The 60,948-nt window shown below is 33.0% G+C and overlaps 2 protein-coding genes, 1 long non-coding RNA gene and 1 other non-coding gene across 14 annotated transcripts; 1 reads left to right on the top strand and 3 right to left on the bottom strand.

Annotated features, from left to right (window-relative positions):
• Positions 1-7,957: 7,957 nt before the first annotated feature.
• Positions 7,958-8,064, bottom strand: LOC121203844 (small nucleolar RNA R71). The gene has a single exon (XR_005898779.1). It is a non-coding gene; the product is annotated as a small nucleolar RNA R71 (small nucleolar RNA).
• Positions 8,065-18,231: 10,167 nt separating this feature from the next.
• LOC107952922 (uncharacterized) lies at positions 18,232-22,959 on the bottom strand. 3 transcript variants are annotated; one of them, XM_041118011.1, is made up of 15 exons: positions 22,941-22,959; positions 22,257-22,335; positions 22,121-22,174; positions 21,834-22,035; positions 21,673-21,747; positions 21,438-21,539; positions 21,195-21,235; positions 20,902-21,015; positions 20,576-20,690; positions 20,279-20,469; positions 20,084-20,200; positions 19,690-19,770; positions 19,294-19,532; positions 19,043-19,082; positions 18,232-18,880 (listed from the first exon to the last, which is right to left on the bottom strand). In XM_041118011.1, the coding sequence occupies exons 3-15, from the start codon at positions 22,166-22,168 to the stop codon at positions 18,314-18,316; spliced, it is 1,932 nt and encodes a 643-aa protein (XP_040973945.1). In that variant the 5' UTR covers positions 22,169-22,174; positions 22,257-22,335; positions 22,941-22,959; the 3' UTR covers positions 18,232-18,313. The 3 variants fall into 3 exon arrangements, with proteins under 3 accessions (XP_040973945.1, XP_016743616.2, XP_016743617.2); XM_016888127.2 differs by lacking the exon at positions 22,941-22,959 and adding an exon at positions 22,423-22,459; XM_016888128.2 differs by lacking the exon at positions 22,941-22,959 and having other exon boundaries at positions 20,315-20,469; positions 22,257-22,415.
• A 24,726-nt stretch (positions 22,960-47,685) lies between these two features.
• Positions 47,686-52,786, bottom strand: LOC121232294 (uncharacterized). Of its 2 annotated transcripts, XR_005930692.1 has the most exons (5): positions 52,666-52,786; positions 51,542-52,535; positions 51,393-51,460; positions 50,903-50,984; positions 47,698-48,447 (listed from the first exon to the last, which is right to left on the bottom strand). It is a non-coding gene; the product is annotated as an uncharacterized lncRNA (long non-coding RNA). The 2 variants fall into 2 exon arrangements; XR_005930691.1 differs by lacking the exon at positions 52,666-52,786 and having other exon boundaries at positions 47,686-48,447; positions 51,542-51,768.
• LOC107955816 (putative nuclease HARBI1) lies at positions 52,552-56,795 on the top strand. 8 transcript variants are annotated; one of them, XM_041118007.1, is made up of 5 exons: positions 52,552-52,746; positions 53,556-53,615; positions 55,258-55,803; positions 55,887-56,118; positions 56,234-56,795. In XM_041118007.1, the coding sequence occupies exons 3-5, from the start codon at positions 55,261-55,263 to the stop codon at positions 56,413-56,415; spliced, it is 957 nt and encodes a 318-aa protein (XP_040973941.1). In that variant the 5' UTR covers positions 52,552-52,746; positions 53,556-53,615; positions 55,258-55,260; the 3' UTR covers positions 56,416-56,795. The 8 variants fall into 8 exon arrangements, 3 of the variants coding, with proteins under 3 accessions (XP_040973941.1, XP_040973944.1, XP_040973942.1); XR_005930689.1 differs by lacking the exons at positions 55,258-55,803; positions 55,887-56,118; positions 56,234-56,795 and adding exons at positions 52,872-52,933; positions 53,893-54,229; positions 54,319-55,096 and having other exon boundaries at positions 52,638-52,746; XR_005930688.1 differs by lacking the exons at positions 55,258-55,803; positions 55,887-56,118; positions 56,234-56,795 and adding exons at positions 54,071-54,229; positions 54,319-55,096.
• The last annotated feature ends 4,153 nt before the right edge of the window (positions 56,796-60,948 follow it).

The raw sequence follows: 60,948 nt of genomic DNA, 5'->3' as shown, positions 1-60,948 counted from the left end.
CACTAAATGTAACACCCCTTACCCGTATCCAAGGCCGGAACAGAGTACGAGGCATTACCAAACTTAACAATACACATAGACGAAAACTGGGCCATAAAATTTCATTTAATACAAAACTTTTCGAACACATGCATAACAAACAAAGCTAACTATATCATCACATAAAAACATAGGACATGGCACGATTAATTAAACTTATAAACCATAATGGATAAGGACCACATCTCATGATTTTATACGATAACTCAATGCAGACTGATACGTATGGTCAAAATCATAATAAAAATACATATCACAAACCAACTTCCTATACATGCCACTCACTTGATATTTCTAATACTTGAATTAATTTTCCCAAAAATGATAGTTTGATAGTGTGATTTTGCCTCCGACGATCTCCAACCCCGAGCCGACCTGCCAATACTAAAGAAATGGATAGGATGGGTAAGCTTTACGCTTAGTAAGTTCATATGAAAATAATAAGCAATTACTACCATGCTTTTCAAGATAAAACACTATAATTGTACAATTACACATATTCAGGACAGGCTGTTTTCTGGAGTCCCGGTGTTAAAAAAAATCATATCTCAAGTTACAAAACTTGAAATCCAATTCCCTAAATTTTTTATAAAACTAGACTCATATGTCTACTTACTAAATTTTTTCTAGAATTTTTGGTTGGGCCATTTAGTACAGTTTATTAGTTAAAGTCTCCCCTGTTTCAGGGTATGACTACTCTAACCCCTGTACACTAAAAACCAAATTTCTCCCTGTACAGAATTCCAACGACCATGCCGTTTGTTTCCGTTAAAATTGAATTCAATAAGGAATCCATGCATGTAAGGTATGACTCTCAATAATTTTTGTACAATTTATGGTGAATTTCTAAATTCAGAAAAGGGGATCTCGAATTCATTCAGACCCTATTTCACAAGAATCCAAATATCACACAATATAGAATTGTTTTACTTCCTCTGTTTCTTTCATGTGAAAATAGACTCATTAAGCTTTATTTCAATTTTTTTAAAATTTAATTCAACTTACACAATTTTTGGTGAATTTTCAAAGTCATGCACTGCTGCTGTCTAATACTGTTTTACTACTAAAGTTCACTTTTACACAATTTCACTTAATCCATTCCATTTTACCGAGGTTCGCTCAAATATTGAGCATATTGCTCATAAATTCAAATAAACATATACTTGCACTTGTTCATCACATAATCACTTTCACATGTATTTTCATTTAATCGATTTCCCGTTGAACTCATCGGAATAATAACAGATACACAATTGCCTGCACATTTTCCCATTTCCACACTTGTAGCCGAAGCTATCTGGTACGCATAGTAGCCTGCACTTAGTACTACACATGCGACCAACAGTCTGGTACACGTAGTAGCCTGCACTTAGTACTACACACGTGACCTCACCATCTAATACACGTAGTAGCCTGCACTTAGTACTACACATGCAACCAATTATCCGGTACACGTAGTAGCCTGCACTTAGTACTACACATGTGACCTCACAATAGTTCATTTGTATCATTTCTATTCTGAAGGTTCAATCGGGAAATTCCTCACTTTTCAACATTTTACTAAATTGTCCATAATCAATTTAAATTCATAACTTACATCAAATAACCATTTGATAGGCAGCCACATTTCATATGATATCAAAATATAATAACATAAAAAGAATCGATAGATTATTTATGTACGAATTTACTCGAAGTGTCGATCTCACTATCCATAGTACCAATTGTCCATTCATAGTATAATAAGACATAACTCAAATATTAAATCAGCTTTTAAGAATACATAACATATATCACATATTTCATATATCACTTGTCATGTATCTTCATTTTCTTGCATTTCATGTAACATTCTTTCATGTCATATTTCCACATCATAAACACCATTCCATCAACTTTTCCAATATATTAAATCATAAAATATATAAAATAATAGTAAGAAATATAATTCAAACATAACATTTCATTATTATTATCATACGAACTTACCTCGATCCAGAAACAGCGATTTACCATTTTAGTCCACAACCTTGTATTTTCCCGATTTAAGCCCGAATCTCAATTTCCTTCATCTATAATCTCACATTTAGCCTTATAATTAGTCACACTATTCATACAGGTCCAAAAATCATATTTTTAAAAATTTTCATTTTGACCCCTAAACTTTTGCATATTTGCACTTTTGCCCCAAGGTTCGGAAATTAAACTTCATCCTATTTTATTATGTTTTATGACATGCTGATCATTTTTCCCTTCTATGGCAACATCAAATTCTCACTCTAACATGTACTTATGACTATTAGGTATTTTTACCGATTAAGCCCTTTTGCTCGTTTTCACTTAAAACCGAGTAGCACAAGTTATCTAACATAATTTAAAACCTCATATTCTATCATAAAACACCAAAATACACAAATTTCACCTATGGGTATTTTTCCAAATATGAACCCTAGGTTGAATTATTGCTAGCATAAGCTAAATCAAGTTACTGGGACTCCAAAAACGTAAAAATCATTAAAAACGATACTAGAACGGACTTACAATCGAGCTTGGAAGCTTGGAAACCCTAGCCACGGAGTCTCCCTTGGCATACACGTCCATGGTGAAGAAGATGAGCAAAATTGGCTTTTAATTTTGTATTTTAATTCATTTTACCCCTAAATGACCAAAATGCCCTTACTACTAAACTTTCCAAAAATTCCATTCATGTCCAATATTTGTCCATAAACTTTGAAATTGGTCAAATTTCTATTAAGACCTCCTAATTAATATTTCAAAGCAATTTCATACTAGAAACTTCTAGAATGCAAGTTTTGCAACTTATTCAATTTAGTCCCTAACTTCAAGTTAAGCACTTTATGCATAGAATTTCTTCACGAAATTTTCACACAATCATGCAATCATATTATAGACCTCAAAATAATCATAAAATAATTATTTCTATCTCGGATTTGTGGTCACAAAACCACTATTCCAATTAGGCCCTAATTTGGGATATTACCCTGGTCGTGGGCACGACTATTATAACGATAACAATTCTAGTCACGAGAAAAGGCGAAATTAGACAACCAGTCCTTGTGGATTCGACCCTGCTACTCTATATTTCAATTTACTTTATTTTATTGTAAGAATTTATATTTAGTGGTTTCGACGTCCATCAATCAACATTTTGTATAGTTTTAAAACAAATTAATAATTAAAAAAATTATAACATTTATTTCCATAAATAACAGTTTTCATTTAAGTTATGCCCAAATGAAAACACTATCTACTTGTTATCGTTTTAAATACAGATGATTTTTAATAAATATATATTTTAGTTTTTCTTACCCGTACATCTATTAATTAATATTATATTAAATCATATTTTATTTTATTTTTTATAAATTTTATTGATAAGATGAGAAATAATTTAATAAATTGTATTATTGAACTAAATGTAAAACATATACTTAAATGTGTAATATAAAAGATAATAGCATTTTTTTTATAGATTTATATTTTATTATATAAATCATACATGATTATAACTATTAAGCAATAATTTTTTTATAATAATTTTTCAAGCAATAATGTTTTCTATTTCAACCTATTTTTAATAAAAGCTTTACTAAAATATTGTAAATTTAAAAATGTGTTTCGCAAACTATAATATTGTAAATTTCCTGGTATGATGAGTTTTTAATTTAAACAAAAATACGTTCTATTCAACCACTTTTTAATAATTTTTTTATTAAAATTATTGACCTGAACAATTTTTATGTTTATAAAAAAATATTTTAAATTAATTTTTAACCTAATTGAAGTCAGTTTAAAATTAAAAATATGATTATTTAAAATTTAAACTGCATATTTATTAAATTTCTTTCTAAAACAATGTTTTAAAAATTATAAATTGATTGATTTATTAAAAAATTAAGCAATGTTTAAATCAATTGGATGTTAAATCTAAACAATATTCTAAATAGTGTGTTAATTCTATATTTTTTAAAACATGCATATTAAGAAATTTGAAAAAAATTAAAACAGTTAATAAAACAGTCGATTGAGTCTTAACTCAATTAGTATAGGTATTATTGCCAATGCAATAAAACGTGGGTTCGAGTGCGCTAAAGTGCATAAGTTACAACACCTGTCAATAATTATAATAAAAATGAAATATACAAAAAGAAAAGAATTAAAATGAATATATAATAAAAGTTCATGGAAATTAAACAAAGTATAATATATTCAGGGATTTTAAGTAGTCCAAGTGCAGCAAATGCCTCTTTATTTTCCACTGATGCAAAAACCAATGTAAGAGGTGGTATTGTGAAGCTTTTGGGGAATGTATTTACTCTACTCTTTTAATTATCACAAACTCGAAAAAGAACTTTTTGTATTTCGTTGAAAATGCATATATATATATATATATATTTCTTGTATTGCATGCATGATGTATATTACACAGAAGAATTTAATAATATCATTTGTTTACCACTTTTATTCAGATTTGTTTCAACTTTTATCACGTTAAAAAAGTGTTATAAATAAGATTTTATCACGTAAATAAAATCGAAGTTCTATTTAAAAATTATCCCTTAAAATCTCATAAACTTATTTTATCACCGATTTTTTAAAATTTGATTTGAAAAAACCCAAAATTCATAACGAAAATAGTTAAATTTATCATATATATATATTTATTAAATTTTCTAGTTTATCTGATTTTTGAATTATTTATATATTTTTTAAATTTATGGATCTTAATTTGTTTAAAAATCAAATATTTATAACATAGATTTAAAAATAACATGGTTAACTTCTAAGTTTTTTCTTATGGTGAATTCTTATGATGGTGATGGAGCCGAGCCATGTTCTAATTAAGATCGAGGCACCAAGAAAGTGTGGTTTAAGGATGATATGGTAGTAACGGCCATGGATATAGCTGCCAACGCGTCAACTGAAGCAAGACTATTGTGGAAAGATAAGTTAACTGGGAAAGGCATTGCCGAATCCAAGAAGTCGGTTAACTTGAACAGGCTTGATGATGATGATGATGATTTCAAACTTTTCAAAGGGGATGTCACAAGGTCGGTTGTTAATGGGATGGAGTTCTTCGATAAGGTGTATCAACTCTTGATCAAAAGACATGGATACTACTATGGTTCTAAAATTGTTGAGACTAAATATTGGATACGTTGCCCTTCAAAGTAGAACATATAACCTATGGAGGCCCTATATGCCATTCCAATTGATGGAGATTGAAAATGGCTATTTTTTGACAAAATTTCAGAACAAAGAGGATTATGATAAGGTGTTGTCTCAAGGACCATGGGTCATTTATTGGCAATACTTGATGGTGCAACCTTGGACCATTGATTTCAGGTCATCTCAACCTTATTTGAGTATCGTAATGGCCTGGATTCGTTTGTCAGGTCTTCTAAGATACATGTATAAGAGAAAGAAAGTTGAGGAAATTGATCTGATTTGATTTTTGGGCTTCCTCAAATCAATTTACATTTTTGGGCTTCCTCGAATCAATTGCTCCAATTTGATTTTTATTGGGAAAAAATGGGCAGCTCAAAGTAGAGGAAATGGCTTGAATTGAGCAAGTAAAGAAAGAGGAGGGACAAGCCCAAAAGAGCAGCCCAAACCATCCCACATAGCTAACCCAATTAGCTTATTTTAGCTAATTTTTAAAATTCAAAATAGCCCTTAAACTCCTCCTAAATGCCATTCAAACTCCTCCCCTTTTTATGCCTTCTTTTTTTAGCCACAAGCTAAAAATAACAAGGTTGAGTCAACCATTCCTTCCACCTTGCATGGCCGACCATGGGAAAGGGGAATGGCTGCTATTTTTAGCTAATTTTAGCTGTCATCTCTCACTATAAAAAGCCCCATTCACTTCCTCATTTTGCATCCTTCACTTCACGCATTATTTTCCATTTTCTCTCTTCCATTCCTTTTCTTATTTTCCAATTTTCTTTGTCTTCCTTCCCTTGCCGATTTTCCCTCTTGAAAAAGAGCTAGCACGCCCCTTGGAATAACAGCATTCAAGTGTTCGTGAAGGCCTTGGATCAACAGAATGAGCACAGAAGAGAGAAGCGTACTAGTTTGGCTTCGGAGAAACACTTAGATTTGTTTTCTAATTCCCTTCTCTTTATTTTTTCTTGTTTATGTTGTGATCATGAACATGAATATTTTTGTTGTTGTTCTTCAATTAATTAAAATAACTTAAATTCCTTTAGTGTTAGATTAATTGCATTTTGTCTGCTTAAGTTATTTAAAATGTGTTTGTGTTGTTGTTAGGTTATAGTAAATTGTTCAATTAAATAAAATCATGCTTATGTTATGATTGCATTTAAATTGTTAGATAATAATTGAATTAATTATTAAACGGATTAAAATTGTAATTAATGGACACAATATTTAATTGGTGCATGTTTAATCTTCTAAGGTAATTGAAGGTTAAATTCGCGACAATATTAAAGAATACATTAGTCTTGCATAATTTGCAAGATGATTGTGATTAAATTGTTTCAATATAAAGATATATTATTACATCACTTAGGGTGTGTTCAGTAAGCACTTTTAGGGTAAAAATCACTTTTGAAACAAAAGCATTACTAAACGAGCTACTTTTTTAGAGAAAAAATATTTTTCTCAAGCTAAAAATTGGCCCAAAAGTACTTTTTTGATAAGATGAAAATTTTAGCTTCTCACCAAAGTACTTTTTTGATAAGGCGAAAATTTTAGCTTCTCACCAAAAGTGTTTTTTCTTAAAAGCACTTTTGAGAAGCATTCCTAAACTAAACATTAATCTTATACTTGTTTATAAAAATTTGATTAATTGTTTGAATTGACATAGAGATATGTTCAAGAGATTAATGGGTTTTATTAAGTATGTGCATTAGTTAGCAAATTACTAAGTTGTCGTGGAATTATTCATAACAACACGAACATAGTTTTAATAATCCTAAGTTAAAGAATAAAATTGATCTAACATATTTATGTCATATTGATTAAACTCATTTTTAAAAATCGTGCATGGGAACTTTTAATTTTATTCTCTTAATTAGTCACTTAGTTAAATTAGTTTGATTTTTTTTTCACCTCTTTCAAATCAACATATTTTTCCTCACCAATTTGTTTAATTTTTACATTTCATAAACATTTTCTTGCACAGTCCCTATGAGTACGATAACTCGACATTACTTGTCATTTTATTACTTGTTAACAATTGTGTACACTTGCACATTTTCTACATTCCAAGTTTTTAGCGTCATTGCCAGGGACTGTTTTAAAAGACATTATTTGTGAAATTGTTAATTTTGCATTTTGATTTATTTTCTGTTTAATTTTAATTTAAATATTTTTCTGTAATTGTTTCAGGTGTTTATGAGCATTGATCGAATTATCAACTTATTCCTTAAAGATCTTGAAATTGAACAGACTTTCAAACAAATGAGAAACAAGCAAATCAAAAAATGACCATGAATTTCAAAAACTAGAATCAAGGAAATGGAGTAAATCATGCTCAAAATCCTATCTTTATTGCTGATAATAAGGATAGAGCTCTAAGACAGTATGCTATTTCATTGTTTCATGAGCTTAATCCAGGTATTAGGAGACCTAAAATCGAGGCACAAAAATTTGAGCTGAAGCCAGTCATGATCCAGATGCTTCAAATAGTGAGCCAATTTAGTGGAATGCCTACTGAAGATCCTCACATTCACCTTAGATTATTTATGAGGTGAATGATTCCTTCAAGTTAACTGGAGTACTTGAAGATGCACTAAGATTAAAATTGTTCCCATACTTACTAAGGGATATTGCTCGAGCCTGGTTGAACTCATTGCCACCAGATTCAAGTACCACATAGCAAGAGTTAGCAGAACATTTTCTTATGAAATATTTCCCACCTAGCAAGAATGTTAAATTGTGAAACGAGATCACAACCTTCCAACAGATGGATGACGAGTTATTGTATGAGGTGTGGGAAAGATTTAAAAAATTGTTACGAAAATGTCCTCATCATGGAATCCCGCATTGCATCCAATTAAAGACTTTTTATAACGGTCTTAATGCTCATACGAGGATGGTAGTATATGCTTCTACCAATGGTGCTATCCTTTCTAAGTCTTATAACGAGACTTATGAAATTATTGAGAGAATTGCTAGCAACGATTACCAGTGGCCAACCAATCGAGCAACTTCGAGACGAGTCGTGGGAGTACATGAAGTGGGCGCCCTCACTTTACTTGTAGCTCAGGTATCTTCAATATCCACAATCCTTAATAATTTTACTACTAATAGGTTTAACAATGTTGCAGCTCGATTGGTAGGGGAGATGACCTCTTCATCTTCATCTCCTTCACATTCACCTTTTCCCTCGAAAACAACATTCTCACTTTTATCCACAAGTAGAAGGAGGAAAGAAAACTTTACTTCCCCATTCTTGTACAAAGGACTCCTAACTTATGCTAGAAGGATTCCAGATGTCAGAGCCAACCTACACTTTAGCACAACATCTCATATCCATGTTTGCTAGATTTAAATGTTCATAAGCAACCTAAATAGCAAGGATAGTACTATGGAGGATGAATTCCATACATTGGACACACCAACATGAGCATCAACAATAGTTTTCTTAAATTTCTTCTCATATTCAAGGTAAACAAATGCCAACCAATACTCCTTCTCAGCAGCTTCATTCTCTAAGTGAGTTTTCTCTCTTAATTTAGTCAACTTGATTTCAAAGTCCTCGACCCGCTTTGTGGTCTTCTTTTGCTTCATATCCTTCAGTTTGTGTTTGACCAACTTCTCCTTTAGTTCGTAGATTTTGATGAGCCTTTTTTTCTTTATTGTTTCAACAAACTTTTTAGCAAACTCTGATTACTCCTGCAATTTTTTAAATGGGAACATCATTTTTACACTTGTGATAGGTGGGCATCAATTTCTCTAGATCATATAATGTTTCTATCATAACTCCTATAGACTTATCTAAAAAAAATGCAGTCGGGCATGCTCTTGAATTTAAGCCATCAATGGTCCCAACAACCTTGAAGGAGTACTTATTTTGGCAACTTCAACCAACAGTTTACCAATGGTATTCTAAGTAATTGGGATAACTTTCTTTGCACAAAATAAAAATTCAATCTTGGGGATATAATCATGCCATTTAAATTAAGCATGATCTTTAATCACTAACTTTTCTATGAACCAAGAATGTGTGGTCCTAATTAAGTAGGCTTTCTTGAGGGTGGATGAGGAAACATAATCATGCGTTGGCTTGACAAAGGTGACATAATATAAGAAACTGTAGTAGAAGCAAAAGATAACCGAACAAGAGGTGGCTAAGTACTAGATAAACCTACTGGTATAGTAATACTAGCAACAAATGTAGGAAAAAAACCTGTCGTGCTAGCAGGAATTTTAAAAGGTGTAGTACTGGAGGTTGGTTCATTACTCTTAAAAACAATAACCTCCTTCTTTCCTTTAGTTTTCCTCTCTTTCTCATGTTGTTCTTTCTCTTGAAGAACAATGATTTTCTGTCTCTTACGAGACTACTAGTCCCTTGAAGAAGAAGAAGAACCTCACATTTTATCTATTCCAAACATCCTACTCATAGCAATACCACTGAAATCCATACTTTCTAAAGTACTTGCAAATTTGTAAAGATGAATTAAATTCAATTTTTCATAACGTAAAAAGTTTTGTTAAAAACTACACAAACTAGAACTATTACTAAGGCTTTCGTTAGAGCTACTAGGGATAACCAAAATTTACAATTCATAAATTCTTTCATAGATGGATAGTATATACCAAGTGAGGTAGGAATTTCATCATTTGAAAAGGACACGTTTATTACCAAAGTCCTGGAATTTTCCTTCATGGAGTAAATTTCCTCACCTTAATTGGTAGCAGCAACCTCTCTAACACATGCATGACTAGAGGAAATGTCAATACTATTATCAACTTTATTCGTAACAATAGAGGTTTCTTTTGAGGCCTTACCACAGATAATTCTATATTTTGGCACTTTATATTTCCAAGAAAGTTTTGGGTACTTACAAAAAGCGCTAAAAAATCCCTTCGATTCATCAAATACTCCAAGCAAAAATTTTCCTATATTATCAACTGTGTTATAAGGCCAGGCTTGATTATTTGTAAGCCAAGTTTCTTCTTTTACATCATCCAATTCTACACCATCTATGCTTACATCATTTGGTCTCCAACCCTCCAAACAATACAAGAACCCATCATTTGGTCTCCTACCCTCCAAACAATACAAGAACCCATTTTTCATAGTCATTGTCTCTTTAATAGACAATGAACAACATTGTCGATACTTTTTATATTGAGCCTTTGTAGTATTACTTTCCAAAAGCGAAATCCTCTTGCATTACTTAGCGATGGGCAATACCCATTCCATTGGAAACTCAAAATCTCCACTATTTTGTCTTACAAAAATTAACTTTTTTTATCAAAATAAAGATTACTAGAGGCTATTTTTTTAGAATAGGCTAATGTTGAGCATGTGCTTTAAAATATGTCATATCCTCATTGATGTGACTATACACTGAATGAGAAAAGTATATCATCTTTTAAAAATATGCCCTAGAACAAGGTGATGTCCCATTAACACATTCTTGAAAAACAAGTACAAGGGTTAAGGAACCCCACCTCAAATAAGTGTAATGGCAAAAATATTCCTCTCCTGTGACCAAGCTCTTTAACATCACTTAAACACCTAGGTCACTGAGAATAAAAAATTCAAACTTAGGTTTTTTCAATTCTAACCCTCTTGTAGTTAGAATCAACTTCATTAAATCATACTCAATGTGACATGGAAAAGTATCTACCTCAATGGAGGTATCAATGTCTCTATGTTTAGCCTGTCAGCCCTGCTCAAATCTTTTATTTCTCTTTTAATGTCCCTCCTAAATCTTCCTTTTTACCAACCCTTCTCCTAGTATATTTACTCCCACTCCTATGTCTTCATACATCCTTACCCACAATTTCAAAACTTATAACAAACATTAGATCCTTAGACCAAAAAGATACAAAAAGCACACAAAATATGTACCATTAACTCAAAAATAAAACAAAAATAAAAAAAAATAGCTAGATGCTTATCAAAATAAGCCTACACAATCAGACAAAATCCTTCACCAAATTGAAAGAACTCCATAAAATTTCAAAAATAAAGCACAAGAAAATGTTTCAAAACAAAATAAGTTATTTCACCAAAACCCTCTCCTTATTTATAATTTTTTTTTTTGAAACATTTCCTATAAGTCTATCATCTTATCCACCATTCCATATAACCACTCACATGCATCCAACATAAAAAATTCAAGATTATTGTTAAATCAAAAAAAAATGATGCACCCCACCAGTCTAACAAACATGTGACTTGTAACAGCCCGTTTTCAATGAAATTGGAACAAGTTTTAGGAACACATATTTGAGGTCAGAATAAAATTTATTTTAATATTATTTTATGGTCTACATTATGATATAAATATCGTATAAAAATTTTGTTAAGAAATTTTACCAATTACATGTCTAATTTGATGAAAAGGACCAAATTGCACAAAGTGTAAAAGTTGAATTCTAGTAGCTTAAGGTATCAAATAGCTATGAAATTTAAAATTGGAGGTCCTTATATGGAAAATAGACCATTTTGAGGAGTCAGTAGATAAGGATGATTATTCATCATTGGAAATTAAGAAATTATTAAGGTTAATTTTGGAAAGATGATAAAATAATGATGATAAATGAAATAAATAATTAAAATATAATCATTTTCATCATCTTTCCTAAAAAAAAATACATGGAAACCCTAGCCATGGATGTTGAGTTCAAGTAAGCTATTTTTTTTCTTAATTAGGTATGTATTTTTGTCCCGTTTTTAATGATTTTTATGTTTCTGAGATCGTAATAGCTTAATCTAGCTATCTCGGGGATTAATTTGCAAAACTATTAAAGTGTTAGGGTTTTTCCATGGATGAGTATAGTTAAATTATAAAGTTTTATGGTAGAAAATGAAAGGTTGTTGATAGATAAACAACTTTCGTAAAGAGAATTTTGATGAAATTATGATCTAGGGACTAAATTGAGAAGATGGAAAATTAATGGAAAAATTCTAAATTTTATGAAATACATGAGCTACTATTGTTATATATGAAAATCCGTTAGGCTTGGAATAAGGATTAAATTGTATGAATTTCATTTTCTGAGCTTAGGGACAAAATTGTAATTAATTAAAGTATAGGGGCAAAATAATAATTTTTCCAAAGATGTGTATTGGACTGAATTGAATGAGAATTGTATTAACTTGAGCTAAATTCATTCGTATAGATCTAGATAGACCTAGTACGGAATTGGATCGAGGAAAAGAAAAAGTATCGGATTAGTAGCTTACTGTAATAGTCCATTTTTCAGTAGTGTCGAAAAAAGTGGTTTCGAGGCCACCAAATCCGACGAGTAAGTTCTTAAATATCATATTTAATATTTACAAGTTAATTGTGATTTTAAAAAGGTTTTTGATATTGTGATTTTTGCTTTATAAGCGATTTATTAAGTTCAAGTGGTATGACCCTAAAGTCAAGTGGTTTTAGAAATTGAGGTATCGGGACCTCATTTTTTATAAATTGAGTCATAAATATTTTTATAAATATTTACGGAGTGTAATTAAGGTGTTATTAAAGTTTTGTTGAAAAATTTTATTGTTTTGATAGTTAATTAAGCAAAAAGGACTAAATCGCATAAAGTGCAAAAGTTTTGTTCTATAAGCTAAAAGTATTAAATAGCTATATAACTTTAAATTTGAAGTCCTTATATGGTAAATAAACTATTAAAGGTTATAGTGGATGTGCATGGCTTGGCATTAGTGTAATTTTTAAAGTTAGGTAAGGGTAAAATAGTAATTTGATTATTGAATTAAATAAAATAGAAACCAAAATATCATCATTTTGGTGTCTTCTTCAAGCATGGAACGAAAAAAATGAAGCCATTGATGCTGGAAAATTTCAGCGATGTTTATTCCTTACATATCAAGATCGAGTGGAAAATAAAAGAAAATGAAAAATTACCAAAATGCCCCTAAATTTTGGTATTTTTGCAATTTAGCCAGGTAAGTTCGTATAGTTAAACTTTAATATTTATTTATTAAATTGATGAATGATATTATCTATTTATTCATATCTACTATTGAAAATAAAATTATTGTTGAATTATGAAATTGAATTAAATGTTCAAAATAAGTACAACGCAGGATTGGGTACAATCGTTTTATGGCAAAGGATGAATTGACGGATAAGACCATGGTTGGACCATGGCAATGTTTATATATAAGACCATAGCTGGGCTATGGCATTTTAACGAAAATACCATAACTGAGTTATGGCAATACAAATGTAAGACCATGGCAAGGCCATGGCAATGCATGTGTAAGACCATAGTTGGACTATGGCACAAGGAAAATGATGTACTCATATCCGTAAGCCGTTCTCAGATTTGGAAAAACTTGGTAAGTGACATATGAAATTAATATTGAAAGACTTATGGTTATTATTAGTATTGATCTGAAATAAGTGTATCCATCGATATTTAAATGATTCAAAAAGGCACAGTTCAGTTATGAGGCTATATGAGTTCGATACCAACTGGAACAGGTATTTACGTGAATTACATGGAAATGATTTATATATTGATATATTGAAATGGATGATATATGTATATGATGAAACGGTGAGATAATGATATGTATCATGACATGTACACATATGAATATCTTTGTTGTGTTGATACATGATAATTATGCAAGTTGAGACGAGTAATAAACTCAAGGGTGACGTGTTGAGAAAATAAGGTTATCAAAGTTAAATTTATATAAAATGTGTTCAAATATGCTAACTTATGTTACTGTTTGATGCTTAGCAAGTGCCAAGCTACTGGTTGAATGGTATTATGTTTACTTATAAGTTGCATTGAAATGGTAAGTACTCAAATGAAAATATGCTCGTACTCATGAAAAAGTGGTAAGATTTAAAGTATGCAATTTCTTATGAAATGGCTTATTATGTGATTAATTCAAAAAGGATTATGTTTAACTGCACTAGCTTGTGGCTATGGTTGAATTATATGCTTATGTCTTATGTGTTATGCATATGGAACGGGTGTGGAAAGAAATGAAATGCAAATGAAAATAAAGAAATTTGGAAGAGTTTAAAGTTGTTTAAAATCCTACTATGCTAGAGATAATACGTATAAGTGATACTGTAGATTTACTCATTTTGTGAGTTGTTGAATTTGGTTTCATAAATCGTGTGGTATCAGTATATGATTATTCTTGATATGTATAAATCTCATATTGGAAATGGGTTGATCTGATTAAAGTTTATATGAACTTACTAAGCATTCATTGCTTACATAGTTATTTTTCTTTACTTTTCAGACTATCAGAAGCTCAATCGGGTTGGAAGCTCGTCGGAGATTTATCACACTATCTAGCGATTATATCAGTATATGTTGATGTCTTGGTTAAGGTTATAATGGCATATATAGGTATTCTGATTAATATTGGTCTATGTGTTTGAATGTTGAAATGGCCATTTGACTTGGTTGAGTTTTGGTATATTGATTGTATAGTGGCAAAGTTTGGCATGTATATAAGTAGCCTTGTTATGGTTAATGTTTGGCTTGTCTGTTTGAATGATAAAAGATGAAATGGTAGTTGAATATGCATGTGCTTTATGATATGCGGTATATATGGTGATTTGGTACCTTGTTATGTATAAGTATTTTAGTTAACTAATATTAGTTAAAGAATGACATTTTGGTACCAAATGGGTTGTGTTTTGGTAAGTAATATTTATGGTATGTATGGGTGAAAATCAAATTAGAAGTTAGTTGTTTATTTTGACCAAATGGAGTACTTGGTGGTACATGTTTATAAGTTGTTATTTGAGATGCCTATGTACATATTGGTTGAGTGTGGTTATACTATTTGTATAAAGCTAGATTATGCATGATTTTGGTGCCTTACTATGGTGGTATACATGTGCATTTTTTACTGTAAGTACATGCTTTGTTGGGTGAGAAAAATTATTTGTAAAATAGTCTATTTTCGTCCACATGAGCAGAGACAAGGGCATGTGTTTCAGTCGTGTGTGAAACACGGCTAGGCAGCACGGTCGTAAGTCCTTTGTAGTTTTCAAAGGGTACACAGCCTGGCACATGGGCATGTGGTTTGGTCGTGTGACTCAAGTCAGTGAGTTACACAGGCACGGACACGGGCTGGGACACGGCTGTGTGTCCCTATTTCGAATGCCTATACGACCGAAGACACAGGCATGTCTCTTGACCTTGTGACCCCTGCAGTTCGTAAATTTCATCTTTTCCCTTAAATTTTTATATGTTTCTGATTTAGTCCTGATTTGTTTATAATGTATTTTTAGGGCCTCGAAGGCTCGTATAAGGGACAATATGTATACTATTGATTGGTTTTGCTGTAATTGATGATATGAATTAAATGTTTTAAAATTTTGATAGTTTTGAAATGTAAACTTTGGTAATGCTCCGTAGCCCTATTCCGACGTCGGATACAAGTTAGGGGTGTTATACTTACAAATCTATGTATACTTGTCAAAGTAGTTCATGTAACTAAATTGTATATTTATATGTTTAAATTGAATGATATGCATGTGAAATGTATAATTGCCATGTATAAGTATTGTTCACATATCTGACAAGTACTAAGTCCCATTTGAACTTTGGAAATTTGATGGATGCAAATGGCATGTCATTAAGTGTTCTCAATCTGCATATGTTGTGGACACACCACAGCTCACAAGAGCGTCCCGTTATTTAGCTCTTATAAGCATCCTATTATTTAGCTCTTATAAACATCCCGTTATATGGCTCTCATGAGCTTCCCAATATTTGGCTCTCATAAGCTTCTCGATTAATGGCTCTCTTGAGCTTTACATTTATGGCTCGTATGAGCTTTCTGATAATTAGCTCGCAAGAGCTTCCCGTCATACAGCTCACATGAGCTTCCCATTACATGACTCGGAAGAGCTTTCCGATTACATGCTCTATAGGCATACTTGTATATTAATTGACGGATTACAAATTTGTACACTTCATGTGTACTACCCGTGTATCCAACGATATTTTAAATGGTTCAACGAGCAAAGTTCTGATATGAGACAATATGAATTCAAGATGAATTATTACGGGTATATACTTGAAATACAGGGATATGATTTGTACATTTTATATGGACACATGATGTGGAAAGTATATGTATATGGAAATTTGATTATTGTTGAGCTCATACATGTTTCTTGATATTCATATGAAATACATGACTAACATGGTTGATGAGGATAAGTGTTTAGGCTATTGGACAAATTGCTTTGGATATATCTTGTTTGCTTATCTTAAATGTGAATAAATGGTAAATTAAACTCCATGTTATACGAACTTACTAAGCTTAAATGCTTACTCTGTTTTATTTCCCTATTTTACAGTAACTCGGAAGCTCGTTAAGGTTGGAAGCTAGTCGGAGCTACATCACACTATCCATCAGCCCATTTCGGTATATATAGTAAATTCATTTTGGTTATAATGGCATGTATAGGTTCATTTGGCCAATGATGGCAAACAATTGTTTTGTTGTGATTAGTCATTTGAATGGCTTGAATTTGATGTATATATATGTGGCATTATCATATTTAATGTGTGCTTGGTATGGTTGAATGATGGATAATTCATAAGCATATTGATGGTTGGATTGGATTGGTATATTAGATATAAATATGCTTATATGTGTATTTGGTTAATTTGGTAAGTAGGGATTCTTGGATATATGTGATCATATGTTATGTTTAAGACTTGAGTTTGGCTTGTTTTAAGTAGTTTTATATGGTTTGATGATGTGCAAAAGTGTTTATATAGGTTGAAGACAATTTGGGTGAGAAATGTGGTTAGAAAAATTGTCTATTTCGTCCACACAAGCGTGTGTCTCAGCCATGTGTGACACAGGGCCAGGTAACATGGTCGTGTGTCCCCTGTATCTTTTAATTAGTGTAAAATAGAATGCTCACACGGCCTAGTACATGAGCGTGTGGCTTAGCCTTGTGACCTAAGTCAGAGAGCTCATAAGTTTGGACACGGGCTGGGACACGGCCGTGTATCCCTATTTCCAATGTCTACACGGCCTGAGACACGGGCGTGTCTCTTGACCGTGTGAGACACACGGCCTGGCCACACAGGCGTGTATTCCCTACACCTTTGAAAATTTTTAATGTTTTCCGAAAAATTCCTTGAGTACTTAGTTTAGTTTCGATTTATTTCTAATATGTATTTTGGGCCTCAAGGCCTCACATAAGGGACAATATGATTGATTTTAATTTGTTTCTGATATGAATGCTAGTTGATATGAAATGTCTATTATTTGATCTGTAAATTTCAGTAATGCTCTATAACCCTGTTCTAGCAACAGATATGAATTAGAGGTGTTACATGACTCTGCAAGAATTCTAGCATTCCTTAACCACCCAAACATGAAAGGCGCCTCTTTCAAAACCTTATCATTAACCAAATGCACAATCCAACAAATCCTTCATACTTTACAAAAGAAAACCCTGCTACAATAACCCAAACGCAACTATGTTATAGTAATTACTATATGCCTTCAACTATGTTACAATAAAATTGCACCAAGTGCATATCCCGCCAATAGCCAAGTCTCATCACCTTTGCTAGCAACAAGAACCCAAGGACCTCTTGCCTCCTCTAGAGTGCACCGATTAATTATCATGCAGATCAAGAGAGAAATGTTGATGGAAGGATACTTAAACCAAAATATTATTATTCTGAACCTTGGAAATTTAAAGGAAAAAAAAAATCTTATTCTAAATCCGATTATCTTAAAACATTAAAATTGATACTCTAAAAAAAATTTAAAAAAATTTTGACATTCTAAAATCAACTAAAGTCTTACCGATTAAGTCTTAACTCGATTGATATAAATATTGTTATTAATATAAGAAGATATAAATTTAAATCTGTTAAAGTGCATTATCTTCTAGTGTTTCAACTTTCGTCATTTTTGTTTAAATGCCTATATTCTTACTCTCAAATAAGCTTCATTCGCATATAATATAAGAACGAAATAATACCCAATCCCCAAGCTGACATATCAACATGTAGTGTAATATTATATTAATATCAGACAAATTTTCGATTATTAAGAAATTTTAAAGTTGAATTATAATTAAAACTGAGGTAACACCACATGTTGACACAAGATAAGATCCGAGATGCACTTTCCATGGCGATCGATCCTTCGAGAGCAATTGACACCACCATCGAGAATGTTACGAACCACCACATTTAAAGACTGAATTCCATGGACTTCATAGATTTCCACCTGTACTTTATCTTCCTTCACCAATTGTTTTGTCTTATCAATGGCCTTTGGAGATGCATCCGGAAGGACTGAGATCACACTCTTAACCCACTGGGGTGTTATGATAAGCTTCAGCATCTCAAAGTTCTGCGGACAGTGTGGGATGACGGAGAAGTTCAAGTCGTTTCCTTTATCTCCAGCCCTACTGTGGGCTATACTATAGAGTGGAATCTTTTGACTAGACTGAGCTGCTGAGAGGCTGATTTCCGATGACAAACCATATTCTAGGCAAGAGTTCTGCATATCTTCTAGTTGAAATGGTGGCAATGCCAGTTCAGCTGAAATGCAGGCCTTTGTAACATCTGCAAAGACATGTTCACTGACTTCTGTTTGCTTTGCCCCTATCCGCCAGAAAACATGTTCTCGACTGATCTAAGTAGAAAGGAAACAGATTACTTTGCATAAGCACATTCATAAACATGAATTCAATAGTTCGAACAACAACATGTTGGCCTGATTACAGTTTCAAGTTCAACATTAAGGATTTCAAGGACCAAGAATTTATTTAAAGGAAGAAGAGGGAACGGAGAGTACCAACTGTTTTTCCAGAAAAATTTCCTTCTTGACACCAGTGCTGCATGAGATGATAAACATAAACATCATAGGTTAGGCACAAAGATCATAGAGCCAAAGAAGAAACTCGCCATCCATGCGTACATGAATACAGCATATGAACCATTGGCATTATCCAGAACCAGGGAACTTTACACATTAACTATTGGCATTTAGTTCTTTGTACATGTATATGGTACATATCATAGATATAAAATTAGAAGGAAATATACCTGATACCACCACCGCCGGCCGGTCCATTTGTATATAATGCAGTAAACTCTTTAGCAAGTTGCTGTGTGTGTTTCTTCTCCTGGAACAGTCCATCCATGCGTAGCCGAATGTCTTCACTGGCTCTCCATGATGATAGATGGTTACCAATGCTGGTAGCTTTCAAGCTATCCAGTCCAATTATATAAGAAAGAACACAGGAACTGACACCAGGAAATGCCTCTTCCATCCATGACCTAACCTAATATATGAAGAAACAAAAGGGATACCAAGAGTCCAAAGGAAACAATGAGCAAAGTATTTCAAATGCTTTTAAAGACGATGATCAATATCAAAGAATGTCATTCAGAATCAGAGAGTAATAAACCATCAAACATTCTCTTTTACAGCAGACTTACAAGAAGTTCAGCAGCTTTTGCACGTTTGACACATTCATATCCTCCATATGATATCTCACCCCATCCTTTCCATCCACGGTGCTGGAAACAAGATAAATTAGAAAGCATAGAAACAACCTTAGAAGACATTAGACCCACTGAAGTAATATCTGTGACTAGAAAATAATTGAGATAACTAGAGGGAGGCGAGGGGGGGGACAGGAGCTGCAACGAGGTAACAATGGGGTTCCCTCAATCATAGAGTGAAGAGAGAATACATGCTTTATTCAAATACAGAAATATGGAAATTGACGCTTTGTTGAAATACCTACAAGCCATCTGCTGCAGGACTGAAGCAAATAATAAAAAAAAAAAGTCCTTTAAGCTAAATATTTCCTTCAGGATAGAAGGTTACCTTCGGAATCAACTGCAAAAGTTTATCAGGAACAGGATGAGCAGATGGCTTTGCACCAATACAGAGAACTTTAGATCTAGATAATGGCTGAAATGTAACACCCCGAAAATCAACTACCTGCAGTTACAAGAAGCCCATTTTTGTTTAGTTTTCCCCATCAGTGTAGTTTTAGGTACAAATATAAATTCAACTTACAACATCAGGTGTAATGTAAGCACTTGGATCTCCAACCTCATAAAGTAGTTGTTCAGCACAAGTGCCGAAATTTAAAATCCCGCCACTACCTTCTGCTTTCATGACACATATTTCCCCACTTGATGAAATTTCAGCATATGGCAGTGATAGATCCAGGAGATTTGGGAAAGACAAGTTTCGGTTCTTGTCCGCTAGATTGGAGAAAATGCAGCACAATGAAACCGAGTCAATCAAAATTCTCTATTTTAATCGACCTATTTCCGATGTTATCATAAAGACAGACAAAGCCTAACTAACCTGGATGCATGAAGTATCCCCCTGTGAGTTGACAACCACACTCTAGAAGGTGTCCTGCCAGAGATCCCTGTGCTAATAGCTCCAAGTCATCCCAATTCCAGCCCAGTTCGTAAACCTTATCAAAACCAATTATATAATTTTGATTAAATACATTAATGCTAGCCATAGCATAGCCTAAACATCAGCACACTGTCAAATATAATTATGATAACTAATGAATAGAACCATAATTGCGATAAGTAAAAGTAACCTAGAGAATTATACTAAGACTCAGAAAAGGGAAAACCTAAAGCCAAGTAATGAAAAGAAAGGTTAGATTTTCATACCATTGGTGCTAAGAATAGTGCGGCATCAGCGACCCTTGAAGTAATTAAAACATTTGGTTGGTATCTCTCTAGACATGCGACTATTGGGGCTGCTCCCAGATATGTGCTAACACCCTTCAAAGAATTAAACAAGATAGAGCTCAAGAGTTTGCATTTCTCATGAAATTTCATAACTAAAGATGAAAAAACGTACATGCAGATGAAAACCAGATCATTAATCCTTTTATCTAAAACCAAAAAGAAGATACAAAAGGCCAATGAACGGTACATGCAAAGGAGTACCAGATTCTTACACCTTCCATGTTAACCAGCTTCTCAGGCAAGGATCCTGAACCTGAATATTTAAAAATATTTCTCATTTGGAGTCCAAGAATATTGCTAAACACAATGAATGAAAATTCTGAATTGCACACAACAATATACTGACCATAGTTTCTAAAATGAAGATCATACAATTGTCAGTTATCTGAACTCACCAGCAAAATTCTCATACATGATTAACTTAAATTTAAAAGGGGCTAACTTGATGAGCATACCCGATTCATTAACAAAGACCTCATGAGCCACAGCAACAGACAAACGAATCCCAAGGCTGCTGGCAACTTCTAAAACCTTTTCTCGAGCACTGACCGGATCCACTATCCAGGAAAGAATCAATATGCTCAGTATGAAAAGAAAAGATCAAACACAACTTTGAACATCAGCACAAAGCATTTGGTGAAATTTGGCAGACAACTCAAAATTTGAAACGATGTTTTCAAATTCTCATACTTGCACCCATGTTGGTAATTATACAAGTTCCTCTATCCACAGCCAAAGGTAGTAGCAGAGACATCCATTCTGAAACTGGAAATTAAACATTTTAGAGAAAACCCAAAAATAAAACATAAATAAGCTTGAATTCAAAACAATTGAAAGCAACATAAACATACTATTAGAATCATAGCCATCACCGCCGGACGCCATAGCCTGGTATCGTTCTGCAAGAGTACGTTCTGCTAAACATTCAAGAACAATATAATTCAGCTCTTTGACTCTGTTAAGCAATTTTTTAGCTGCCATTGGCCGGTCACCACCGAACCCAGCTCCACAGCCAATATAAACTTTGTCTTTTCTTCTTTGAGGATTGATTCTCTGCAGTTTAACATACAACAATTCAATTCAGCCTCCGGAAACTACCTTGGATACTTGTTTCTAAAAACTGATAAATTAAGCTAACCGGCTTGATCAGGCAGTCATGAATTTCTTCGTAGGTCTGTTTTTCCATTGATATCTGTTGAAGATTCAGAAAACAAAACGAAGTTCACACCAAAAGCTACGCTATTATTGATTTACTGATGAATTCAGAAATTTACCTTAGATTCAAAGTAAAAGAGTTGAGAAATTGTCTCGCCGCCGAGTTTTCTTCTCCGCAATCTAAATTATAGCTCTCCCCTGTAATTAAACCGATCAGTTGCTTGATTAGAATCTGAAAAACGAAGTCTGGGTTCTTAATAATTATGATGATAACTAAATAAATACAATAAGATCAGGCAGGCAGGCAAGCTGGCAGGGCAGCGTCCTAAAATGGAAAATTTTTAAATTAATAAAAATAAAATTAACATTTAAAAATATTAAAAATTTAATTTAATTTTTAAAATTATAAATATATAAATTATTAAAATTATATTTTTGCTATCATAAAAATTATAATTTAACTTCTTGTTTTGAATTCGTCACTGAGATGAGGGTCGAGAAATTATTTACAACTAGAAGCCAAAATTGACACATTATCGGAGGGTCCCGCTTTGAACTTTGTTTTGGTGGTAGTAGATGGTTACTTATCCTTTGACCCGGATGAAACACGCGCCGCCTGTTTTCTTCTATTTCTCGGCTAGAAAATCCCAGTTAGAGAGTTCAATTAGTAATGTTGCATTGGTTTCATTTAACTTTTCTTTTAGTTGAAAAAGGTTTCTTTTGGACTTTCCGTCACTAATGCCTTGGAGGTAAGTTATGTTAACAAATCTACATGCAGAAAAGAGGGAAAACGACTTGCTTACTGTTATGGATTCAGCTCATTTACTGGGTGAGGGAGGAAACAGATATAATAAACGAAGAAGGTAGATTGCTGAGTGCCAAGCGGCTAGCTGGGTTCATCAATATTCTCTCCTACTAAGAAGCTATATATAGAAACCTCACCTCACTTTGCTCGAGTAGAGACTTTGTTAATGGTCCACCTGGTCAAATTCCGTTCCTTTAATAAGAGTCAGTTTAACATTATTTTTAAAAAATATTTTTATCTTGAAAATATTTATTAAGATAAAAGCATTTTTAATTTATTTTTTTAGCTAAATACTTTTTTTAGCTAAAAATAAAAATAAAAAACTTTAGCTTTTATTTAAAAATGCTTTTTGACTCAAAAACATTTTTAATAAGCAATGTTAAAAAGGTCTAAGTGTAAAATTTTCATAAAATCTCCTAGTAAGACTTATTGATTTATCATTATATAAATTTTAAAAATTCAACGATGTAACATATGACTCATGAGATACATACCAGGTACTAAAATTGATATTGCTAAGTGTGTATGATGGATGATAATAAAATAAAAATTCGAATTAGTACAAATATATAAAATTAATCCAAATATTATACAATTTTACAAAAATAGAGTAAACATGGTTCCTTCTTGTGTAACTATTTTCAAGGATTTTTATGATAGCGGATTTGGGCAACCGTGGCTCACTATATGTTGAGTATTGTTGAAGATACTCTCTAAAAGCACCAAAGCCATTCCCTACCACCAGCAACCGTACGGATGAATAGGGTATCTCAATTCTTGACCGGAATTTTTAAGCACAGTGATTTATTTAAATAATTATTTTTAATTAGAATATAAACTCTATTTTAAAGTGACCAAAAGTATAATTTAAGGAAAAAAAACATAAAAATGCAGCTATCCAGATTAAACAATTAACTCAAAATAAAATTAAAATTAAGTTAAAAAGTCTTAAGTGAAAATAAATTTAAGGCTTTTTTTCGCGAGCAAGTCATGCCTTTTGTGCATGTTTGGGATTGCTTTGTTAATTTTTTCTAATTGATTTTCTTCTTTTCGGGAGCATGCCTTTGTGCATGCTTAGTACTGCTTTGTCAATTTATCCTCATTGTTTGCTTTTATCTTATTATGTTGTTTTATTGTTTTGTTTGTTATGGAGTCAGACTTTCAGATCCTTCCCTTGAAGGAAAAAGAAGAAGCCAAACTGGTGATTAACGTGGAAAATGTGTTGGAGGATGACATCAACTATGATCTTTCTTTCTTTTTTTTTGGCAAAGTTTTGGGGAATAGTTCACTAATTTTGCTGCGATAGGCATACTCTATTATTTAACCTATTGGTTTGGGGACCTTTATCTTATTAAGTTCTATCATTTTGTAGATCTTAAAAAGATGATTTCAAGAGGTCCATGATTGTTTAGTAATTGTTTATTACTTATCTATCAGTTAGCTAAGGGTGAGAACCCTGAAAATATTGAGTTTTCATTTGTCAATTTTTGGGTCCAAGTTCATAACTTGCCCCCAAGGTTAGCATCTATTAATCTTGCTAAAAGCCTAAGAGGTCTTATAGGAACTTCTCTAAACTATGACGCAAGTAACAAAGGGAATGTGTTTAATAGTTTTATGCACATTCACGTCCTGCTTGACATAAGAGAATCATTGATGAGAAAGAAAAAGATTCAAAGACAAATGGACAATGTTTTGATGATTTCTTTCAGCTATGAATTGGTTTGCTATCTGTGTTGTCGAATGGGCCATGGTGAAACAAGTTGTTGTAAATTTTTGGATATGTGGGATGGAGTGGTTGTTAGGGAATGGCCCGAAGAAATTACAACTGAGTTTTGTCGGTAAATGAGGGGATCGTTGGTGCAATAGAGACTCACTCTAGAGTTTAAGTCAACTAGTCTTATTTTCCTCAATCACAAGTTATTATAGCAAGGTGGGCGGGTTTGGAGAAACTGCCTATCTATCTCCCTCTTCTATCTCTGGTCATTCGTTATAAGCCGATCTCTTAAAAGGGACCTACCAGGAGCCATGAATTGTTTATCTTGGAACTGTCGAGGTTTGGGCAACCGGCGTACGGTTTTATCTCTGAAGGAGGTGATAAATTCTAATAAGCTCAAGTTTGTTTTTCTTATAGAAACTTTAGTTCATTACAAAAAAAAGAACAAAAATACGTATTGCTCTTCAGTCTGATAATTGCTTTTATGTAGATAAAATTGGTAGTAATGGGAGCTTGGCTTTTTTATGGAATTCCAATGTCAACACTACTATCACAGTCTACTCTAGCAACTATACTAATGTAATTATTGAGTCCTTCGAGTAAGTCCGACGACAGTTAACTAGTTGTTATAGGTTTCAAGAAGTTAGTAGAAATGATTAGTTGTGTCCGGTTAATTTGTGATGTTTAAGAACTTGTGTTCTGTCACCTAGCTTGGCATCTCTGCACTAACACAAGTTAGTTTGTGTTTACATGGCACTAATACCTAATTCGATGGTGACATGTGGCAACCTCTCAATATGCGACGTGACAGACATAAATTTTAAAAATTAAAAAACTTTAAAAATTTTAATTAATTAAAAAATATGTAATTTTTCATATCAAGAATGAACATGGACAAATGGTTATCTAGATATATATACATTTGTACACCTATTTGTCTAAATTCATTTCAAATATATATTTTTGTAAGTTTATATTTTTTAAATTTTTTTATAAAGTACCAGATTATCTATATTATTATTTTGAAATTAAAAAAATATATTTTAAAAAAATAAAATAATTAAATTAATAAAAATATAAAAAATCACATTAAGAATGAACCTAGATAAGTTAATGTCTAAATTAAAATGCATCTAGACAACCATATATCTAAATTCATTGTTGATGTGCTTTTTAGTTCTTTTATATTTTTTATTTATTTTATAATTTTATAAAATTTTATATAGATTATAGATTTTTATATATTTTTCAAAATATTATACGCTTTTTATATTTTTTTAATTGTATATATTTTTCTATTTTTATAAATTAATATTTTATATATATTTATAATAATAATCTAACAACTGATATTTTATATAACAAAATTTAAAATATATAAACTTACTAAAAAATATATAGAATGAATCTAGAAAAATGGGTGTCTAGGTTCATATTAGACGTGAGCATGGGTCGGGCCACTCGGCCCGGCCCGATGGCGCGCCCGAAATGTGACAGGGTTTGGGCAAAAATATAGGTTTGAAAAATGGGTTTGGACAAAAAAATAAGGCCAGTTTAAAAAATGGGCAAGGCCTCGGGTAAGACATTTTTGGCCCGGGCCCAAATTCACTAAAGGACAAAAAAAATTTAATTTTTTTAAATATTATTTTCTTGTTATTTTCTCCCTATTTTGCTACCATTTTGCTATTATGTTGCTTCTATTTTGTTGTTATTGTTTGGATATTGTATAAAACTTATTTTATTGTTAATTTTGTTATTATTTTAAAGACATTTGTTAATTTTGTTATTATTTTAGAGACATTTGCTTATTAAGTTGCATCTATCTTAGTGTTATTTAAGTATACATATTTTTTTAAATTTATTTTCAATTTGTTGGGAAATATTTATTTTGATGTTTTTAGTATTTCTGATATATTATATATATTTTAAAATTACATAAAAATAATATAAAAATTAATATGGGTGGGTCAGGTTGGGCCCGAGTTTTAGCATTTTTATCCGGGTCAAGCTTAGGCAAAATTTTAAGCTCATTTTTTGGGTCGAGCCCAGGCCTAACAAACGGGCCTGAATTTTTAGTCGAGTCCAGCCCGGTCCATGCTCACATCTAATTCATATGTATCTAGACAATTATTTGTCAAAGTTTATTGTTGATGTGATAAAAAAATTTTAAATTGACTTATATATTTTAAATATTTTTTAATTTCTTAGGTATTGCTCGCCAAATGGCATATTGAGAGGTTACTACGTGTTTCCATCAAATTGGCCACTAATGTCACGTCAATACAAATTTATGGTGGTATGGAGGTACCAACCTGAGTAACTGAATGCAAGTTTAAGTACCAACTAGATTAAAAAAAAGTTTAAACACCAACTATGTACTCTTGGATAAATTCAGGAGCAAAATATAGATGAAATAGAACAAAAAAGGGCAAAATGCACTGGTATGATAGGTATAAGATGGGAGTTTCAGCGAAATTGCAAGTATAGATTAAGGTTTTGATTTAGGTTAAAATATATTTAAAGTTGTTATATTCAATGTACATTTAAAATTTAGTCCCTACTTTTATTTTAAGGAATTTAGTCTAAGTTTATAAAATTTAAATGAAAGTCTAATTTAAGTTTGTCATAATGTTATTTAATTATATAGCTTTAAATTGAGTATTTTTTATTTTAAAATATCACACTACTGAATTAAACAATATATTTTAACGTTATTAACAATTAGACCAAAATCTTAAAATTTAAAAAATAAAGAAATTAAATTACAATAATAATAAAACCGAACTAGTTGATTGATACATTCGTCAGAAGCAAAACAAACGATGGATTGACCCCTATACCAAAATAATAATAAAAAGTTTGATTGAACTAAATTTTATAATTTTTTTAATACTTTAAATTTTATAATTATTTAATAATTTATTTAATTGAAATTGATTACACAATCCGACGCTTGCAAGTATATATTAACCTATATTAACCTTTGGATTTATTTTAAGAATGAAATTGACTACTCTATGGTACAATTGTTAGGCTTTCATCCACTTTGGAGTCCTACTGTTTAGGGGTTAACTGAACTAGATTAATATGAATTGAATTAATCAAAAAAAATTATCTTTTAACTGTTAATTGAATTGAATTATTTTTTTTCAAAAAATTAATCGAACCGAAATATTTCAGTTAATTAAGTTGATTAACCAATTTTTTTTTTGTTAAAGCAAATATAATATATATCAAAAATAAATAAATTGATAATATTTATTTGACTGAATTAATCAAATTAAAACTACATATAATTTGTATTATTAATTAACTAATAACTAAACTTTCAAAAAATCATTAACCGAGTTCTGATCGAATTAGATCAATTAATCGAATTAGATTAGTTCAATTAGGCTCCATTTGTTTGTCAGTAAAATATTTTCCGGAAAATGATTTCTGGAAAATGATTTACTTTTCTGGTGTTTGGATGAATCTGTGTAAAATATTTTCTGTTATTTGGCAGATTTCCTGAAAATATTTTTCGGAAAAGCTGTTTTAAGAAATTTATATATTTAAGAATTTATTATCTTTTCATTGTTTGATTGAGTTTATTATATATATATTAATAAATTTATATTTTAAATTGTTTTTACATATATTGCAATGATTTATTTATAAATAAATAAATCATTTTAAATATATAATAATGCTCAATTATTAAACTAGAATATTAACCGTCATAAATTGAAAACAACCAAAGTCAAATAAATCATTTGTAATTGTGTTATAAAAAAATAAAAAACAAGGATTGAATAATTATAAATTAGCTTCCAAACCACAATTAATACTAGAAATTAATAATATTATCCAAATGCATAATTAGTAGTACACCACATGATAACAACATTGTCCAAGTGCATAACTATTATTACACCACATTAAAAGTATCAATATCTTCAACCTTGAGAAAATTTTTGAAGCTAAATTTTTCTATGTTTCTTACTTTTAACTAAAAAAGCTTTTGCCTTATATTCATGACTCACTAGATAATCAAACACAAAACACAGGAAGTCATCATCAAATCCTTCTACCTCCATCGACATCACTTCTTCGTAAAGATGTAGTGTCTTATCCGCAGTAAATTGTTCCAAAGCATTAGCAATTTTGTCAAGTTGTTCACCCACAAATTTAATTTGTTCATCAACGAAACTTTCCCACAAATTTAATTTGTTCATCAACGAAACTTTCTTGAGCATTTTTTATTTTACGTTTGGTTGTGCCAGATGAAGATACATTTGTTCTTACCTCTTCAGTCTCTTCATTGTTGCAGTCTATAGGCACTGAATCTTGGTTATCATCATCCAAATCTATGTCAGCAAATGTTCTGGCAAAACTCCCTGTTGCTATATCTTTGCCAACAACCAAAGTCATTTCATCATAATGATCAATGCTTTTATTCAAAAATGGTTCATACTTCTTGTGTGCCTGTTGGATATTATACACAATTAGAATAATAAGTAAAAAACAATTGAAATATACTTAACATATATATACATATATTACCATTACTGCTGCATCATATGTCGCTCTATCACATGTGATCATTTTCATGTTATCATCTCATCCAAAACCACTTTCATCCCGAATTGTGCATATAATCTGCCACTGTTTTTTTACAGTCCTCAAATGATTTTCCACATGTTTCGCATCGCATTAGACTTGAAATTTTTTAGAAATAGCTTCAACAACTCGATTAATAGAAACTGTTTTGAAAGTATTAGAAGGCTTATTTCCTTTTTGGGCCTCCTCTGCTAGAATTTCAAGAAAAAGATGTTCCATCAGTTTTTTTCACTTGAATTGCTTGGAGGTCCCTTCTTTGTTGCTCTTACCCATTCTACATTAATAATTGTCATTGTCAATCATTTCAATATCCAACAAGCTTAAAACATAATAAATTCAATATCTAACAAGCTTGAAACATAATCAATATCTAACAAATTCAAGACATAATAATTTCAGAATCCAACAAACTAAAATTTCAATATCATTATCCAACCAACATTAACAAAAAAAAACAATTTTAATACTAAAACATATATAACATAAAAACAACAACCCTAAGCCCTAAACCTACCTAATATTTCTAGCCATATAATCAGTCCACATCGTTTGTGTAATTTAATCTCTCTTAGCAGACCATTCTCTTGCTTCTTCTTGCTCCGTAAGAGTTGATATTATCAAATCAGACTTAGGCTCCTCGTATAATCCTTGATTAAGTAAATCACTAGGATCAACTCCCATTATATGATTATGAATGATGCAACAAGCCAAAACTATATCTACTTGAGTTTAAAAATTCCAAAATGGTTTAGCATCTAATACACGAAAACATTTCTCCAAAATTCCAAAAACACGTTCAATAGTGATTCGCAATGATGAATAAAGAAGATTAAAGAGTTCCTTTGCATTTTCAGGCCCCTGAGTACTAAACTCTTTTAAATGATATCGAACACCACGATATTGGGTAATATATCTGTAAGCACTAAATTTTTGTCCGACTAGAGTTTGTTGTTTAATTTTCAAAATTTCAAAAAAAAAAAAATAATAATAAATTTTTTTTGAAAAATAAAAAAATTGCATTTTGACCCTTAAACTTTTCGTAAATTGTATTCTGACACCTAAACCTTTCCTAAATTTCATTTTGACCCCTAAACTTTATTTAAATTTCACTTCAACCTCTAAACTTTCTTTAAATTACAATTTGACCCTAAATTTTTAAAAATTGCACTTTAGCTCCGAAAGTTTTGCTGCATTTGTGATTTGGTCTTTCTGACAGATTACGTGATTTGGGGCACCCACTCCCCGAATTTTCAGGCCACAAGCATGGGTGGCTACTCCTTCTTCACCCACTACCTGCAAATAGCATAGGAAAAGAGCAAAAGGGTAGAAATAAAAAAGAAAAAACCATACCATAAAAGGGGGGTTATTTTTTTTCGAAAAAAAAGAAAAAAAGGAAGAAGAACAGAACACGATTGCAACACTCTCTCCTTCCCCTTTCTTCTCCAACCGTTTGAGCTCCTTCACCGCCGGCCATACCATCCTCGTGTCCAGTAGCTGACAACGCGCAAAGATGGGTGCTTAGCCCCTTTTCTAATGCGTTTGACGACCACATTTTCAAGATCCCAAAAGCATTGAAATATCCGAACCTATAACCGCCCTTTGCCTGATTTCATACGGTGCATACGGTGGCTGCTGGTGACGCGCATGGTCAAAAAAGAGGGAGGATCGGCAGCTTGAATTTTGGATTTTCTTTTTTTGCTGCTGGAACTTGTTTGTTGTGGGTTAATTTGTGTTTGGTGAAATGTTAAGTTAGTGAGATGGGTTAATTTGTGTTGGGTTTGAAATATTAAGTTAGTGGGTTGGTCTATGTTGGGCTTGGATTATTAAGTTAGTGGGTTGGGGTTGGTTTGTGTTGGGTTGAAGTAATTTGGATTTTGTATCTTTTATGTAGATTTTATTTTTAATTAGGCTAAGCAAAAATTGGTCTAAAAAAACAACAATAATAAAAAAATTAAATTTTAAAATGGTCGGGTCAACCCGACTCTATTTGCGGCAATCTGATCCGGTGAAGATCACCAACAAAGGCCCATTTCAACAGCCTGAGGAGAAAAGAGATTAATTTCAGTAACCCATAACATTGGGGCTTCGGTATATTCTTACCCTTTTTATTATTATTTACCTATTCTGAATTTAATATATATATATTTTATAACTATATTATGTGCATATTTCATATATATATCATGTATATATATATTTTTAATATCACATTATTCATACGTTTTTTATATTATCCCGTGTAAATACTTTCAATACTATATTATGCCTATATTTTCGTCTATATTAGATATATACTTTTAATACTCGATACTATTATTAAGAACATATTTTTGGTATATGTATCTATGTCTATATATATTATTCTTTTATTAATATTATTATCATTATTTTTTCCACTTTATATTATGTTATTTTTATTTATGTACATACTTTTGATTTTATTATGTATTTATTTTTAATATATATATGTATATATTTATGTAGTATTATAAATAGTCGTTTTTTATTTCTAATATGTATATACTATGTAAATATTTTAATACTATATTATGTATACATTTTTATATATTACGTATGTATATCTTTTTAATATTGTATTTTTATATATATAATGTATATATTTCTAATACTATATTACATTTTTACATATTATCTTATGTATATATTTTTAATGCTATATTATGTACATATTTTTAATACTATGTATACACCTTTTATTCCTATTATTACGTATATATTTTAATACATATATGTATATATTCAGATATCATTATTATTAATTTTTTATATTATTACTATTTTCAATATATGTTGTATATATTTTTTTAGTCTAGTATTATATGTTTTATACATATATGTTCACTACTATTTCATATTTGCGTTATTACTATTATTATCATGTTTAATACCATATGCACTACTATTGTTTTATGACTATTATTATCACATATACATCGTTAATGTTTTACATATTATTTGCTTCGTATACTCTTGACTTTTTATTATTATTTGCCTGTTCCGAATTTAGCTTATTAGATCACATCTTATTTCAACATCGATATTAGTTGTCTTTTTATTCATTTTTATTTCAATAAATAAAGCAACGCACCGATTTAACATTAAGTCGCCGATTTCATCGCTATGTTGGGTGAATATCAATTGGCTTGTGTAAAAAACAGAACATCCTTCTCAAAAGAAATCGAAATTATAAAAATTCTCGTGTGTTGATTGGATCATGATTAAATGTTACATTGAACTCGTGTTTTTGAAAATTAAGACAACACATGTTTAATGAGATACCAATTTTGGACGTCGCAGGGGTGCTAATACTTTCCCCGCGCGTAACCGACTTCCGAACCCTATTTCTTCTCTGGCTTTTAAACGTAGACCTAAACTCAGTCTTATTTTTGTTTAAAAAATAATTTTTTTTTAAAAAAAAAAGAGGATTTGTTAGGTGTCCAATCACACCTAAGAAAAAGGATCGGTGGCGACTCCCCTTTTTGATAAAATTGCAAGTCGGTTTTCAAATTTTCAAATAATCGCCTCAATTAGCGACCAAAGCAAATTTTTACGTCGCTACAGCTGGCGACTCCACTGGGGACCTCTTTTGAGAGTCTAGTCTGGAATTAAACTCGTGTTGTCAAAATTTTCAAAATTCCTTTTTCAAATTAATATTTATTCGTGATCCTGAAAATTTTGTTTTTGAAAACCATGCATTTGCATCATGTTGTAAATATTCTTCTAACTTGTTTTATCTTGTTGATTTTCAGCTCTAAATTTTTATGGCTTCAGTTTTTTAATCTAGTTTTTAAATAAAACGTAAAGGTTTGTGAGTTTCTCCCCACACACCGCGCACTTGCATTGTTGCATAACATGAGCTCTCTACCCGGACTCCGTCCGTTTAAGTGGAAGTAAACGCTATGCCTTCGTGAGTTAACTCGTCCCTCCGCATAGGCTAGTGAATACTTCTGGGTTACATACGACTTATGCTTTCGTGAGTTAACTTGTCCCTCCTCATAGGCATAAGTAAATGTAATCCCTCGAATTGAACTCGTGAGCCTGTGATAGGCTACGACCGAGGCTTCGTACTAGTCTTAGTAGACGACAGTATTAACAATTCGAGTACCTGTCTAGAACTGAAACCGCATATAGTAAACCATACGAGCCACCTAACTAGAGCCATGTCGAACCTTCGTCCGTTAATAATCACCAAAATAAGTACATGGGAGAAACGTCTCTTACCTTGCTTTTTTTTTACATTTATACTTTGCAAAGGAATCGGGTCTATTGGACCGGGTAACTTAATTTCTTAGAATTTCATAGTGTTCCTTCAGTTCATATTTGTTGTGATTACTAACCAATGTTTTTTGTATTTATTTTTATTTTTCATCATGCATCATAGGCATCTTGATTAGGAAGGTGTTGATTAGAGATTGGTTTCCAAAAACGGGTTTCTGATGGAGGAGTCAATTACGCAAGTAACCGAGAAAAATGTCGTAGTTCGAGACTGGTCTTTGAAGACTCAAAAAGCGAAAGGGGACAGTTTAATGGAAGGATGTATCTCCAATCTTCCCGAACATGTAACTTCAAACGTTCGTCAGAATAACCTCGAAGACTTGACTCAGATTTGGAAACAATGGGACTCAGATACTAGGGGCATCTTCACTGAAAAATAAGGGGATATAGTTCACTTGATCGCCATCAACGTAGACGAACAGTTGATTCAAGCCATGGTTCGATTCTGGGACCCAGCTTACCAGTGCTTTACTTTCAATCAGGAAGATATGACTCCGACCATAGAAGAATATGCTGCTTTGCTTCATGTTGACAATGTACAATTCAACAAGATATATGTGAAAGAGCCTAAGCCAATGACCTTCAAGAAAAAGCTAGTGAGATTGACCGGAATGACCGATATATGGGCTGAAAAACAGATAAAGAAAAAGAATGAAGTCAGTTGTGTTCCGTGGTTTTCTTTGCGAGACTTAGTTCAAAACCATCCAGATATTGCGAAGAGAATGGATCTATTTGCTTTGGCCATTTATGGATTGATCGTCTTCCCAAAGGTCTTGGGGCATATAGAAGTCGCGGTAGTGGATTTATTTGAAAGTTTGGGGTAAGGGATCAACCCCGTCCCAACTATCTTGGCCAAGACTTTTAGATCTCTACGTAGTGCAGGAGAAAAAGGGAATGACGTTATATCGGATGCGCGCAGTTACTTAATGTCTGGATTCTGAGCCATTTCTGGAAAGTAAAGCGCACACCTTTCCACATGTTCTCAAAAACATTCGCCCCATTAAATGCTTACTTTGAGAAAGATTGGCCGAAAGATGTCACCGAGCAGCACTGGGTTTCGATTTTTCAAAACCTTCGCGCCGAAGATATAACCTGGTGAGCACCATGGATCCGTCATTTAGTTCTATTATACAAATGTGGGAGCCAAGATTGGGTGCCTTTACTAGGATTATGGGGAGGAATCAGATATGCTCCGTTAATGGTTCAAAGGCAGTTTTCTTCACGACAGTTCATACCCGCTACCGGAGGGTTGGCACAGTCAGAGTTTGCCTTTACAGGTGAAGGTTACATGAAAAGAGTCCGGGATACTGCAAAGGCTTGGAAAGAAATTCACCTAATGGAGTTAGCTCCCTATGCTGATACTATCACTCAAGACTATGACATATTGAGAAAACGACGAGTGAATAGTCAACAAGTCTCATCGACGAATTACACTTTCCAGAATCCTTTCTCAGAAGAAATGCCATCCGAGCTGGAAGTAACAAGACACAAATTTGAATGTAAAAAGGCTAAGTTGTTATGGGATATCAGTTCTCTTCAAGAGGAAAACTACCAGCTAAAGATCGATGTTCAGATTGAAAGGTCCCAAACCTTGAAAATCCAAAGAGAAGCTGAGATCGTGAGAAATGACTTAAGGGATCTTCATTTGGAAAATAAGAAATTAAGAAGCACTATAAAAAATAGTGGGTTAGGCAAATCGTCAGTAGAATAGAAGGAAGAAATTAGCAACATCAAAGGAGGATGGAATTCTGGAAAGGGAAAGCAAAGAAAGAAGAAGAAAAAGCTGCGCGTGCTATGATAGAATTAAGAAAGAAGAATACTGAGTATGAAACAGTGACTGCAGAATTTGTGACTAGTCAGTTCGAATGTCAAGAGCTAAGAAGGAAAATATGAGATCTAGAAAATATGCTGCAATCTCGTCAGCAATAGTTAGATACTCTTCTAAAAGCTCTAGAAGAAAAGAATGATCAGTACGACAGAGACACTCGCACTTATGAAAGAGCTCTCCAAGAAAAAAAATGCAACTCGGCTTTTTGATCAATAAAATTCGCAAGGCAGCTATGCAAGTTGTGCAATTATCAGATGAAGCCGAAGCTCTCAGTTGCCAATTCCCTTCGAGCCAAAGATCAAGCATGTCAGAGTTCTTAGAGCGAGTGAAGAAACAAGACAATGTGGCTAGGAAATTTGTGTAACTGTTGAATCAAAAAAATGGCGAAACGCTTTGTAATAGACTCTTTTGATAAATGAAATGCCTAAGTATGGGGCTATCTTGAAATCAGCACCAAATTCTTGCATATTTATTCATGACTAACATTCATTCGTCATTTATTCAACATTCATTTGTCATTCATTCATTCATTGCATGTACATATCACCATAATTATTCACTGAGGCTAAAACCATATAATCTGCAGTTGCGACACTACAAGTCTGGAATCACGCCATTCTTATAGGACACGCCAAAAAGCTAGAATTATGGAAGCCAAGTTCAATGAAAGAATTGAAAGGATGGAAGGGGCCCAAAGAGAATTGCAAGAGCAGTTGACCAAGTCACAACAGAAAGCAAGAGATTTGATGTTAAGATCTCGAGAGGAATCTCTCGAGCAAAGAGATCAGATGGCCAAAATGATAGAGATGAAGACAGCTTTGGTCAAAGGAAAAGGACCTATGCAAAGTCCTGACACTATGGAGCCTCAGCCAAGAACTACTCATGATCAGGATCCGCTTTATCCCCCAAGATTCACTCCACCTCATGCACATGTAATACAAAGAAAATGTCCTCGAGGAGAATCTACAAGCTTGGAGCAACGACCCATACCCCCTGCTCATCTAGGGCAAGGTATATTCGTATCGAACCCCGGAGCTAATCCTGCCGATCCCAATTTCCAGATTTGGATAATCCGGTAGAAATAGCCAGTTTGAAAGTGGATGATCATGATGTTCAGGATAAGTATAGGAGTTTGGAAGAAAGACTCAAAGCGATAGAAGGTACTGAAGCCTTCTCTGCATTGAGTGCCAAAGAGCTCAGTTTGGTGCCCGATGTGGTTCTGCCTTCGAAATTCAAAGTACCAGATTTTGAAAAATACGATGGCACGAGATGTCCAAAGGCGCATCTTGTCATGTTTTGTCGGAAGATGACTGGTTGCGTGAATGAAGATAAATTGTTAATACACTGTTTCTAGGACAGCTTAGTCGGATCGACCTTTCGATGGTATAATCAACTTAGTAGAGAAAGAATCCGATCATGAAAAGACTTGGCATCAGCATTTTATGAACAATACAAGTATGTATCCGACATCATGCCTGATCGACTAACTCTGCAGATGATGGAAAAGAAGCCGACGGAGACTTTTAGGCAGTACGCGCAAAGGTGGAGGGATATCTCGACTCAAGTAGAACCTCTATTGATTAAAATTGAAATAACGGTCCTCTTTATCAACACTTTGAAAGCACCGTTTTATGATAAGTTGGTAGGAAGTGCCATGAAAGACTTCGTAGATATTGTAATATCCGGGGAACTTATAGAAAATGCCATTAAAAGTGGAAGGATGGATGGTTCTGAGAGCTCAAAAAAGGCAGCACCTATAAAGAAAAAAGAGGCAGAAGCCTATATGGTGGGAACTGAGAATCGCTACACTTCTAATTTGTATCCAACCCAGCCACGACCTCGATATCGCCCACCTCCAAACTTCTATTATCCTCCCCAAAGCCCTTACCATCAAGCACCACCTCATTACCCTTCTTACCCCGTCTACGCCACAAATAACCAAAGACCAGTCACTACGTTCCCACAGAATACCATGCCAGCTCAAAGCCAACCTAAAGATGAACAAAAACCGACAAGATCCAATCCTGAAAAACCCCAGTTCACCCCAATTCTTGTGTCATACGGAGAGCTGTACCCAAAACAATTGGAAAAATAATTAATATCCCTACATTATATGGAACCCCTGAAGCCTCCATACCCAAAATGGTACGATCCTAATGCCAGTTGCATGTACCACGCCGGAAACCAGGGGCATTCTACAGAAAATTGTCTAGCCTTTAAAAGGAGGGTTCAAGGTCTTATCGATGCAGGCATTTTATGATTTGATGGTGCTAGCAATACGGCTGGAAATTCGCTCCCTAACCACACTGAAGGGAACATGAGCGTGGTGACGAAAGAAGACAGGAGGCATGCCAAAAGTTGTGTTTCGGAAATAAAGACACTGTTGCAAAAGATTAGGGAGGTAATGTTTGAAAATGGGTCGTTCTGTCATCCCAATAGAATTTTCAAAGAAGGAAATACAAAAAGTTAATGTTTTTGTGATTTTCATGGGATCGAGGGGCATGACATCCAGTCTTGTGAAGGATTCAGAAAACTACTTCAAGACATGATGGACAATAAGGAAGTCGAGATCTTTAACAAAATAAAAGAGGCCGATGAAGGAGAAGTATGCACTTCTGATAATCAATCATTAGGTTTCCCTTATAGCACCGATCGACCATTGTTGATTTATTACGATGTAAAAAAGGAACAAGTGAAACCGAAAATGATAATTGAAGTACCATCTCCTTTCCCTTACAAAGGCAACAAGGCGGTACCATAGAAATACGATGTCAACATTATCACACTTGAAGGTGAAAAATCCAAAGCCGTGACTGGAAGTTTTGGTGAAGTAGGACATTTTACTCGCAGCGGGAGATGCTATTCTAAAATGGTTGAACCAATGAAAAAGACGAGTGACTCGAACCAGAAAGGAAAGGCACCGATGCATGAGGCCGAGGTTGAACTTGAGAATCCGTCCGAACAAGAAGTTAAAAGGCCTGTGAATGAAGAGGAAGCACATGAATTTTTGAAGTTTATCAAGCATAGTGAATATAACGTCGTGGAACAGTTAAGCAAACAACAGGCACGAATCTTGATATTATTCTTACTGTTGAATCCAGAACCACATCGAAATGCTTTGCTGAAAGTGTTAAATCAAGCTTACGTGGCAAGTAATATATCTGTCGAAAAACTTGATAGGTGGGTGAATAACCTGAACGCGGATAATTTTATTTCTTTCAGTGATGATGAAATACCGCCAAATGGTAGGGGCTCCATAAAAGCATTGTATATCACAACCCGTTGTAAGGGTTACATAATACCGAATGTGCTTATTGATAATGGGTCTACACTTAATGTCATGCCTTTGGCCACACTTTCTAGAATTCCCATTGATCTGTCTTATCTAAGGCCTTGTCACTCCACAGTAAGGGCATTCGATGGGACAAGACGAGAAGTCATGGGAAAGATTGATATCCCTCTAGAATGGGCCCTTACATATATGATGTCGAGTTCCAAGTCATGGATATTACACCCTCATATAATTGCCTTTTAGGAAGGCCCTAGATCCATTCTGTTGGGGCAGTGCCTTCATCTCTCCATCAAAAAGTAAAGTTTATCATGGATGGCTATTTGGTCACTGTCGTGGGTGAAAAAGACATTGTCCCATCTATCTCTGCTGATGCACCTTACCTCGAAGTAAGTAAAGATGCAGTAGAATGTTCCTTCCGATCCCTCGAATTTATCAATGCTACATTTTTTGTTGAAGGAAATAAAATTCCTGTGCCCAAGTTGTCAAGGAACACCCAGATGGGAATTGAGTTGACTGTGGGAAAGGGAGCCCAAGCAAGGAAAGGTTTGGGAAGATATCAGCAAGGGATAGTTAGAGCTCTAAAACCAGTACTCCATAAGGCTCGATATGGTTTAGGTTTCGAACCGGATATGCGAAAAAGAAGAAAATAGTTGCAGAAAGATCGAGAAAGGGCGGATTGCAAGAGCCTTAGGCCGAGAATAAGAATGGGAGCCCATAATGTACCCTCATTTGTCAAAAACATTTACATCTGCAGGAATGATATACCCCGGGCAAGATAATCCACGAAGCACGCTATTATTAATTGAAAGGGGTCTTCAAAATGTCAGTATAAATGTCATTGACAAAGGAAGTGATGCAATTAAAGATTTTTTAACGATACGCCCTTGTCCTCCTGGATTCGTTTTGAACAATTGGACTGCTGTTGATCTCCTTGTAGTTTCTAAGTCTTCTCTAGAGTAATGCTCAATGTTAACACTATTCTTTTTGTGTGTCCCTAAGTAATAAAGGGATACTTTTGTAAGAGCTTATGATTTGCTCTTTATCATTTAAATGAACATTAATAAAGATGCATTTTGTCATGGTCTTTACATTCTCATTAACTTCATAATTTTTCCCTCTTCTCACAGCCTGTCATTGCATATATTTCACATCATACCAAGCTTGTTAGTCCCAATACTTTGATGCTCTTCTATAGTTTTCTTTTCCATTCAATTTTCAGGTGCTCAGATATCCACGATATGAACAAACCCGTTACAAATCTTGAAATCGATTTCGAAAAGGCTATTTGTTTAGGAGAGTTCGAAGCTGAGGAAAATGTTGAAGACTATGTTTCGCCTCTTGACTTACTAAGAATGGTAGAGCAAGAAGATAAACAGATTCTACCTCATCAAGAATCTGTTGAGACAGTAAACTTGGGAAATGAAGAAAAGAGGCAAGAAGTGAAGATTGGGACCTCCATTTCAAACAACACCAAACATGATTTGATCGCTGTGCTTAATGAGTATAAAGATGTATTTGCATGGTCGTATCAGGACCTGCCAGGATTGAATGAGGATGTAGTGGTCCATAGACTCCCACTGAAACCAGAATGCAAACCCATTCAACAGAAGCTAAGACGAATGAGACCTGAAATATTGTTAAAGATAAAACAAGAAGTCAAGAAACAATTCGATGTTGGCTTCCTACAAGTCTCCAAGTATCCACAATAGGTAGCTAATATAGTCCCAGTACCGAAGAAAGACGGCAAGGTACGAATGTGTGTGATTATCACGATCTGAATCAAGCAAGTCCTAAAGATAATTTTCCTTTGCCACACATCGATACATTGGTGGATAACACAGCCAAACATTCATTATTTTCGTTCATGGATAGATTCTCGGGTTATAATCAGATAAAGATGGCTCCTGAGGATATGGAGAAAACTACTTTCGTAACAATGTGGGGAACATTCTGTTATAAGGTGATGCCGTTCAGATTAAAGAACGCTGGGGCAACATATCAGATGGCCATGGTGATGTTGTTTCATGACATGATTCATAAAGAAATAGAAGTCTACGTCGATGATATGATCGCCAAATCCAAGGGGGAAAGAGAGCATGTTGGGAACCTCAGGAAGTTGTTCGAAAGACTGAGAAAGTTCCAGCTGAAGCTTAATCCAGCTAAGTGTACGTTTGGGGCTACCTCAGGAAAATTGCTAGGCTTCATCGTCAGCAAAAGAGGCATCGAAGTTGATCCAAATAAGATAAAAGCCATACAAGAACTGCCACCTCCGTGCACGTAAAAAGAAGTCAGAGGATTTTTAGGGAGGTTGAATTATATCGCTCGGTTCATCGCTCAACTTACCAATCAGTATGACCCAATTTTTCGACTCATTCGAAAACATAATCCGAGAGAATGGAACGAAGAGTGCCAAGTGGCTTTTGACAAGATAAAACAGTATTTGTCTAGTCCCCCGGTGCTAGTACCACCAACCACAGGAAGATCGCTAATATTGTATCTGACTGTGTTCAAAAAATCAATGGGCTGCGTACTGGGGCAACACGATGAGTCAGGGAAAAGAGAAAAGGCGATTTACTATCTTGGCAAAAAGTTCACAAAATATGAGGCAAAGTACTTATCCATTGAAAAATTCTGTTACGCTTTAGTTTGGGTAGTTCGGAAGCTCAGGCAATATATGTTGTATCATATGACGTGGTTAATTTCAAAGCTGAACCCAATAAAGTACATGATGGAATCACTTGCACTCTCAAGAAGAATGGCACGATGGCAGATCCTACTATCAGAATATGACATCGTCTATGTGAGCCAAAAGTCGATAAAAGGAAGTGCAATAGCTGATTTCTTAGCAACTTGAACAACGGAAGAATACGAGCCATTGAGATTTGATTTCCCAAATGAAGACTTGATGTGCATTACGGGAAAAGAATGTGAGTCATCCAAATTGAAGTCATGGAAGATGAGCTTTGATGGTGCATCGAATACGTTAGGGCATGGGATTGGAGCAGCCTTAGTATCACCAGAAGGAAACCATTATCCGTTCACTGCCAGCTAAATTTCTACTGTACCAACAACATAGCGGAATATGAGGCCTGTATCATGGGACTTCGTGCAGCTATTGAACAAAACATCAAAATCTTAGAGGTATATGGGGACTCAGCGTTGGTAATATACCAAATCCGTGGAGATTGGGAAGTGAGAGATTCAAAATTAGTCAAATACAACGATATAGTGGCAGGGCTGATTAAAGAATTTAAAGAAATAACTTTTAATTACTTCCCATGAGAAGAAAACCAATTGGCTGATGCCCTGGCCACTCTGGCCTCAATGTTCAAAGCGAACAGAGAAACAGAAATAATGCCTCTCCAAATGAGCATATTGAAGTCCTTGCACATTGTTTCAGCATTGAGAAAGAGCCAGATGGACGGTCATGGTTCCATGATATCTTAGAATATGTCAAGAATCAAAAGTATCCCAAACAAGCAAATGAGAATGATAAAAGAACAATCAAAAGAATAGCTGTAGGATTTGTTCTTAATGGGGACATTCTGTACAAAAAAGGAAAAGATAAAGTGCTCTTGAGATGCGTAGATGCTGTTGAAGCCAGAAAAATACTTAAAGATGTCCATGAGGGAATTTGTGGGACACATGCCAATGGTTTAACTATGGCCAGGAAGGTTATGAGACTTAGTTATTACTAGCTGACGATGAAAAGTGACTGCATTAGTTTTGCACGAAAATGCCACAAATGTCAAATTTATGGCAATAAAATTCATGCAGCCCCTTCGCCCCTTCATGTCATGACTTCTCCGTGGCCTTTTTCTATGTAGGGCATGGATGTGATAGGGCCAATTTCCCCAAAAGCTTCTAATGGATACCGATTTATTTTTGTAGTGATAGATTACTTCACGAAATGGATAGAAGCCGCTTTATTTGCTAATGTGACAAAGATTGCAATTTGTAGGTTCTTAAAAAATGAAATCATTTGTCGATATGGTTTGCCTAAAAGAATCATTTCAGATAATGCCTTGAATTTGAATAACAAGATGATGAAGGAGGTGTGTAAACAATTTCAAATAAAGCATCATAACTCCTCACCTTATCGCCCAAAAATGAACGGAGCTGTTGAAGCGGGCAACAAGAATATTAAGAAGATTATTGGGAAAATGACAGAGACATATAAAGACTGGCACGAGAAGCTACCATTTGCTTTGTATACATATCGTACATCTGTGCGGACATCTACGGGAGCAACTCATTTCTCTCTGGACTATGGAATGGAAGCTGTGTTACCCATCGAAGTTGAGATCCCTTCTCTACGAGTCTTAATGGAGTTGAAATTAGAGGAAGCAGAATGGGTTCGAGCTCAATATGACCAGTTAAACCTTATTGAAGAAAAACGTTTAAAGGCAATTTGTCACGGACAGATGTACCAGAAGAGAATGATCGCGGCCCATGATAAAAAAGTACGGCCAAGAGAATTCCACGAAGGAGAACTCGTGCTGAGAAAGATTCTCCCAATACAAAAAGACCTGCGAGGAAAATGGGCACCAAATTGGGAAGGACCATACGTCGTAAAGAATGCATTCTCGAGTGGAGCTTTGATTCTCACTGAGATGGATAGGAAGGAGTTACCTCATCCAGTGAATTCAGATGTTGTGAAGAAATATTATGCCTAAAAAAAAGAAGAAGAAGTTCAAGGTGAAAACCCGAAAAGGGCGTCTTGATTAACACAAAAGATTAGGATGAAAACCCGAAAGGGCATTCTAATGAAGCAAATGCCCAGGCTTAAAGAGCAAGGTGGTTGAACGGTGGGTCAAACAACAAGACTACTGTATTTAAAGCATTTTCAGCAGTTCGAAATCTTCTACGCAAGAAGCCATGCTCGAAAAGATTCTTGATTGAGGAACATGGAATAGTTCACGTGTTGAATATCTAGAGCATTTGTATCCGATGAATACGATTCCCTTTTCTCTTTATGACACTTTTTTTTACTATTCTTGGTTAACTTTCTTTGTTTTTCACCTTTGAAATAAATAAATGGAGATATCCCTTTCGTACCTACCTGACCATTTTCATGCATCTCATTGTGTGGTTTATTTAAATAATAAATAGTAAAATGACATACTCTAGACAAAAGAAATGTTGAGCATTACCCGGATGAGAATTTGATAAGTACAAGAGTCTCAAAGTAAGGACAAAGTTCAACAGGGGGCAAAAGAGTGATATCTGAGAAATACAGATTACTCATAAAGTCGGAGAACAGGTACAAAGCCTGAAAAGAAAGTTAAGAGCCGAAGTAATGAATGCAGATCATCACAAAAATCGTGACGAAAAAGGACATATGACAAACATGCCTAAGGCGCATAGCATAATCATGTAGGCATAAAGGCATTTAAGACAAACATGTGCATATCATGATAACATCATGCATGACATATACAGATACTCCAGCAGAGCAAGAGGACGTGATGATAGCTGTACTGAATTAAAGGAAAAGACACCTGAGTTCCACCACATGACATGTTTAGGTATCCTGATATTTTTATTTCTGTTTTTCAAAAATCAACTCATATTGCGAGAGGTGAGTTGAGCCTCGGGCCACATGCCGAGGTATTTTCAATTTCTGTTTTTTAATTTCCATTTTTCCAAAACAAAAAAATCAACTCATATTGCGAGAGGTGAGTTGAGCCTTGGGTCACACACCGAGGTATTTTTCAATTTCTATTTTTCAAAAAAATCAACTCATATTACGAAAGGTGAGTTAAGGCTAGGGTTACATGCCGAGGTATTTTTCAATTTCTGTCTTTCAAAAACTTAACTCATATTACGAGAGACGAGTTGAGGCTCGGATCACATGCTGAAGTTTTTTTCAATTTTTGCCTTTCAAAAAAATCAACTCATATTGTGAGAGGTGAGTTGAGCCTCGGGTCACATACCGAAGTATTTTTCAATTTTTGTTTTTCAAAAAAAAAACAATCAACTCATATTGCGAGAGGTGAGTTAAGCCTCAGGTCACACGCTGAGGTATTTTCAATTTTTTGCTTTTTCAAAGATCAACTCATAATCCGAGAGGTGAGTTGAACTTCGGGTCGCATCCCGAGCTATTTCCAATTTTTTGTTTTTCAATAAAGAATAAAGATTGGACAATCGAACAAAATTTAGTGCTTTTAAGTCTTTGCACTATCCTTGTTTCACAGCGATGAGCAAAGAGGGGTAGCTGTAAGCACTAAATTTTTGTCCGACTAGAGTTTGTTGTTTAATTTTCAAAATTTCAAAAATAAAAATAAAAAAATAAAAAAAATTTTGAAAAATGAAAAAATTGCATTTGACCCTTAAACTTTTTGTAAATTGCATTTTGACACCTAAAATTTTTCTAAATTTCATTTTGACCCCTAAACTTTATTTAAATTTCACTTCGACCCCTAAACTTTCTTTTAAATTACAATTTGACCCTAAATTTTTAAAAATTACACTTTAGCCCTGGAAGTTTTGCTGTATTTGTGATTTGGTCCTTCTGACAGATTACGTGATTTGGGGCACCCACTCCCCAGACTTTCAGGCCACCAGCATGGGTGGCTACTCCTTCTTCACCCACTACCTGCAAATAGCATGGGAAACAAGCAAAAGGGTAGAAATAAAAAAGAAAAAACCATACCATAAAAGGGGGGTTATTTTTTTCGGGGAAAAAAAGAAAAAAAAAAGAAGAACAGAACATGATTGCAGCACTCTCTCCTTCCCCTTTCTTCTCCAACCGTTTGAGCTCCTTCACCGCTTGCCATACCATCCTCGTGTCCGGTAGCTGACAACGCGCAAAGATGAGTGCTTAGCCCCTTTTCTAATGCGTTTGAAGACCACATTTTCTAGATCCCAAAAGCATTGAAATATCCGAACGTACAACCGCCCTTTGCCTGATTTCATGCAGTGCATACGGTGGCTGCTGGTAACGCGCACGGTGGAAGGAGAGGGAGGATCGATGGCTTGAAGTTTGGATTTTCTTTTTTTGCTGCTGGAACTTGTTTGTTGTGGGTTAATTTGTGTTTAGTGAAATGTTAAGTTAGTGAGATGGGTTAGTTTGTGTTGGTTTTGAAATATTAAGTTAGTAGGTTAGTTTATGTTGGGCTTGGATTATTAAGTTAGTGGGCTGGGGTTGGTTTGTGTTGGGTTGAAGTAATTTGGATTTTGTATCTTTTATGTAGATTTTATTTTTAATTGGGCTAAGCAAAAATTGGTCTAAAAAAAACAACAATAATAAAAAAATATTAAATTTTAAAATGGTCGGGTCAACCCGACTCTATTTGCGGCAATCTGATCCGGTGAAGATCACCAACAAAGGCCCATTTCAACAGCCCGAGGAGAAAAGAGATTAATTTCAGTAACCCATAACATTGGGGCTTCGGTATATTCTTATCCTTTTTATTATTATTTACCCATTCTGAATTTAATATATATATTTTTTATAACTATATTATGTGCATATTTCATATATATATCATGTATATATATTTTTAATATTATATTTTTATGTATATTATGTATATATTTTTAATATCACATTATTCATACGTTTTTTATATTATCCCGTGTAAATACTTTCAATACTATATTATGCCTATATTTTCGTCTATATTAGATATATACTTTTAATACTCAATACTATTATTAAGAATATATTTTTGGTATATGTATCTATGTCTATATATATTATTCTTTTATTAATATTATTATCATTATTTTTTTCCACTTTATATTATGTTATTTTTATTTATGTACATACTTTTGATTTTATTATGTATTTATTTTTAATATATATGTATATATTTATGTAGTATTATAAATAGTCGTTTTTTTATTTCTAATATGTATATACTATGTAAATATTTTAATACTATATTATGTATACATTTTTTATTTATTACGTATGTATATCTTTTTAATATTGTATTTTTTATATATATCATGTATATATTTCTAATACTATATTACATTTTTACATATTATCTTATGTATATATTTTTAATGCTATATTATGTACATATTTTTAATACTATGTATACACCTTTTATTCCTATTATTACGTATATATTTTAATACATATATGTATATATTCATATATCATTATTATTAGTTTTTTATATTATTACTATTTTCAATATATGTTGTATATATTTTTTTAATCTAGTATTATATGTTTTATACATATATGTTCACTACTATTTCATATTTGCGTTATTACTATTATTATCATGTTTAATACCATATGCACTACTATTGTTTTATGACTATTATTATCACATATACATCGTTAATGTTTTATATATTATTTGCTTCGTATACTATTAACTTTTTATTATTATTTGTCTGTTCCGAATTTAGCTTATTAGATCACATCTTATTTCAACATCGATATTAGTTTTCTTTTTATTCATTTTTATTTCAATAAATAAAGCAACGCACCGATTTAACATTAAGTCGTCGATTTCATCATTATATTGGGTGAATATCAATTGGCTTGTGTAAAAAACGGAACATCCTTCTCAAAAGAAATCGAAATTATAAAAATTCTCGTGTGTTGATCGGATCATGATTAAATGTTACATTGAACTCGCGTTTTTGAAAATTAAGACAACACATGTTTAATGAGATACCAATTTTGGACGTCGTAGGGGTGCTAATACCTTCCCCGTGCATAACCGACTTCCGAACCCTATTTCTTCTCTGGCTTTTAAACGTAGACCTAAACTCGACCTTCTTTTTGTTTAAAAATAAATTTTTTTGAAAAAAAAGAGGATTTTTTAGGTGTCCGATCACACCTAAGAAAAAGATCGGTGGCGACTCCCTTTTTGATAAAATCGCAAGTCGGTTTTCAAATTTTCAAATAATCGCCTCAATTAGCGACCAAAGCAAATTTTTACGTCGCTACAATATCCATTTCGGATGCCATAACCAGTATCAGCAAGATAATATTTACCTACAATTTGAGAAAACATAATTATTACTAATAAGTTATGAGCTTACTAGAACTATTTGGTATTTAATGTTTTATAATTCTTACCTTCCGGAATTCTTAATCATCTAGGGCGTAAAAGTGCATCACTTAAAATACGAGAATCATGCGCACTACTTTCCCATCCAGCTAGAACATAGGAAAATTTCAAATCAAATGTAATGGCAGCCAATACATTTTGTGTCGTCCCCCCTTTACGGCTATGAAATCTTCCTTGAATGCTAAGTGGAACGGATGCACTAACATGAGTTTCATCTAAAGCTCCAATACAATCTTTAAAATAAGGATAAAACCTTGGATTGTTTCTGATTTCACTAGGAGTTGACTCATTAGGTAATCTAATAACTATCTTATACAATTTCAAAAAAGCTTTCAATACAACCCTAAAGTAACGGTGAATTGTCTCAGTTGATCTATAATATCTAGATCCAATCACTCGAAACCTTACATTATGACCAATTATATGTAAAAATATTACTACTTGCTCCCTAATATTCACCGATTTAGTTGATTGTAACAAATTATTCCTACTAAGAATATCACACAAATTAAAAAGGGCTATCGGTCTCATCTTTATCACATCAATACAATGCTGGTCACCACTATATAAAATACTATTAATATACTTTTCTCTTTTATAATCTCGATTCACACGAGGGTGAGAATCAATTTCCTTCCTAGTTTTTAATTTTTTAATTCAGAGAGCCCCAAAAGCTAAAACTGAAGCCACGACTCCGACAATTGCATTTTGATCTTGATTACGATCCATCTACAAAAAATAATGCCACACAAACATTTGATCACTACAAAAAAGATGCAAACTTTTCATAAGATCACATATATGACTAAAGTTATCATGATTAAAGTGCATACATACATATTTGAAAGTTTCTCAAGCAATGACTAAAGTTACTATGACTAAAGTTACTATGATTAAAGTTACCATGAGTAAAGGGAATGGAGTTAACTAACCAACCCCAACTTAAATAATAACAAAAAAAGGGCATAATTTAAGACATATTCATCACCAAAAAAAAGAAAAAGGAAATGTGAGAAAACAAAGTGAATTTGCTGAAATGATGAAGATTATGATTGAAAAAGTATTGGAACACAATTGTTGTGGTTATTCCAAAAGGAAATAAAACTTTATATAGGGACTTGGAAAACGTGCAAAGCCTCTCCAATCATTCAATTCACACAAATAATTGTGCAAAGTAACTAAGAATTAAAGTGGAAACATACAATTAATTAAATAGTGATAAGATTAAGATAAGAGAATAGAATAAAGTTTTGTTGATAGGCAAGATCTAGCTTTTGTGGAGTATGACCAAAGACATGAAAGACACAGGAATCAGCAAAGGATGATATGTTAATCAAAGGCAGCCGACACTATACACCCACTATTGACAAGATTTATTGACAAGTTTGTGCACCCATTATTATTTTTTTAATTAATGAATCTTTTGTGAAGCAGGGACTTGAATAATCAATGACATAAACGAGCTTATGTCACATGTTAATGCTGGATGTTGAGAAGGAAATGGTCAACCAAACTAACCAAATTAAGCTACAAATGCATTGACCCATAATTTTTTTATCGTTCAATCAATACTTTGGTGCTCATGTTGCCACCACACACAAAAATGAATATCTATTTTGGGTTTTAAGTAACAATGATTGAAGCAAGACCCATGTGCTTTGGTTCTACATGACAATTGGAAATTTCTAAAGATTTGAGAAATCAATTGAGGCACTTCATTAGTTTGAAATTAAGTTGGATTACTGTTTAAGGTAGTCAGTGTCAACAAATCCACTTTGGAGTGTTAGTTTGGTTTTATATTGCTTAAAAATATATATAGATCAAATCAAATTATTACTAATTGCTGTTCAGTTAAGACATATATATAATTTAAGGCATAAGTCTGTGATGGACATCATCAAGAAAGAGAAGAAAAAGTGAAACTTGGAGAAATAGACAACTATGGTACTGATTTTCTTGGATTACTTTTACAAGCATATCATGACATATATATAATTTACAAGCAAAAGAAGAAGTGATTGAATTGTTCGGTCACCAAAACCCATATCCAGATGACTCATCTAAACTAAACATTGTAAGAAATTAACTAATAGGTATCCATGGAACAATGTCCTTCTACAGTTCTTTACCGAAAGCAAACTGCTACAATTTTCAGGGTGAAGGTAACCTTTTCAGCCAGCTTTTCCCAGCTACTCAAGTAACCAAAGTTATAGTATATACTTGTTGGCAATGGCATATATATAATCCAAAAAATGAGATGTAACCATATTTGTATAATGAAAAAGAATGAATGAGTCAAGGTGAATGGCTCAAGGTATATATGTATTACTTAATTATTTTTCAAAATAAAGGTTTTACCCAACTCCACACTATAATCCAAATCTGTTACTATAGCTGCAATGATAATTTAATTTTTATGTTTATTATAAAATAAAATAAACATTAGTTCTAAAATTATAAAGCCAAACAGAAACAACAAAGTGAGAAACTAAGACTCATACTCAAGGTTGTATGAATGAAGGAATGCTTGAAACAGAACATGCAATACAATTTTATTTATTAGTTCTAAAATACATATTATATAGGTAGAAAAAGAAGAATAAGTAACAAAAAAAGAGGATGCATAAGTGCTGCACGAGTGTTTGAGGAAGCTTTGGCATTTGATTGATTTGATCATCCAAACTTATTTTTTTATTTTCTATAGACATTTTGTTATATGTGGCTTCTGTGGTTTTCGACATTTTGTATTGGTCTTCTATTTATCCTTGAAAAAAAGACTATCTAAAAATGACTGGAAAAAACCTTTCTCTATTACTTGCAGAGACTTACCTAAAAATGACAATGTATTGAACTCCACAAAAGATAATAACTTATCATGTATTTCATGAAATTTGGCTCAAACATAAACCCAAAATAAAAATCTGAAATGATATTGCAATTACAGAAGCTATAATTGACATACTTGCATATTATCTTTATAGTGTTCAAGTACCAAAATTGATTAGAAGTACAGGAAACTTCAAAGAAGATAGAGATAATCATTTCCTAACATTGAAATAGCATCCACACCAACACCCTGACTTGTTAAGGTTTGGGCAGACATTTCCAAAAACAACAAGCACAAGAATCAAGCGTATTTGCAAACAAAACGTGGCACCAGATTACATTAAAGAAGATGCCATACCTTGCGAAGAGGAATGAAATCCTGAGAAAGAGAGAAAGATAGGAAACTAAACAACAGCGTGTAAAATTTTGACTGGTTTCCCCTACAATCAAACATCAAATCAATTTCAACTTTCATTAGTAACTGTGAAACTGCAAAAATCATCCAACAAGGAAGAGAAGTTAAACTTATTAATTTGCACTTCCGAATTCAGTAAATAATTACGCCAAAGAAGTTTTTAGTATTTTAGGGTTTAATCAATCATCTCAAAAAATCTGTAAGAAGAAAACCAAAAAGACAAAGCAATTAACTCCTTCAGATTAAGCGACAAAATGAAATTTTAGCTAAAGGTGAGCCTAGTGGAATCAATCTTCAAGTATCAGCCATCACCTACAAGTACGTATAATATTGTAGGAGACACCAAAGACTGTTCCTATTTACCTCCCCTTTCTAATGCTAAGCTTGTGTTAAAAAGAAAAAGGATTCATGAATGGCATACATTGACGTATACCTCTAAGGCTAGGGAAGCCTTGCTTTTTATTCTTGACACTAGTGATATCAGTCGACTGATATTAGTTCCTGCACCAAAACCACAACCTCACATCACAAAACCCATCACCAAAATAAAATGAAAAAGCAGAATTAAAGAAGATGCCATACCTTGTAAAGAGGAATGAGATCTTGAGAAAGAGAAAAAGATATAGGAAACAAAACAGCAGCGTGTAAAATTTGCCTGAGAAGAGAGGATATGCGACGAACTAAGGAAAAAGGGAAGATATTTGAAGAACGAAAGAAGAAGACTTACCTGGATAAAGAAGGAGATGGAAAAAGTTGAAGAACGCAAGAAGAAAAAGGCTTACCTGGATGAAGAGGAGATGGAAAATGTCTTACAGAAATGAAATCAGTAAGACATTTTCCTCAAATTGAAAGTCATTTTACCTGTGTCTAGTAAAACATTTTCCAGAGGAAAATGTTTTCAAGCTTCCGAACACCGTAAAACCAAGAAAATATTTTCCGAAAAATGTTTTCCTGTCTTCCAAACGGGCCTTTAATTAATTCAAGTTTAATTGAAATTTAAACACCACTACTACTACTCGTCTTCTCCATGAGCCCTTTAAAGTTTCATTTTTTAGTCTTTTACTTCTCTATGAGCCCTCTTCTTTTAGTCTTATTTTTTAGATTTTTCCCGCCTTGTCTTCAGTTGGGTCCCTTCTTTCTTTATTTTGGACCATCTTTTTCACCTCATTTTGGATATAAACTGGCATTTTCCCCCCAAAATTAGCAACAGTTTCTTACCCACATTGTTTTTGATGAAATGCACAGGGACTTTAAAGCTGATCCCTTGAGTTTATATGTTTATCCTCCCTTCAACCTTCTAAGCTATTTGTCTCCTATGAAGCTATCATCTCAAACCTGTAAGAGGCTGGCGACCAATTTGATTGTGATCAGTCGTTCGAGGTTACTATGGTTGAGAGCAGGATTGAGCATAGAGCAACTGGAGTTTGGACTCACGGGCCTTCCTGCTTCGGGGTTAGGGGGCCACTTTTTTTATGATCACAACCTGGACGAGGGGCTTTTTCATCCGACGACTTCCATTAAGGCCTTATTCTTCGTTGCTTTTGGGATGAACTTTTTCCCAAAAAAGTGATTTTATCTGAAAAGCAATGAAGAACAACTATCAGTTTGGCAACTTTTTTAACTTAATTTAAGGCATTTTTTATAGATGAAAAAGTTATTTATTTTAGCTTTTCCAAGCCTGAAGTTCATTTGGGTTGGTATTTTACCGTTTTAACCTATCTCCTTTACGGTAGAACTTTCCCAATTCTTTGTCTGAAATTGTTCTCTGTATCTTCTCTTCTCCACTGGTACTCTATCTTTTTCTTCTCTTTTTTTTTCTAATTTTTCATTATGCTTTAGTTTTTATTTTCTGATTGTTTGATTTTATGAAATAATTATGAAATATACTTTAATTTTTTCACATTTCTTTCAGCTTTTCTCTTTTACTTTTACCCATTTTGGTCTAGTTCTTTGTTCCTCTTCTCTTCTCCACCAGTGAGTTTATCTTTTTCTTCTCTTCTTCTTCTAATTGTTCATTATGCTTTTGTTTTTATTTTCTGCACTACTGGGGTCTGGAGGGCATGATTTCCTGGTGATTTCATTTACCCATATTTTTGTTTTCTAACACGCGGCACCCAACTGTATGAACATTTTTAAGTTGTTGGGATTGTGATTTTTGAGTCGGCACCTTAATAAATTGAGCGTGATTTTGTTTTTATTATTCACCAACTTGTTAGATTTCCGATCCGTTTGTTCTTTCTCGAAGGGATCTGCATATTTCTTCTCTGTAAACCTTTCTTCTGCCTTCGCTCCCTTGCTCAGCAGCTCATCCTTTTCATTCTGATTTGAGAGCCCGAGTTTCTTTTGTACTGTTATGGTCTTGGTACTGGTATTGGAACTCTTACCACTTACCAACTTTTATCAGTGTCCTTCATATAGCAGTAATGATCTATAAAAGCGTTTATAATGAGACATGAGATTAGAGTGCGTATAAATATAACCTAATGTGTATTTACTAGCAACTTGTTGGATTCACCAACTCATAATTTATAGTTTCATAAATTTTCTATTTTCTATTTTGTTTATCTCTCTTTACTTCCTTTTTTTTGTTTTTAAGTGTTGGAAGCTAAAGAAGGAACAATTTCCGTTGCCTCTACTTCTCCTGGTCATCAACAAGGTAATTGCCTCTACTTCTCCTACTCTCCTATTATTTTAGTTTAGTATTGGAGATTTACTTCCTTCAATACACATATCTTATAGTTTATTTTTTTAGCTGTAACAGTTTATAGATCAGATGATGTTTATGATCTGGTATATTGCTTGGATATGCTGTGCTAATTTTCTTAAGATATTATCTTTGATTTTGATACACATGTAGAAAAATATCCTTATGTCACATTTGATTTTCTTAATTACTTTACTGGCTGAAATGAATCTGTTCGTATACACAATAGATGAGCACTTCGGCGGTTGAAGTTAGGGGTGAAAAAGTGAAAGCAATGTGGGATAAGAGATTGACAGAAATTTTTTGTGATATTTGTATTTAAGAGATATTGAAAGGCAATAGGCCTGGTACTCATTTCACAAAAGATGGATGGTTGAAAATAATGACCAATTTTGAGAAAAAAGCAGGCAAGGTTTTTCACAAAACAACTTAAAAATAGGTGGGATGATCTAAAAAAAGAATGGAAAGCTTGGAAGAAATTTAAAGGCGAAGATACTGGTCTAGGGTGGAATCCTAAAAAAAGAATCGTTGATGCACCGGATGATTGGTGGGAGAGTAGACTAAAGGTACATTAATAGTTCCGAATATTTTTGTTTTTATCTTATTTATGAGATTATTGATAATTACTGTTATTAAACTATCATTTTATATGTAGGTTGTGCCTGAAGCTCAAAAATTTAGAACATCGGGCAATGATCCTGAATTTGAAGGGAAGTTGGACCAAATGTTCATGGGGATAGTTGCAACAAGTGATAAAGCATGGGCACCTTCTTCTGGTACACTCCGTAGTGATTTTTTTGAGGATGTTAACAATGAAATACCTGAAGAGAATGAAGAAGAAAATGTGAGAAATGATGTTGACATTTTAAATGATGTTCACATTTCAAATGATGTTCAAATTGGTGGAAATGGTCAAAAAAGAAAAAACCCTGAGATATCAAGTTCACAATTTAAAACTGGAAGAAAAAAATCCTCAAAGCAAATTGGAGGGGCTGCAAGATTGTCCAGTCAAATAGAAAAATTATGCAATGCAGCTGACAATATGAGTCAAGCCACATCTAGTTTGACTCCTGTTATGGATCCATATGGTTCCAGAAGTAGTCAAAGTGCTTGACAGCATGTCGAAAGAAGTTCCAGAAGCTAGTTCGTTATACTTTTTCGCAATTAGATTATTGCTCAATAAGGACAAGAGAATTATGTTTTTATCAATTAATCCCAAGATTAGAGCTTTGTGGCTTAAGACGGAAATGGAGAATAGTTGAAAATTTTCTGATCTTCTAGGGTTAGGAGATATCTATTATTTGACTAAACAAAAATGCTAAACTAGTTTTATCAATAGTTATTTATGTTTGGTTTTTGGATATTGAACTTATGTTCTACTTATTTATGTGTAATCTAGTTTTATCAATGGTTGTTTATGTTTGGTTTTTGAATATTGAATTTATGTTCTACTTATGTATATGTAATCTACTTTTATTAATAGCTGTTTATGTTTGGTCTTTGGGATATTAAATTTATGTTCTACTTATTTATACTAAATTAGTTTTATCAATAGTTGTTTATATATGATTTTGGATATAAAATTTATTCACAGGTGATGAGTATAGTTGAGAATTACCACGGTGATGAAAGTGACGATGATAAGGAAAAGAAAGAGATATTACAACGCATGGAATGTTTTAACCGATTATTTGTTGTTGCTTCTTCTTTTGTACAATTATATTACGAGAAGTATATATTGAAGCAACCATGCATGGATTCAAAACAGACAGGTGAGACATGGATCCGAGAGGTCCTTGACGGTCACAAATCATGTTGTATGATTAATTTTAGGATGTCTAAAATGGTATTCACAAGTTTGTTGAGAGTTTTAGAGACAAGATACAACTTGCAAACTTCAAGAAACATATCTTCTACTGAAATGTTGGGAATTTTTTTATACATCTTGGGCACCGGTGCAAAAGTTTCCCAATGTCGAGAAAGATTTCAAAGGTCTGGATCAACAATAAGTCGACACTTTGCAATTGTGCTTGAGAAAGTTTCAAGGATGGCCACTGATCTAATTGCACCCGAAGATCCTTTTTTTAGCTCAATACCCGAACAAATACGTAATGATTCTAGATATATGCCGCATTTTAAGGTTAAAATTTAATTTAATTTTATTTTTTTAATATTTTTGGTCGACTAAAAATATGCACGAGACTAATATGATTATTTGTTCAGGATTGCATAGGTGCAATTGATGGTACTCATATTGCTGTTATTCTTCCACCAAATGAACAAGTTCCCTCTATTGGAAGAAAAGGTATTCCGACTCAAAATGTTATGGCAGTATGTGATTTTAATATGTGTTCCACCTTTGTCATGGCTGGATGGGAAGGATCGGCACATGACACTAGAATATTTCTTGATGCAATTCGAGATCCAAAATACAAATTTCCGCACCCACCAAATGGTTAGATATTTTATTTATATGTGATTTTTTTAAATAATAAAGTATAAGTTCTTTAATTGATAATTTTTATAAAAAAAATTCTTGAATTAATTGTTTGTAATATTATGACATGTAGGAAAATATTATCTTGTTGATTCTGGATATCCTCAAATGAAAGGTTATCTTGGACCATATAGAGGTCAACGATATCATTTACCTGACTTTCGTAGAGGTAGACCGGTATCTGGTAAAGAAAAGATATTCAATCATTCACATTCATCATTACGTAGTGTGATTGAACGAACTTTTGGTTTTTGAAAAAAAATGGGCCATTTTAAGGGATATGCCAAGTTATAGTTTTGAAAAGCAAACGATGATCGTTGTTGCTACAATAACGATACACAATTTTATCCGAAAACATGTCGGTCGAAATGATATAGATTTTATGGAATACGAAGATATTAACTGGGCATATGAGAATATTATTCATTCAGAAAATGCGCATGGTCGAGAAAGTGATGATGATGATGACGACGATGATGATAGTGATGACGGTGAATCAAACAATTCAAGTGATTTTGAAATGGAATTAACAAGAGATGCTATAGCTTCTAGTTTAATGAATTCACTTTAAATTGATGCTATTGTAAAATTTTTAGTATTTATATTTGGTATATAAATATTATCCCTTTTTGAAACTTTAATCCAAATATATGTAATATTTTAATTTGTTAGGTTTATGTTTTCTATGTTATGTTAATATCTAATATGAATTATATATTCATAGTATATTTTAAAATAAAATAATACAAATGTGTTAAAAACATTAATTAAAAATAAAAAAATAATTTTTAAAATAATACAATTCTGTCAATATCTAATTACAAATATTTAATTATTATATTTTAATATAGTTTATATATTCTAATTAAATTTAATAAATAATTAATATTAATTACTTAGAAATATTTAAAATTAATATTATATATTAATTTTTTAACAATAAGTTATAATAAATTATTTTATATTATAGCTAAAATATCATAATATTAACTAATTTAAACTTTATTTAAATACATATTTGCTACTTTATAATATCATGTCTAAAATGGACATTTTATTTTCTAAAAGTATTTTTTAACAGCAATACTAAACATCTAAAATTTTCAAAAGCACTTCTCAAAAGCACTTTTCCACAGCACTTTTTAAAAGTACTTTTCAAAAGCATTGCCAAACACACCCTAAGACGTTTCTTTCGCTCCTCTTGTCCAGGTATGTTGCTTTTGCATTGAGCTTTGGGATTGGGTTTTTCTCGGCTACACATTTTTTTTAGTCCTCTCTGTTTTGGGTCCCTGTTCTCATGAAGTTGAAAGTTTTAAGTTGGAACTGTCGGGGGCTTGGTAATTTCCGTGCAGTTTGAGCTCTGAAAAAACTGATTAACAACAAAAGCCCCCTGGGGTGGTATTTCTTAGTGAGACGAAGCTTAACAAGAGTGAGTTGGAAAAGGTTAAAAGGCAATGCAATATGGAATCTTTTTTTTATTTTGGCTATTGATGGAAGGAAAGAGGGACTTGCCATGTTATGGAAGTCTAAGTTTGATCTCAATCTTACAAGCTTTTCCCTCAATCATATTGTTATGGAAGTGAAAGATGGAATGGATGATTTCTTTTTCTTAACAAGCATCTATGGGAAATCTGAAACACATGTGAGAAGTTCTTCATGGAATCTAACTCGTAGCCTAGCAAGACAATCACGATTACCATGGCTATGTTTCGGTGACTTTAATGTGATTACCAATGTTGATGAGAAATGGGATAAACTTGAAAGGTCAGAAAAACAGATGGAAGCTTTTTGTGAGGGTCTTGAAGACTCGGGTCTCTATGATATCGGTTTAAGGAGTGTGATACACTTGGACCAACAACCAGAAAGGGGATGAACTCGTCTGTGGAAGATTGTACCATTTTTTGGCAGATGATTTGTGCCTAAACTAGTATTCTATGTTCCAAGCTGAGCATCTTATTAGCTCACATTCAGACCATAGCCCAATTTTCATTGACCTTGGAGGGAACAACCAGAGAAATTAAAGTGTTGATAGACGATGACGATCTGGGCAAAAGAACTAGCATGTGAAATGATCATCTGAGACACTTGGCAACAAAGTGTGGGCAACTTGGTTAACGATAAGTTGAAAACGATTAATGTAAATTTAGGCAAATGGCACTCTTGTAACATTGTCAATCTATAAGTGAAAATAAATGATCTTCAAAAAAGAATTCAACAAGTTCAAGAGGCTGGCCCTAATTCTATAATGTTAGAAGCAGAGAGTAAGGCAAAACAAGATCTTGATACTTTGCTTGAAAAGAAGGGACTTTCTAGCAACAAAAATCCAGGGTAACGTGGCTTAGCTTCCACTCTCAACCTAGCAACCCACGCAGAATTAATCACATTTCAACCCTAGCAATTGATGATGGGAACTAGAAATTTGAGGAAGACAAACTCCAAGGCATTGCTACTACCTACTTCAGGAATTTGTTTGAAATTAACCAATCGATATTAGAGACAGTTGGAAAAATGTATTATTGATGAGATGAACAAAGGCTTTTGTGCAGAGTTAACACTTGAGGAAATTGAATCCGCACTGCATCCAACAAAAGCACCTGGACCCGATGGTATGCCGACATTATTTTATCAAAATAATTGGTACATTGTTGGGAAAGATATTTCTGGATTATGTCTGAGCTTGCTAAAAGGGGATGTGCCTTGGTCTGAGCTGAATCACACAGATATCATCTTAGTCCCTAAAAAGACAAATCCCCACCCATATGTCACATTACTGACATATTACCATGTGTAATGAATTATATAAAATTGTAGCGAAAGTCCATACAAATAGGTTGAAGCTTGTCCTCCCGAATTGTATAAGCGAGAGCCAAAGTGCTTTTGTCCCCCATCGATAAATCATTGATAATGATACAGTGGCTTACGAATTGATCCATAGCATGAAGGCATGGAAAAAGGGTAAAAAGGCTCAGTTTGCGCTAAAGGTGGACATGAGCAAAACCTACAAGATAGAGTGGAATTGCCTTGAATCAATTTTATTGAAAATGGGATTTGATGTGCAGTGGACTTGCTAAAAAAATGGGTTAAGAAAAACAGTTAGTTCTGTTATAGTGGAAGATTTAAAAAATTTAAAATCGAGTCATTTTGTGATATTTATAGTAATAAATTTTAATTGAAAAGTACTTGCAATTTATGTAAGACGGATTCGAGTCGATCTTGACTTTCAACTGAACGACATTCTTCGCTATCTTCGAACCATGAATTGTGTAGAGTATGGGCTTGAACAACATAAACCGAACACATAAAAATAATTGTAATTATTTTAAGTAGAAAAGTAATTATCTCAATAGAAACTAACAAATATAGTAATTACTAGGAAGTAGAATTTATTCTTAGATAACAAATTCCCACCATTTATAGGGAGAGGTACAAAAATATTGGTTGAATAAATCATTGTAAAATAATATTGTTTAAATAAAAAACACTTTCTTAATCTAACGAAGAGAGGGTGGCGACACACCCTCTTAATTTCTCTTAGGCTTATCCCCTTTTATATGCTATGTGAGGCAGATTGGGCGTCTTATTATTGGGTTCAATTATATGTGTTTTTTAAATTTTTAACTTAATATTTTATTATTTAATTTAACCCAATGTTTATTTTCTATTTCTCAAAATAAATATTATTTATTCAATTAATTAAATTAACTAAAATAATTTCTTAAATAAATAATTTTCTCAGCCTAATTTTAATTCCGTTAAAGTTATGACAACTTTACCGTAAAAAAATCTATGAGAAAATATATTTAATTTCCTTATTCAACATATTCATAATGACTAATTAATTTAATTTAATTTTCCAACTTCAATTATTTAATTAATTATAATTAAATAATTATTCTAAAAAACTTAAATTAAGTCTTAAGTCATTTTTGTACTTAGCAAAAAATAGATTTATATGTGAATACGGTCCATTTCTCTTACTTTATCATTTCCACTTATTTCTATCAATTTGGTTCTACATTCATTTATAGTTTCAATGAGCTAATGGGGAAATCGATTGAATATATAATTAGAGCTAAAATAATTTATAATTAAGTTGCAATTTTTTGCCTATTAATTATAAGCTTATTTAGTCATGAAGTTACTCCACTATAATATCATGACTGAGCTCTCCCTAATTACATACCATTACCAAAGTTTCTTAATAAGTGCTTGTCTAATGACCTTGTCATAAGTGTGTTGCCATCATAGGATATCCTTAATATTTTTGTGATAAATTCGTTCTCCCTATATGATCATGTTTTATCTCATGGTAATTATTACATTTTATTTCATGAAAAGTCAATTACTATCAAATAGTAATCAAGTCATTTATTACAAAGACAAATGATTCATGATCACGTTTACTTTTCATGTATCATGTAATGCCAAAAAAAGGACATCATTTACCTTTTAGTTGCGTTATGAATTCCACTATTATGAATGATGTTACACACTACATAAGTCGTATACTCAATGTAGCAGCTTTCAATTCCTTATCTATTTGAACTCAGACTTTTATTTATATTAAAGTATACGAGTCATGCATACATAATCCATCATCCACTCGATATTAATGTATGTCATACTATGAATGTCACAAGTGAATAAATACAAAAATGAATCTAGGATCTATTCTACTTAGGTCATGTCTGATGTACTGTCAGTCTATTCAGTTACATTTATGTCTCCATCTTCTAAGAGTCATCTCTGATACTCAAGATAATGCATCTTTCCTATTGGACCTATTGG

The sequence above is a fragment of the Gossypium hirsutum genome, chromosome A07 (genome assembly GCF_007990345.1).
Source record: "Gossypium hirsutum isolate 1008001.06 chromosome A07, Gossypium_hirsutum_v2.1, whole genome shotgun sequence".
NCBI classification, from domain to species: Eukaryota; Viridiplantae; Streptophyta; class Magnoliopsida; order Malvales; family Malvaceae; genus Gossypium; species Gossypium hirsutum.
This window is presented reverse-complemented; position numbering and strand designations above follow the sequence as displayed.

Coding starts and splice junctions, on each gene's coding strand:
- LOC107955816 (XM_041118007.1), top strand. CDS start 55,261: ATGAGTATAGTTGAGAATTACCACGGTGATGAAAGTGACGATGATAAG. Junction 55,804..55,886: donor GATATATGCCGCATTTTAAG/GTTAAAATTTAA, acceptor TTATTTGTTCAG/GATTGCATAGGTGCAATTGA. Junction 56,119..56,233: donor ATTTCCGCACCCACCAAATG/GTTAGATATTTT, acceptor TATGACATGTAG/GAAAATATTATCTTGTTGAT.
- LOC107952922 (XM_041118011.1), bottom strand. CDS start 22,168: ATGGAAAAACAGACCTACGAAGAAATTCATGACTGCCTGATCAAGCCG. Junction 21,540..21,672: donor AATTACCAACATGGGTGCAA/GTATGAGAATTT, acceptor TTTCCTGGATAG/TGGATCCGGTCAGTGCTCGA. Junction 21,016..21,194: donor AGCTGGTTAACATGGAAGGT/GTAAGAATCTGG, acceptor AATTCTTTGAAG/GGTGTTAGCACATATCTGGG.